This window comes from Rhopalosiphum maidis, chromosome 1 (assembly GCF_003676215.2).
Source record: "Rhopalosiphum maidis isolate BTI-1 chromosome 1, ASM367621v3, whole genome shotgun sequence".
Taxonomy (NCBI): Eukaryota; Metazoa; Arthropoda; class Insecta; order Hemiptera; family Aphididae; genus Rhopalosiphum; species Rhopalosiphum maidis.
This window is the reverse complement of record NC_040877.1, coordinates 46,318,956-46,377,999: the sequence shown is the minus strand read 5'-3', so window position 1 is coordinate 46,377,999 and position 59,044 is coordinate 46,318,956. Positions and strand designations below refer to the sequence as shown.

At 25.0% G+C, this 59,044-nt stretch overlaps 1 protein-coding gene across 1 annotated transcript; it reads left to right on the top strand.

Moving 5' to 3' along the window:
* Positions 1-231: 231 nt before the first annotated feature.
* Positions 232-49,725, top strand: LOC113548872 (diuretic hormone receptor-like). Its single transcript, XM_026949959.1, has 12 exons — positions 232-401; positions 31,755-31,860; positions 32,042-32,204; positions 36,234-36,432; positions 36,519-36,606; positions 37,703-37,796; positions 38,013-38,093; positions 45,809-45,873; positions 45,955-46,089; positions 46,175-46,363; positions 47,966-48,123; positions 49,342-49,725. The coding sequence occupies exons 2-12, from the start codon at positions 31,822-31,824 to the stop codon at positions 49,550-49,552; spliced, it is 1,422 nt and encodes a 473-aa protein (XP_026805760.1). The 5' UTR covers positions 232-401; positions 31,755-31,821; the 3' UTR covers positions 49,553-49,725.
* Positions 49,726-59,044: the final 9,319 nt, after the last annotated feature.

Below are 59,044 nucleotides of genomic sequence, written 5' to 3'. Positions count from 1 at the left end.
ATGAAATAGTCAGCTGTGGTGTTAATGTATAGTGATTTATTATACGGGAAAATGGCAAATCAACAATGTGAATCCAGACGAACTTGAAAACGTGAAACCGGTCGCAGACCGCTGTATGCTATAGCAGCAAATAGCGTTGAATTGCAAATGGTGGCAGGGGGAGAGCCATTCGTCTAAAATTAAAGAATAATTTTGAATTAAATTTGAATTGTCGATCAGTTGTATCGTGTGTACACGAGCTAGGCGGTTTCGCATTGGTTCCGTGTGGGTGTTTTATTTTTAATCAAGTGTATTTTATAGTCTTATCACCAGACGTTTAGATAATTTGAAAAATATTTCAAGCCAGACCTTGTGGTGTTATTGAAGTTTGAGATGCGAAATACAACGATACAACGAGTAGTGTAAGTCCAACGATGAATATTATTATTATTTAATAAAATTTCAGAGCACGTATAGTGGCGTAGGTACTAACATTTGTTTCACGTGAGGGGATAGTAATTATGAAGAATAATTTTATAAGCCACTATAAAATATTAGAAGATAAAATGAATGATCACCGTGAATATAAATACACAATTTATCATTCTAGGCACAAATAAAATAAGCCGCATGTACCAAAAAAATGAAAAATACGTTAAAAATAACAGGTTCTGTAAATAAAATAATATAATGTGATGTATGTCGTAATTTTTAATTTCGTTTGGTATAAATCAATTTCTATGTTGGATATTAATAACTGACCTGATTGAATAATTTGGCTGTGCCTGTTGAATTATTTAACTATGTTTAAATGTATGTATATTATAGTTTTTGTAATCGATCTTGATTGTTTCAGTCATATATATATATATTTATAGTCACGACTATACACAATGACTGTGAAATTAATAGTTCATAATTAAATTAATCATCAATAAATTCTAAAAATTTTATATTGATGCTATCAATTTTTAAATGAAATATTGCATTTCTGAATACCTTACATTTGTGAAATAAATATAAATATTACGTGGCCTTTAAAATATCTATTGGTTGATAAGTAGTATTCCAAGTGTGTCTTTTCATTCGAGGGTTTATTTTGGTTTCAAATGCTGGATATATTTAGGTGTTCATACACTTTAATACAAATAAATATTTGAGTAGTTATAGTGTCAATAATTTCATGGGTTTATACGGATGTTAAGTGAAGTACGGGAAAAACTTAATTTAAAAACTATGTTAGTATTTATTTTTATAAGATATTTCTTAAAATATTATCATGGTATAAATATTGACTATTGCTAATATTTGGCACAACGTAGACCATTCAAATAGTTGTAACGTGTCTACATGAAAATCAGTTAATTAAAAAAAAAAAATAAAACTAATTTTATGTTTATTATTAAGTAATTGTTATACGAAAATCGTTTCTAAATAGAGACAGTATCAGCTTTTATAACTAAGTTTATTTCGTGATAATATAGTTATTGAAGTTTATGAAAGTATGGTAAAATTATAATATAAGTATTTAATTTGTTATGATATTAATTTATATTTACACCATATGACATCAGCTTATTTAACTCAAAATTGAATACCATTTTTCTTACAAATAGTGTTTTTAAATCAAAACAAAATAATTAACATCGTTATTTATCATTTAAACGAGTAATTTCATCCAAATTTGTACTTAAAATGTTTATGAGAAATAATTGCCTTTATAAATTTCTTTAAAGATATAAGAACAATTTATTTGCGATCTTGTATTAAATTTTCAAGAATTTTAACCCAGTGGATAATATGTTACCGACATTTATAAAAAAAAAGAACAAAAAAAATTATTTGAAATTTTCTCCTACCTATACATAGTTTAACAATATTAGAAATATTTATTGTAAATAAATATTATATAATATAATAATAGTAAATAATAATAATAATAAAAATTAAATAATATAATAATAATAATATTATAATTAAATTATAATAATATAATAATATATATAATATATAATATATTATTATATTATATAATATTATTATTTATATTTGAAAATTTAAAGTATCTAGAGTTATTCGTTTTTGAATTATACTAATAAAATACAATTGGATTTCCCGTTTTTCCTAATTGTTTTTATTTTTATTTTTGTTTTTACTTATTATAAAAAAAAAATATTAGACAATTTTTACTTTCAACCCCTCTAAGACCAACTAAATCCAATTATTGCTATTAGACATAAAACCTCATTTCGGAAAGTCCAAACATTTTTATTGTACCAAAAAGTGATGACAATCAGAAAAAAATCATATCATTATAAATTTAATACATTTTATCGCTTCGCTCAAAAAAGGTTTCAGGTTATTTTGAAAAAACATTCAGGCTTCGTCAGATCTTTAAAGGTTTTTATGGGTTACAGTTAACTCAAAAATATTGAATGGAATCCAGACTAAATTTATGGCTACAAAATTATGTTCGAAAAAATAATCGATCTGTTCTTATCGTAGGTATTTATTTTTAGTTTATAATTTAAATACATACTGAAATTCATGGAAATTTCATCTTTTTGATTAATTTTTTGACTAAATATATCACATTAGATATCAATTTTTTTTTTTTTATTTACAATCTGTATATAACAAAAATATAATAAGTAATACATATAATAAACATAAATATGTTTTTTTTTTTTTTTTTTGTTAAAAATTATACAATCTGTAAAAGTTTATTTATGATAAGAAAATGCGTTATAATAAAATAACGAGTTACATGAAAAAAGAATTAACCCAGCAGTTCCGTTTTATACATAACTATGTTAAATACGAAATATAAACCATAGGAATGAGTTGAAAAAGCTTATAAATGGATACAACAATACAATTTGTTATAAATATCATACACGCACTATACATAATATCTTATACAATATTACACGTTAAAATACATAAAGTATACTGTATTAATATATTACAATGTTATATTTATCATTCTTCAGTTAATAAATATTCAAAATGCGAGTTAAACGTTCTCTATATAATATATATTATATATTATAATGTTGTTGACATAAAATTAAAATTAATAATGATCGTAATTAGTTAATAATATTGTGAAATGCAGTAGTGTTTATTTAAAAAAATATATATATTTTAATTACATAAATATAAGAAATGCTAATAATTTGTCATATTTATAATATTTATTGAATATGTCAGATAATTTTGATGCACTATAGCTGTATATAAAGTATATCAGTCATCACTTTCGACACGAAATTAAAAAAAAAAAAACCCGGTATCTATATATTGTGGTTATAAGTTATAAGCAATTTTACGACCGACAAAGTGTTTCAAGGTATTGCGCACAATTTAAAGTTTTATAAATGGTTTAATATATCTAACCTACCTATATATGAATATGATAAATAATGTTTTATATTATACATTACATACTTTGCACCTATTTTTTATTTATTTATTAATAATTATAGTTTGGACTCCGAGTAGATTTTTTGTAATTATACAAAAAAAGTAAAACTATACGACAACATGATCATCTTAATATTAAATAAGAACCGTTTATAATATTAAATCAGTGATTTTAACCTGATTAAGTTATCAAAAAAAAAAAATAAGAATTATTTCTAAAGTTTTAAAAGTTAAAAATTAACATTATATTGATCGGTATGAATAGAAAATAATTTTGACGGTATTTTGGTAGGTACATATAAAAAATGTTTGTGACACACTTATAAACGAGCATTATTAGTTTGAGGAACGTTTAAGGGGTATTGGGCTAAGAAATTCAGGACATATAATAATTAAAGGTTTTATTTTCATTTTTTTTTTTTTTTTTGTTTGTTTTACGTCGAAATCTACTTGTACCTTAATATAGTGGTATCAAAATAATATATGAGTGGAAATGTCACATATTTCCAATTTCTGTTCGTCAAAAACGATTGCATTTATTTGACACGTGTTAAAATTATTTGAATGACGGGACATCTATTAATTGCGATGCATACATAATAATGCAATGAAAACTGGTTATTACATATTATTGTTAATCATAACTAAACTAAATATTCAACATATAGAAAACAGATAATAATATTCACGGATATTGAAATAAGTAAAATAAAAAAAAAAAAAAACAGAATTCCTAATCATGGTGATATTCACTGCTGTAGTGCTGTAATATTTAAAATATGAGCTAACGTTTGAGTGATAGACGATAGTGTTATAAAGGCTGGATTGTACAATTACTCAATTAATCAACGAATCGTACAATAATTATTAATGTAAAAATTCTTAATGTTAAAGCTTCACTGTTGTAGTCCAACTTTGGAAGGAATAAACGTGGTTTTATTCCGTAGGTAACTACTCGTATACTTCAGTTTGTACTTATAGTTATATATTAGTAGGTACTCTGCAGTATGTTTATATCGTACCCTATACTTAAGTTATAAGAAAACAGAATCTAAATCAATTTAATGTGGAATAAGTTGCCATAAAATGAAAAACATATTCTCGTACGACTGTTATTATATTAATAAGCAGTGTTTCATCACTTGCGAATTTGACGGTTTTATACACTGCAACAACTAAAACAAACTAAATAAGTATATAACCACAAACACGTTAAGAGAACAAAGTATTCATATTTCAGATATTTCTCTCGCACACGAGTAACATACCTAACTAAATAAATTATAAGACAATGAGAATATTGCTGTTTTGTTTTAGTTAATATCAGAATAAATTTCACGATACCTATATAGTATATACCTAAATGTATAAATGATAACTGTTAATGGTATTCTATATTGTGCTTATTCGTTTAAATATATTTTATATATATATATATATATATATATATATATATATATATATATAATTATTACAAGTTACGAATATATTTTTCCTTAAAAATGAATAATTTTACTATACATTTTTAACTGGCTTTAAATGTTTGAACAAATGCATACATTGATACGTAATATACCAGTGGAGTGTTTCATGAATTATAAATAAATACAACCATAAATAACTCGATTTAACTCTTATTAGTTATTAATATTCATATACTATTGCTTATAATGAAAATATAAATGAAAACATTACATATTTTGATTCTTAAAGACCCAACTGCATATGTGCATACTGCATAGGTTATAAATTACAATAAATCAGAATATTTAATTGATTGTTTGAAGTCAACGCATGTATAATATATTTATACACACACACTTATATATATATAGATTATATACATAATTATTTATAATAGTTAGAAATAATAATCGTATGTAAATAGATCAGTCCTTGAAACAATAAACTCAATTTTATAAAAATAGGTAGTCAATAAGTTAGCATCTTTAAATTTTAATATATTATGATAAAGTATTATGGGATAAGAGATAAAATTGTAGAACTATTTAAACGAAAAATAATCCGTTGAAAAATTTTGAAAATTGTTGAAAACTTTTAAATATAATTATCAATTTATAATATTTATTGATTTGTTTTTTTTAAATGTTAACACTGCATGTCTTGTAGCTGATGATTGAGAAATATAATAACGAAATGTATAAATGTTTTCATATTCAATTAATTGAGTATACTCGTAAATATATAATATTAGATTATAATAATTATGTTTAGTAGAAATTATATTCTAATTAAATTTTAAGCTTTTATCTTATTTAATTTTAAATATATTTTTTACATAATTTAAAGTCGTTATAAAACAAAATATTTGAAACACAATTATTTTAAATTGATTTACTTTTTTGAATAACAACGATGGTTTTTAATATTATTTTCCAAATCAGAATTAAGAAATATTAAATAAAATATTTTATACATAATTTTTATACATATTTTATGTTTTATAGAAATATTTTGATATATCTTAAAATGAAAAAAAGAAGGTAACCATTCTGTTGTATAGTAGGTATATTCGTACTCTATGGTATCGAGTGTACTCCATTATTAAGTATGTCTACGTAATATATTATGTGTTAAATTTGAATTCAATGATAAATCATCGGTTACAAAAAAATGATTCTGAGCAAAGACGGTCTCTTTTTATTCTAAATAGCTATAATAAAAACGTATGAGTAACCTTGTATTAAATTTTTAAAGTTTTTGATCGATTTTTTTTTTGAAATATTTCGAAAAAAACTAAAATGTCTATAAATAGCTCAAAAAAATATTTCTTTTATAAATGGCGTACACACTGTACATTTATATAAAAATAAACAAAAACCAACATAAATGTAAAATTAATACATTTTTCAATTCACTCAGAATTTAAAATGATATTTTTTTTATGTATAATTATATCAAACATTTTAAATTATTTAACACTTTAAGTAATGATGGATGAAATTGTATGATCGTTTTTAGTAGATAAATATTTTTGCTCGGATTTGCAGGAGATAAAATTACAATTTTTCTTCTGAACAATAACATACATTATCCGTATTTTTTTTTTTTTCATTGGAAATATGTTTCAACATTTAATATGTTATAAAAAACTAAATTATATAATATGACTATTATACTTGGTCAGCTACTGGTTTAGAACATTTTACTGTCATCAATCAATTTAATATACTTATAATTACTTTACAACATTATACATAAGATAACCTGTTGTATTTGATTTAATTGCTAAACATTTTAAATTCATTAGTGTTTTTAAAATGCATTACAGCCCAATTTACTCAAGGCTGTGAATAATACAGGATAATTACCATCGGTTATACATGATTAATAATTATTTAATTCTATAAACATAATTTAACGTAATTTTTTTAAATATTTCAGTTTTAAGCACCGAGGCACGTAGTTTTTATTTTATAGTTACAACGATTTTTAACACTTGACAATATAAATTAAATTTGCACATGCATCAATACACATAAATGTTATATTAATTAGATTACTTACCTATTAGGACTTATTAAGTCCACGATGTAAAGATTTCTAGCATGACTTTACTGGAGCACTAATTATTAATTATATTTTTTAAAGTTTTTCATCTAATTTTAACCATTTTATTACCTTTCTATTTTATTCTAAACATGTATTAAATTATTTATTTTAATACATTTACACTCCCTTTTTATCATTTAAAATATATAATTTACTAATTATAAATTTATTTTAATATATTTAACTACATTTATTCAACTTCTGACTCTTATAATTTGTAAATATAATTTATATCATAATATCCTATGGGCTATTGTGTGATAAACCTTTTTTTCAGATGAAAGATCCATTTTTACTGGAAATTGTAAAGCAGATGTTTTTTTCTATGTATATTAAAATTCGAACAATTAGCTTTTAACTTATATAAACTCAATAAGATTTTTGAACAGTATATAGGTACTTTACCATATTGAGTATATATTGTGATGCTTGATAATAAGCTTAAATATTATTAGAACTATAATTGATCATGTCCAATAAGTTATAAGTACTATATTAAATATTTTAAAAGTTTATTTTTTATATTTTATACAAGGTATTAATCATTACCATCAAAACTAATACACCATTAAGTAATACTAATATGGGATATCTAGTTTAGAAAACATTGATTCGAATTTTAATTTATATATTACGGTCAAAGTGTATAATCGGGCGTTGTAGCACAATGCCCGGACAATGTGGACAATTATACACTTTGCCCGGGCATTGTACAGAATGACCAGAGCACAGTGGGCAATTAAAATTTATTTTTTAATTAAAAATGTATAAAACAATTTTTGTTATCTTAATAACTTACAATAATTTACTTTATGAATATTACCAAATTTTTTTATTTATTTTTGCAACTTAAGCTATCATGCCATTTAGAAAAACATAGTTTACTTGCCGCCCTACACTTACATTTATTTGTCTTGCATTGATGATTACAGTTACACCCATAGGCGCAATTTGAGTTTTAAAGTTTCAAATTACGCTTATGCTTATATCCTTGACCGCTAAGATTTGAAAATTTTCTAGCCGCTTCTCTTAATGATATCCGAGATGTTATTGGTATTACTATACATCATGCAGACGCGGAATCGCGTTAAACTTACATTTCCCACAAACAATTAAGCACTGTACACAATGTCCAGCTATTGTATAACGATGACTAGGCATGTATCCAAATTAAAAGCAGATTCAGCTTTGCCCAAATATGACGAGCATTGTGCACAATGCCCGGGCACTGTATTTACAATGCCCGAATTATACATTTTGACCGTGATATATATATATAACATTCAAAAATAATTATGTACTCAAAAAGATATAGTACAATTGGGCAATTTAAATATAAATAAAAAACCATCTGCCTTACGATTTCCAGTAAAAATTAATAACTTTCATTTCAAAAAAAAAATTGGTTTTTATAATATATCTCTAAAGTTGTATACTCTTTAAATGCTATACAAAACATAAGTAGTTTTTGAAAATCATACTTTTTTGGTATTTGTTTAAAAATATTTCGAATATCAGATTTAGTGGAAATGCTTAATTGATGTGTAAAAATAGGATGAGAGTGCTTGGTAAATCATTCTGTATATATATTACATAATTTAATCGATTTTAAGTAAAGTTATACTGTATATATCTTGTCGTGAAGTCGTTTATGGTTTTTGGATTCTAAATCAAAAATGTCAAAAAATATGACAAATGTGGCTAATAATTGAATTTTACGTTTGACATCTGAATTTATGATATTTAAAAAAAATAACTATTTGCATTTGTGAATCCTTATTTGTACATTGTTATCTCTGTGACTACTATGATGTTTATGATTTGTCCATCATTAATTACGAGTAAGTGTTACGTAGTATTTTTTTAGTTTTTGATAAATTTAATAAGTTAGGATATAGGTACCACACTTGTAAATACGTGCGTTGTTGTTTTTTGTGGCGGATATTAATATTAATTCCATAGAACTTTATCTCAATTACAAGATTACACATTTCAATTAATATTTTTTATAATAATTAGATGAATATCTCGCCTATAATGCATTTACAAAGCTTCACTAAATATCATTTATTCACTTTAGAGTTCTGGAAATGTTGTATAATCAAGCTTGTCATTATTTTTCTCTTAATTTTAGCTCAATACAAATAAAATAGGTATTATTACTTTAATAATATTTTTAAAATATACCTTATATATAAATATAAAATTATAATTTATTCTAAAATATATACTCAAGTATGACCAAAAAATCAAGTTAACATCGATATTAAATAGGATCTCCCTTCCTGATGTATCAAAATATGTTTATAAAACATTAAAATGATTAAGTAGGTTAAAAATATCGTGACTAGTTTATCGCAGATTAAACCCTGAAAGGTAAAAAAGGCAGCCGCAAAATGTATTTATTTTTTTTAAATCATGATATCTCTGTCAGAAATTTCGTGTTCTTCAGACAACTATATTTTTTTTGTGCACATTCTAATACATTGTAAAATACTTAGTTAGCGCAAAAAATAAACGATAGATCAAGAAAAAAATATTCTAATCGACACAAAACTGGTTTTATTTTTTATAAATAGTTCCTACCTATAAGTAAATATATTTAGAAAAAAATATTTCCTGTGGCCTTAAAATTATAAAAAATGCCTATAATTTAAATTCTAAAGATTTTTTAGTATCATCTCTTCCATTATTATAATTATCATGTACTTATGACTATCTTAACATATGATATGCATATTAAATTGTAAATGAACTTTAAAAAAGATTAGAGCGTTAGACTAGCGTGAGTATGATAATTTATACATTCTTGTCTTAATGATTATCGAACTTCAAATTTTATCATACTTACGCAGACACGAGTAACTTATAAACCTTTAATATAATAATATGCAAATGGCAAACATGTTAACTCTTAAATGTTTTTGGTTTTCATTAAATAAAATCTACCAAAACAAACTAATATATTCAAGGATTTAATATTATCCGTACAAGAGGACTAAAAGTAGATGCTTACGAAGACTAGTTTTTTAATTCACAGTGTATCGTGTAAAACCTTACTGTAGATAGAATATATATTACGTCGTTAAGTATAGGTCATGAGCGTACTTAAATTTGTGGGACCTATGCAATATTTAAATAAAAGTACACTGTATTGGGTCTATATCAGTCAAGTGCGATGTACCGAAAATCCGCTACGGCGATTACATTTTAAAATTGTCTACTTTAATTTAAGCGTGTAATATTTTATGTTACAAAATACTTAAAACAACTAATTTTCAGTTACATTTATCTATATATCATAATTATGTGATAAAATGTATAATTGCTTAACACAATTTTGCTCGAAATCTGATGATATTTTTAGATTATTTTACTAAAAAAAAAAAACTTAAGTCCATAAAACACCACAATAATGGCGTTTGGCGTTGTTCAAAAAATAAAATATAGATAGTTATAAAGTACACACATCATCAATAAACAGTGCAATACGAAAATATCCGATGTCTATCAACAGAAAAGTACTACACTACACATCATCTACGACGGAACTCGATGAGATTATTTTTTTTCCTACACGATTTCAGAATTGGTTGCAAATAATAAATATCAAACACCTACAACTCAGACTAAATCAATTTCCACAATTTCCTATTCCTTTCAATGGCAGTAAATTATCATCAAACGCCGTAATGGTTCCGCGCTCTTAATGTATATACACAATCAGCTGCATTATTGCGTATTGAACAATAGGCACTCGTGTTCTCGACTTTTGATTTAACGTATACAGTATAAGTAAGTACATACATGTTACGTATACAGAAATTATGGAAAGCGATGGTTCTAATCGCCGATTTGCGATTATCCGTTGGTACAGAATTCTCAGTACCTACGCCTCCGACGGCTATAAAGTCACAAATGATAATGATAATATTAATAATTTCAGGTTATTGTTACTTTTTTTTATTATTAATAATAATACAGTATAAAGTAAAAAATAAATAAATACAAATAACGTAAGTAATAAGTACTTACATTTTGTATTGCGTAAAAATATACATGTTCAAACATAAAAATATCGATTAAACACATATTAATATTACGATTTAGTGTTGATTCTCATCGGGTAGAATTTAATGTATTTTAAATTTCAAAAAATATCAAACAATAGGGAACCAAATCTAAATTCCTATTTATGTCATCTAAGTTGATATTTTACGTTTTTTAGTGGTTATGAGGTTACAGGGTTACAGCCTGTACGTTCCTTGAAAACTCGAATCTGGATATAAAAACAAATACACGTGATATTGTATTTATGTATAACCGGAACTACACTACAAAAGCAATGCAATGTGAAGACGATTATGTTTGTCTCGTATATATAGATACGTTGCTTATAATACATCCAGAGTGTTAAACCGTGTTGTGTTGATATTTAATTCTGTATGCACACCTGGCTCGAAACTTTAAAACTTACGTATCACTTTTTGAATAAACTTAATGAAAACGAATGATAGTTCAACTTTTAAAATATTTAAGAATAAATAACTGTACATCAAGATAAAAAATATAATACGAAAGGATGTGACGGAGGCTCCGGCAACGTGGTGTGGGAGATGGATACGAATAATAAGTTGAACTGAAACGAAGAACAAATGAGGACTTCTTAAACGCAACAGATGAAAACCAAATATTAATGGAAACTTTAAATAAAAGGAAATGGCCATTGTTCACGTACACATTGAGATATGGTGACGAATTACATAACTTAATAACTGGCGGTGAATGGAACATGATTAAGAGGAACACCCTGAACAAGATAATTTAGGAAAATAATAAAGGACGCGGGAGTTACTTCCTATACAACGAGCTCCAAGGATATTATGCCAAACAGCGGAGAAATATTTTAACGGAGAAATCGTGTGTTATAAATCAATCTTCCGGTTAAAAAAAAAATTTAATTGACTACATCGCTGGTTATATCTTAATTTATTGTTTAGAAACGCGAAACCAACATTTTAGTATTTTTATTTATTTATATATAATAATTTATATTTTTATTGTAGACCTCTCTAAACGTCTATCTGGTAATAACTTTACAAAATCATATTTCAAAAATATTAAATTGAAAAAAAAAAAAAGCTTTTACTGGAGATAAACACGACAAGACAGTCTATAATATGTATCGTGTTATATATTATTATTATACTCTCTCTGATGCACTGGGAACGGTCGTACATATACAAATCAACTCGTGTAACAAATCGTATTGCGCGAGTAGGTATGTGCGGGAACATATTATAATAATATATTATATGGCATTAACGAATTAAATGAAAGGGTCGGAAACACAGTGCTTCTTATGGACTTTTAGGGGTAAGTTATCGTACACGATTTATACAGTATTAGCTGTACCTACATTATATGCGTACACCGATGAACATCCGAACACGAACAATTTTTTTATCGTGAGTTGCGACTATTTAGTGTATGAGTACAAACTGCGTTTTCTGTTTTACATTATTATGTTATATTTTATCATTAGCGGAAAATGAACCACAATAATAAGCATATTTGATAAATGTTAGATATTTAATTTTTATAAATAAAAAAATTATTGTCCAATCTGACATACACATAATATATTGTTTCATTTAAAATTGATAATTAATCTCGTTATATATTTTTTCCTTTTTCGTATACTCAAAATATATAAACAGTATATTTATAGAAATTAACCAATAAACAGTATGATATTATAATTTGAAATAATTTTAATTTTATTATAGGTATAAGAGATTATATTTTTCATAGAAATTATAACGAAAAAAGTAACAGCCTGATCACAAAAGTTAACAAATTGTAGAAATTTCTTAATTCGTCGGTGTACTTCTTATATTATGTAATAATAATCAATATAATAATCATATATTTTCTTCTTGAAAATACTACACTTTTAAAACATAATACATTCAAGTTTATATATTTATTTGAAATAATAACAATACAAACATATATAACTTAAAAAGTAAATTTTAAAATAATCTTTAATAATAATTTAATTAAAAAAAAATAAATTAGAAAAAATAAGAAATTTTATTTCAAATCCAAGTCGACTTTTATCGAAATGTTGATAATATTTTTGGTAAACTGATAAACGCTCACTTAAAATAATTTTTTATTTCTTTAAAATTACCCGTGAATGATTAATCCGTTATAAAGTATTATGCCATATTAATTATTAACGTAATGAATTCATTTGACAAAAAAAATATATCGCCTTTAGGCAATACTATCTGTTATAATTATAAGTGTACACTAATAACATAAACTACTGTGGATATAATATTTAAAACTGGTTTCACGCGCATAACTATGTCTGTATATATTGTAATATTTTATTATTAGGAATTAAAAACTAGTTATCAGAATTATGTGAACTGATTAAACTTAATCTTAATATCTAAATATATATGGACAAAATTAAATTTATTAAAAAATAAAAACCGCCAGATTATATTTAAAGAAGATAATTGATGACATAATAATAACCTTAACCTTGGAAATATAATGATATAATATTATTATAATTTTTAAAGTAAAACCCTACTGCGATAATGGTTTCATAACTGAAACCAAATAATGAAAGTATATAAGAATACGGTTGTATGTATGGAATATACATCAATACATATTATTAACTTATTTACCATACAAATTATTATATAAGTTATATGACAATTAAAAAAAAAAAAATGTTTATAAATAATAATTAATACATTTCTAATTAAATAATATTTTAATCTGAATTTCAATTTAGATACCCATTGTTTATTAAGCTCATTCAATTATTTAGTATTTATGCTTGTTAACTATTTTACTAAAATATACCAAAATGGCAAAATATATTTTTAAGTAATAATTTTTGATTTAATTGAATTGATTTTAATGACCGAGTCCAAATCATGGCCACTGTAGTTTGGTTACTTTTTCATTTGCATGTGTTTTTATAAGATATTATATTATACAATATTTGTACTTATACAAAAAATAAATAAATAAATACATATTTTTAAAATATATTTGTACTTTTCTAAGTTCATAAATGCTTGTATTTTTAGTAGTTTTTAAGAACATTAAGTTACAAACCCTAAATTGACCTCAATGGCTACGCAATCCAATTTTAAATTTAAAATTATTATTAACTATGGGTGACTATAATAATATTAGATATAAGTACAAAGATATTTATCATCATAAATAAAGTTTTTGACAATCGCATTTTACTTAAGTAGTTATTATTATACAAGATCATTATATTAAATCATATAAATTAGTTTTTAAATTCGATTTTCAAAAAATTTATTATTTTAATTTTATGGCATTGAAAATCGTATCTAATTCATAAAGAATAATTTTATCTCATGGCTTGAAATAATGAATGTATCATGTTGTCGGGTATATTAAATCATATGAATTTGATATACCATATACCTACCTATCTTAAAATGTTGGAAATAGAACATATAAATTCAAATTATTTCAAACATGTTACATATACATTGTGCACTATATGAATACATAAATAATTTAGCTGTTTGCATTATAAATTAAAAATAATAATAATTGTTTGTGTTTTGATGATGTAAATACTTATTTCGTTTTAATTATTTTTAAATCGAATTTCAAAATTGGACGATGTGCAGGTAAAAGAGATTAAATAAAATTGAGATTTAATTTTTTTTTTCAGATTACTATTATTAATACTTTAAATTGTATTCAATGTATTGTTATTTTTTAAAAATGTTACCAGTTGTTATTCCAAATTTACACTATTCAATGAAAGCATTTATGAGACTGACAAATGATTCATAATAATATTTACTTATTATAAAAAAAATAAATAAATATAAAGTAGGGTGTTGGTTATTACTACTTAAATGACTAATTTGTAAAATTATAACACTTAATGATTTATTAAATGCTAATTAAGAAAATGGACGCAATTTTTTTTTACATTTATTAGAAAATCTCGAGTCAAAGAAAATATCTATAAATAAAAGTAATTCAACAATAATAACATCCAGTTATATTGAAAAGGAAACATGACAAATTATATTTTTCCCAAAAAGAATAAATCATAAAATTCCAAATAATTTGAATTTTTAAAATTTTAAATAAATCGTTTTTTAAAGAACCAACTAAAACAGTGTAGGTTCGCCCCATAGAAACAAATATGTTTGGGAATCGTAAATCAAAAAAAAGTTGCGCACCGGTGATCTAAATGTGTAAATAAATAATAGTTAACACTATATTTTAAATTTTGTATGTTCTGAATTGTTTTTTAGTTTCACAAAAGTAGTGTTTTTGACTTATTTCTTTTTACCCACGCGCCGTTCAATTTATTGTGCATTTATATATTTTCAATTTAAAACACAATAAAACATTTTTTTAAACAACTTTGATGGAATTTAATACAAAATCCGAAAAAAGATTACTGTTTATTTCATTTCAATTGAGTTATTGAAAAACTCCACATTTCGCCAAATAGAGTAAGTACCAAATTCATTTTCCCATATTATTTTGATGTATAAAAATAATATATTTTGTTATTTGTCATGATATTGTATAAACACTAGGCATTGCGTTAATTCGCTTTATTCATATCTAAGAGTTAAGTAACCATGAAAATAATATACTATTCGTTTAGTCTAGATGCTTCATAATAATACAGTATCGAAATATTTGTATTTTATTCAAACTTAAAGTCTATAGCTAAATATTTATTTAAAATTAGTAATAGTTCTACCATTATAATATTTTAAACGTAAATATTGTTTATTGTTTACAATTAAATTGATGGCCCTATAATGAGTAGTTTGAAAACTTAATTACTATTTACGTCATGCATTTGATTTTACCGAACATTGAAGATCGAACCAGAGAGTGCCTGTGTGACATTTAGTGATCTTAAATTTTGAGTACTGAGGACTAAGTCTAATGGGTTTTTACCGTTTCCGTAATTTTTCTTCGAAGATAATGAGAATTTTCCAATTTGTACATAGACATTTTATACTCCGGCGTAGTTACAGTTTACAATCAATAAGATAATAACATATTATATACATGTGACTATGTGAAACTTTTTCACCGTTTTTATTATCGTGAAAAGTGTTAATTCCAAAACCAAACAAACTATACTTTTGTTTCCTTAACACTTAAACCAAGGTATGAGAAACGAAAAATATATGGTTCAAGACTATCAGAAATGTTACTGCATGTGATAAAATGAAATTTTGAATAATAAATGTCAGATTTTTTAATTTGTATAATTATTTTAGATATTCGAACAAGACGATAATAAAAACCATGGCACTAAGTCGTTATGTATAAAACGTGTTACTTATCATTATTTGTTGTGATATTATGAATCACAGTTGCCATTATCAGAAAAGCTGTGATACTGGTCTTTTTTGGGGAGGGGGAGGGGGCAAGCCTCGGTCATTTATGTAAACTGATGCATTTTTTAATCCCCTATTGGCCTAGTATATTGTGTTTGTCAAGTGTCATTTATGCATATGTATTATGCATACTTATAATATGATATTAAACTATTATAAATGTATATAGTATAATCTATGTACTTTGGAACTCACTGAATCACATACACTTTTAACCTACCTGTAACTTATGTATCAAAATGTAGTGTAAGTTTAAATGTTATTTTAGGATATGGCAATTGTACCTACAGGATTCGAGTACTTATTTATTCACGAAATCTAACATAACCAAATCTCAGTTTAAAGTTTGAACGATAATTGTTTCATACAGGAAAGATAAATCATATATGATATACAATATACCGTTTATGTATCGTATTATATATGCATAGTATTGCGTTCCATTGCAATCTATAATGATAACGCTCACAACAATAATAATAATTTATTTTAATTTATTTATTATTATAAATTATAATATCATATAATTGACACGTAATTTACACACATTTTGTTATATATAGATACGTCATAAATAGACTCGTGATCAAAGGTTTTATATAATCTAGTTTAATTGTAGACATATAATATATATATAATATTATAACTATTTAGGTTGTATGTTACAATAATTGTAGTTGTTGTAGTATAATTACTATTTTTACGTTGAACTTAGTGCACGTTCATGCGTCCAACGTGAATCAAAATAATCGACCAAGTTAAAAGTTTGGCAACATAAACAAATAAACTATTAATTGTCTAGATGAGTAGGCCAATACTAATAATACTATGTATTCATAACAATTAAAATTAATAATTAATAATATGTAGTTTATCATGTAAGAGTGTGTTTAACCACTTTTTTTTTTATATAAGTTAATCATTAAACTATTTAACTTTCCATTCATTTTTTCAACAATTTTGCACTATTTTAAAAAATAAAATATAATTATTTGATGTCATTGAAAAATACAATTTTGAAAACATTTATATAAATGTATTTTTACAACTCGTTAGTGTAATTCTTTTTTAAGTAAATTACTTTTCTGAATAATACAACTGAATAAGTCTTTTTATTTTTAAATTCCTAAGCAGAATATTTTTCGGAATATTTTTTTATATAAAAATTGAATTTCAAACGTGACACGTGTTAATATATTATTATTTACAGTTCAGATAAGTGGAATAGTGTGGCTCTGGGAAACTACGCAAGATGTAGATCAATTACTACGCTCACCTTTATTTAAAATATTTATAACTCTTAAACTAGGTACTTATTTGAAATTTGATTTTTATGTATCCAAATACTCTAAAAAATACATTCAGCTTTGAAAATATGAAACATAAGATTAAAAATGTATTGTATCATTAAAAAAATTAATCTATAATGATTACAAATTGCAAACAATTTGATTTTTTCAAATTATAATTATGTAATAATATAATAATAATAATATTCACATTTATGATTGTGCCTACAATTTTATATGTAGATGCAAATCTATCAGATATATGTTAATTTTTTTTATCTATAAAAACAAATATAAACACGTATTGATTACTTTTTAAGCTAATTTACTGTAACTTATCAGATTTAAACATATTTTTTTATATTTCAAACATTTTTAATTTAAAATTTTGAAAAAGAATTATTTTTAAAACTTTAAGTAAGTACTTAGTATCTAACAGTACATTTTATTATAATTGATAATAAACAATATTATTTATAAAAATAAGAGAAGTGAATCGCATTTGTTTATGCATGAGCTAGCCGGATTATAGCATGCACTTCGCAATTGGTAGGATTTTTAATAGACAATTTCACTAAAAATCGTTATATAAAATAATTTTCTTATTATCGATTTTCACCAGTACTTGTTGTGTTCAAGAGAACTTCCACTACTGTTTAGTTTGGTCAACTTTGAAAAAAAAAGTTCTTATAGCCATAAAGGGCAACACTACCCTTATTTTCTACGTATGCCTCGTGAAAAATCAGATGAGATACAAATTGTTATTTAAAGATTACATAAATAAGTTTTAAGAGTTTAAAGCGATTTAATTAGTTGTACGAGTTAATATTACGATGGAGGTTAACGCGAATTATTAAAAAAAATATCTAAATGAGAGGTATAGCCAAGGCAAGAAAGCTGATAAAAAAAGGATGAATTGTTCGAGTGAAAGGTAATGACGGGGAGAGCAAAGTAATGCAGTAAAAATTCTTGGGATTTCTCTTATCAAAAAATGTGCAGCGTTTTTATACCTTTTATTTAAACATTAAATATAATACAATTAATTTTATTGGTTCAATGATCGAAATTTATTAATCAAAACGTCATAGAAATATTTTATTTCAACTATGAAAACATTAAATTATGAAATTTAAAAAATGAGTCATTCAAAAAAAAAATTAATAATCTTTTTCCTAAAGTGCAAAATATGCAAGATAACAATATTTTATGATTAAACAATATAGTGAATTATTTGTTAAAAGAATAGTTCCTTTTTAAATAAAATAAAATATGCATAATCGATGAAAACATAATCAAACACTTTTTTCAAAGACATGATATAGTTATAAAAACTACTTAAAGTTAAATTATATTTTTGTTAAAAAATACAAAACGAATATGAAGAAACGAATTCCTTACTAGACTTATTTCCATCGTTCCAGTAAATATAATATTATTTAAGTTAACATTGTAAAAACAAGTATCACATGAGTATTTTATAGTTTCATACTTATTTCACGAATTTTCACCTCCCATTAAACATAAGCATTAACTACTATAATAATAATAAGACGATATTATACGAGAGAACCTACTAGTTTTTAATCGTAAACCAAATGCGCACGACTAGACGACAAAGTGACGCGAACTACCCAATAATTATGTCTGGAATATGAAATTCACAGACTCATCCGTTTAATTTCTGTTAAACAACGGTACCAGTTACGATTTAAATATCAAACTCGGTCCTTTGAGTATAACGTCTGATGTGATTATACCTATGTGACGTATCAAGTCGTCGGTGTGTGGGCGACCGTAATACGGTCATAAACACGTAACTAAATATTAATAATTTATGCCATCATCACGACAAATTGTTATTGTTCGATTCCGTCGTCTACGATTATTAATATTCGACGAAACGTATAGGTATCGACGAAATCGCGGTCGCAATTGATCTACATTACCAGCTATGTAGTGTAGTGGTCGTGGCCTGTGACGTTTGCGTATGCCTTTCCTAACGAAACACGCAACACGTCGTTTTCGCACTATTATTATTATAATACTATCAAAGCTCGGCGAGTTCTATGCCTATACGAAACGCCGCTTACTGCAACAGTGTTCGAGAATTATGTATTCCACGTGTAGTCATGCCCGTGATAAAAACAACATTAAAAGCCATGCACGCGCACGAGACCTTTTCGACTAGGATCGATTTCATTGGCCGATCCATTTCCATACAAATGATGAATGGACACCTCTATTACACGGCATTGCATAAACGATGACTATAGGTATTTTGTATGTCGTTCAGCTGAATATTTTAAACCTCCGCGATTTGTGATCGGTCGAATGGAGCATATGTGCATAATGCGCGTTACGAATTTCGGACATAACAGTTTTTTATTCAATTGTCGATATTGGTTACGCGACGACGAGACCGGCAAATTTCGCATCACGCTTTATGTGACTGTATCGAGTGCTCCGTTCCTAAATAGACGTCTCGCAGAATATCAATCCCGTTATCCAAACACTTACAAACATTATAATAATAATTAAGAATACGCACTACTATTTGTTCTCCCGCTAACAAAATCATTTAGTAAGAATTAATATTACGAACTGTCAACGCGTAAACCTATCGGATATCAATAAATGATGTAAATTGTATGAATAAATGTGTAATGTAAAATAACATATACTAAAACGTAAATCGTTTAAATACCTTTGCAAATTAATATATTATTAAACGGATATTAATTTTTGACACGTCATAGAGATGCAGTTAACGTGAGTTATGAATCAGAAATATATCCAACGCTTAAACACATACCTACTGCCACACCGACTTAGTTTGGACGTATAGAGTACCATTTAATATATTAAATATCAATACCACTGATCTCGCAATGGTTTTTTCAAATTCCATTATTTATTAATAGATAGGTAGTAGGTACCTAGAAATTTAATTTTTGCTCCACATTTATGTATACCTGTATTGTTTTTGATAAAATAATTATATTATATAACTGTATTTTATATTTAATATCAAATTGAATTTAGAGTTTCTGCCTATCATAATTAATAAGGTTGGTTAAGCTGAAAAAACTTAAACACGTATTTTATGAAAAAGAATACAAACGTATAGTAGGTAACTAAATAAGGGCCAACGTATAATATTTTTGGAATAATTACTGCAAACTGAAACTGCTAAAACTGTTCTCTATTTAAACACAATGAACCACATTCGATAGTCGGCTTGTGCGCAGTGATGTTTCTTCACTACACTGCAGGCATACAGATAGTAGACTTGATAATAGAGCAATAGTTGGGTGTTGCGGTGATCACATCATCTTTGCCGCCGATCAGAGTTCTCAACACGAACAGAATATATTATTTTTCACACCCAAGGCACCTATAATATGATTCTAGAATTAGTTATTTTATTTTAAGTTCAGCTGTGTTAGATTATCTTAAAACTATTATATTTTATTTCTTCTAAGTATTTAATATATACATTCCAGTATTTATATAATATGTAATACGTAGTCTTTTTAAATGTATTTAATTGTTAAAAAAAACTAATAACACTATAGAACCCGTTTAAAACGGCCTTGGAATTTATTAAAAATTATAATATTAATCAATACGTTAGAAAATCGAGTTGAATGGTGGAAAAGTTCTTAATGTTATAAATGCTTTTATATAATTTTTAGAAGAGTTTTACTGCGTAGTTCATGTTATTAAAAAAAAAAAAAAACACAAACTTTATTTTAAATTTGATTAAAATAACAACTTTCTAAAACCCTTTAGTAGTATTAAAATTTGCAATAAAATCAATGTAATATATATATAATTATGTTATATTATATACGTATATAACAAACATATTATCATAAAATCAATAAAACTGATAAAATAAATAAGTCGGTATTTTGTTCTATTTCAAATATTATTAACCGACTTTCTACAATATAATTTTAAAGAAAATATAGAAAATTATTAAAACTTTAAAATATAAGTCGTGTATAAAGTTTGTCAAAGGTTACTGCTAGTGCATCACAAACAATTTATTTAATGATAATAATTTTTTTTATAATAAAAAAACTCAATCAATACTTAAAAAATATTTATTAAATATTTATTAAATAATTCTATGCTATAGGACTTCATTGATAATATAATATAAATCATTAACACATTACCATTTTTTATATGGGTTTTCCAACATTTATTAAATTTTAACATTTAATTTATTTTTATTACCTATTATGGCTAATATAAATTGTTATGCTTTTAGATTATTATATCATAGTGGTATTGCCAAGATTTAACCAGAGGGGAGGATCTAAGAACACAAAAATTAGAATTGTCATAATATAAAACCAATTTTATAATTTATTGTAGCACAAAATTAATATTATAGAATCCGAAATCAGAAAAAATTATACAAACCATTGCAGTATAGGAATTAAAACACCAAATTAAAAATAGCTTAATTTAAAGTAACCTATCAAGAAAAAATAAAAATTTAATTTATTGAATTATTTTAAATACTGACACGTTTCAAGAGGGTTTAGATTCTGATCTATCTTTGGTGCATCACTATTAAATTATTTAAATTAATAGATAAAAAATATTAATAATTTTATTTAATTAAAAATTATTTTTAACGCAATATTATTGAGGTTTCATATACTGATTTATACTATACTGAGTAAAAAGTGAAAAAAAATTGCATTTCTTACTATCAGTTTTTAACTTACTATTTCACAACTAATAGTAGTTATTAATATTAAATAATACATACAATACACCAGGACAACGGATCTCGAACTTGAATTATTATGATAATGAAGGTCACCTATCTAATACTACCGATTACTGAAACTAGTTACTAAAATAGTAAACACGACGAGATCACAGAGTGATTATGTGACTACAGGAGGAGAAAACTGCTCTTAGTAAAAAGCAAAAGGTAGGGAATAAGAGTTTAACAACCTTTAAATTGTGTATGTTTCGTTTAAAACGTATCTGTAATATTACAGCAAAAAATGATATTTAGTAGTTGTATTTAAAGGACTGTAACCAAAAAAAAAAAAAAAGAAAAATTTAATAATAAACAATAATATACTTAGACTAATTATAAATATCATACATTTTTAAAATAACTTCATGCATAAAATTATTCTATTATTTTAAAATACCTTTCAATAATAATTGTATCATCTATGCTATATTGTATTACAATAAATAAACACATTTTTTAATTTTTTTTTAAATATAGAATATAGATATACTTATAAATATAATATTTGTGTTCAAAAACTTGTAAAAATCATAGTTGGACTTATTATTGTACATAATTATTCAACCTTGTTAATTGATTGGCGATTGGGAAGTTCAGTCACCTGCAATCGGTTGCCTTCAAGTCATGTTGCGATCGTGAAGGAGGAGCTCTATAATTCATAAAACGTTAACATTTTTTTACGTACACGTTATTAATAATAACCAAATATTAAGAAATTTTTTTTCAAGATCACGCGGGAGGTTGACCTTAAAGAAGCACAAATATACGAAAATGTAAAGAAAGTATACAAATAATAGTATAGTATAATAGCATGTAAAATTGATATATAGTGAAATTTGAAATATTTAATTAGAAAAAGTATAGGTACGTTTGTAATTTTATTTTCAAGATAAGATTGAAACAAAAGGGTTGGACATTAAACAGTGATTTTTTTTGCATGTATATAAAAGCAAATTAAAATGCAAAATGGCATTATGAATAATTAAACATGAAAAAAAAATCACAACGATAACAATCTATCAATATTTAGTGTATGTAATTTACAATATCAATGTAAACGTAAACATGAATTATGTATATTACTTTTGTTCGAGAATTTATTATTGTTTGAATACCTCACAAGTCATAACCCTTCAACCTTAAAGTAAAATATTTTATCTTTTATTTTAAGCCGTGCATTTTTCCAATGAAACAAAATGTATCCTAATATGTTTAATAATATACCCATCTGTAAAAGTATACGTTGTGAAGTACGAACATTCGAAGTATTCGAACAATGCTTGGAATGGAACGATATAAGTTAAAACTTATAATATTTGTAACACCGTCAATTTTGTTCATTTTATTTTTAAAAGAGTTTTATGATAATAAATTTATTAAAATGTCGTTGCAATATAATATATATAAAATAATAAGTTAATACAATTTAGTGGATTAACTTATTACATTTTTAAACTTAGTATGAGATCACAAGAAAGGTGTATGAATATTAATCAATTTATATCTACGACATTTTTTGAATTGTGTTAACACATAATACTATTTGATTATTATAAGACTATCTATAGTTGTTTTTTCTAAGTAAAAAAACCATAGAAATTGAATTTAAAATTCACTATAAGCTGTTATATTTTTAGCAGTTAAAAATATCAAAAAAATATCAGTGTAATTTTTATATGATTATTTTTCTTTGAAGTTAAAATCAGAAAAATGTTTATAATTTAAGTAAAGCAATAAGTTAAGAACTTAAGAATTCGTGACATTTTAAATTGTAATTCTTTAAGACTTCAAAATGAAATAAAATATTCCTTATAAGTTGTTTTCACAGTTATTCAAGAATATTAAACATATGTATACGAACAATATTTTTTATAGTAACTTGAACTATTTGAACTTAAAATGTTGACAAAATTGAATATTTAAATAAAAATTAACAATTTTAGTTCTTTCGTCGTAATACAAAAATATTATTCAGATAATATTGAAACTTTCCACCATTACAAATATTGTCATAACTTATAAAAAATTAATTTTCAAAATAATATATTTAGATTCATTACAAGCTATTTACTACAAACCTATTTACATCATTACACAGTACGTAGGTATTGAACTATAACTTATGAGTAATCTAAAAATAATAATATAATAATATACCTACTATCATATCAGACTACGTTATAGTACATTTATACACCACCTCCCTTCCCCTCTTCAAAAAAATAACTTTTAAAGAGTAAAAAAATATATTAGTAAATTATAAAAATATTATATTATATTATAATCATGGAATACTGTTTATTATTTTTTCTTTGTTCGTAGAAAATATTATAAAAATTAATTTACAACAAACTCTAGGAAACAATAATAGCATGTCGTTTACTGGAGTTCCAATTAAAATTAGTTTTTCTTTGAATATTACATTTTGGAGTATTTAATTATTTCAGTTTCAATTATTTCTTATAATTAAACATTAGTATATAATATAATATATATATTCATATACAAACATAGACTGAGATTAAATGTTTTTTAACGGTTTCCAATCTCTCTGTCATACTCTCTGGCGTACCTCAAATGGACTTTCAAGTTCTACCCTCTTTATAGTCCGCTTCTCAACATTTCTCTTAGTAGTTATATTCCTAATTCTATAGTTATTTTATTTTTCGTTGATATTAAAATGAACACGAAAATCTACTCCCCGATTGACTGTATTTTTCTGCAGACAGAATATCTTGAGAAATGTCACGTTATGTCTTTTTGCAGTAGTCGTTTTATCGCCTCTCCTCTATTCCATTTCCCCTTAATGGATATTGGCTATACACTCAAGCGTCAAGGATCTCGTCGTATCTGACTCATCCTTTTGATCATAATATTAACATCACTGTCGGTATAAACCTGAAAGTACTGGACTTAATTTTATGTATTTACCAATACGGTCTTATCCAACTTATATACAACCGCTCCCGTTAGCCTTTGCCTTTGTCTGCTCCGTTTTGGAATATGACGTGGTCATATACCATTCTTACTTAACTCCACATGATCGAGTACAATACCATTTTCTAACTGCTATACATCTTTCCTTAGTAAAATTCTACACAACGCTCTACACTTTTCCACTAAACTCATCAAATATATTAAATGTTTTATATTTGTGCATACATACTTTTATTTTCTTATAAACTCGCTATTTAAATGCCATGCTTAGTATTATAAATATGTGTAGTTAAATTGTTACTCTTTATCAGCCACCGTAAATACGTGATATTAGATATAATCATTATAGCTACAGATTCTAATAACTATTAACCTTGGTAGGTATAGTAGGGCTGTATGAATTTGTATACTAATGAATAACTTATACAAAAATACTGATTTTTATGTAGCGAAGGTTTAGACGTTTAAGAAACATTTAACTATCTAATACTAATATGTTGTATGACTAATGACTATATACTAATTCTTTGTTTAGGATGTATGTATCATATATAGGTACTTGTATATTTTTATACGCAATCAGTGGTTATGTACTTCATGCATTTAATAATTTACCTACCAACTATATATAATATAATGTAATAATATATTAGGTATGTACTCAATTCAGGTTATAAGCATAACAGTTTTGTTATATTAAATAAAAAAAAAAATCATTGGTTTATTATGTTATTTTTATTTTATGTAAATATCAACATAATCGTATGAAACCTATGTAACACTATAAACTATACCAATACATCTAAATCATCTAATACAAAACATCGTGGACATAGATATTTCATATTTACATGTAAATATTTTAATATGTGTATAACATTACAAAATAGGATTCGACTAAATGATTTAATGCTAAAAACTAGTACATATGAGTTCCAAAATTATTTTTTGACTTTTATAGGATTAAGGAAAATAATACAAAAATGATTTGCGTTTCAAAAGTCATGATAAATTCAATTTAAACAAAAAAATATCTACTTATTTTATAGTAGTACGATTATATCGAACAACTTCTATCATTTAAACCTATTAACAGTTTTTAGACAGCAAGCATTAGTTCTAATTAAACAAAGTGAATTTTCTTGGAACCCCAATAGCTCAAAATTAGATTGTTATGGTAATATATTGGCACTTAGTCAAAACATAACATATATAATAAAAATTGCGAGTAAGTGAATACCACTCTGCTGTAAGGTAGGTGTTAAGTGAGTTACTATAATGCATATGTTAAATTTTAATTCTATGATTATTATATCATGGTAACATACGAAAAATGATTCTGAGTAGTTAAGTGATATAGTGTAATAGTGAATATCACTAAGTACATTTCGTGATATATATATATTTTTTTTTTTTGATATTGCTATTATATTAATTTATTTTGTATTAGTATTGCGGTAGGTTAATTTAAATTTTGCTGAAATTATGCATTAATTAGGTATGCTATTAATATTTAATTATTTTAATGATATGTATATTTTATACCATATTATATTATTGAAATTAAATTTTAAGTCAATACCACCTTGCCGTAAACCAATGTATATAGCATATACCTAGGTCCATGGTATAAAGAAGTGATATTTTAAAATTTTATTAAATCTAAACATATTGAAAAATGTTCAATCAAACCTAAGGATCTAATGTAATATTAGTAATTACTACATTTAATGTCATTATTTAAAACAAATTACATAATATACGTAAAAGTTTTACGTATAAGATTATATTTTTTTTTTTTTTTATTATAGTAAAATAATTATTATCGTTATTCATCGTTTAAATAAGTAATTTATCGTTCAACTTTAAGTCATTTCTACAAAAAAAAAAAAATGTTGCATTTATATTTTTAGATTGTTTGGTTTTAGTATAAATTACTTATGATAGTTTTATATTAAAATTTAATATATTAGATATCAAAAGAAAAAATTTTATGGCCTTAAAAAAAAATTTGCAAATTTCCATAATTTTACAAAATTAAACTCATAAAAAAAAAATTCCATGACTATGTATTTTCACTATTTTTTGTAGGTAAATTAATATTATAATGAAACATATTATACTAATATATAAAACTGTCAAGTATTTTAACCAAGCAGAAGATTATTTTGTCGATGATAGTTATCGAAAAAAAAAATTTAAAAAGTCTATAAAAAAAAAACTACTTCCAAAGAATCAAAGTATTTGTATTAATATATATGAAATACAAATATTAACATTTGGTGAAAATTTCATGTATTTACAAGTTTTAATTTTCGAGTTACTCCAAAAACAAAAATCTATTTTATTAAAAACTGGTTTTTAATAAAAAAATTCCTGTTTTTATTTTACTTTTTTTTATTTTTGTTTTTCTTAATAATTTATACAGATATAGTGAATTATTAATTTTGATGTTTTCTTACCCAAAGTATCAACTATATCATATTTTCTTTCAGCAATTACTCCCAAAATGGAAAATTTAATCATCTTTATACTATTTTAAAAGCTGACGACAGACTCATAAAATAAAAATAAAATGTAAGCATAATAATTTAAAAATCAATACGTTCATTCATATCGTCATTCAGAATCTAAAAATGTATTTTAATATTTATGATTTTTTTTTCAAATATAATAACACTCGTACATATTATATAATATAAATATTATATTTTAGTAAAATATTAAAATTAAATAACATAAAAATTTAAAAGTATAATATCACTAATAATAATCGTTATTTAAACATTTTTTGTAGTTTCTGTATGACATGTGTCAACTGTCAATGATATTGAACGTGTTTTGACTTTTGTAAATTGCATATTCCGACTTTATATTATTGACAATAAATCATCAATAAATTATAATTTATTTTTTTTTACAGTAGACGAATTCACTCGAACAATATACGATATTGGCCACACAAATATAATACTATTATATTTTATGTAAAGGTGATAAAGCGCTGAGCAAGCAGATAACAAGGGTTTATATACTGAACACCCAAACACACAAAACCCGAAAGAAAAACTATTCTAGTACAAATACGCTTTGTTAAAATATAGATTTCTTTTATAAAAGGGTCTTTACGGTAATCTTTAGATATAACTATTAACCCATAACATAAAAACAACTTGTTGCATAAACGATTTCTAGCAAACTTAACCAAACACACATTACATTTTGTTTCAACATTTGACAATTTGCGCAAATGGTCTCCAATTATTTGTCATTTCCGGTTCCATTTTATCCCTAAAGTAATTTTTAACATTTCTTCGCTGTTAAATATAAGTACGTAAATATTTTACAAATCGTGCAGCCGAATACATTTGCTCTGTCGACTCACTATATTAGCCACTGAATAACTTAATTTAGAGAATTTTCACTTGCTACATGATGTAAAAAATCTATTTAATGTGCTTATACTTCTGTAAGACAAAATATACTATTGTGCTAAATTCTATGTATTTAACAACTATAAATTAAGGAATATAACCCATTTATTTACATATTTAGTGTAAACTAAATTATCTCATTTTTTAATTAGGTACTTATCGTTTTAATTGATTTGTTGAATAACGTATACACGTATTATATGTGTGTATTATTAACTAGAGTTGAAAAAAACGTGTATTTTAATTAATTTTTAGTTAGTTATAAAAGTAAAAAAAATGATTATTATCATCATCTAAATTTAATTTCCATGTAGATATATTCATTATATTTTATTGAAAGATTTTATCTATATAATTAGTTTTTATTTTACTGTTTGTGTGTAATAGTTTTACAAAATGTTTAATTATCAAATAATTATTATTGTAAAGTTTATACGCAAGTAAATTTGGCACAAAATACTGTCGATAAAAATGTACCTACTTTTTTTATGAAAATCTATAATCAATACAATAAATGTAAAATTATGACATACTCATAAAAGTGCACAGCTAAAATTTATAAGTATTACTTAAATGACATTGAATTGGCTAGTTTCTCATATCAAAGATCATGGTATTTATTTTGGCTCTTCCTTATCGTTCTATGCATTTGTCATTATGTTATAAACAAATCATCTTCAATATTAGGTTTCGTAATTAGAATTTGTTCTGATTTCAGTAATCCTAAAGCTCTAAAGCCTCTGTATTGCTCATTTGTTAGTTCGGTACTCGACTATAACTTTGTCGTTTGGTCTCCTTACATGTCTCATCCGACTCCAATAGCTTCGATTCAGAATCGTTTCAAAAGGTTCCTTGCATTTAAATGCGTGTCCAATGCCAGCGACACACATCTTGTTCACCATTAGGCAATATCATTAACCAATTTAGAAACTTTACAAATAAGACTTTACAATTTATTAGACTCGATCTTTGTTTCGCTTTTAAATTATTAAATAATAACATACGTTGTTTAGAGCTACTAGCTAAACTTAATTTTCTAGTACCCACTTCTCGTACTAGAAAATCTAATACATTTTATGCGCCGTTCCATTGTACTAAAATTCCCCTATTGCTACATTAGTGGGCCACGTGAACAGGTATAACGTAGATTTGCTCTTTTTGTAATAATATTGTCTCTTTTAATGTACATCTTAACAATAATGTAAATATTGTTTGATTATTATTTGTATGTATGTAACTTTAATTCTGTATCCATTACTAGTTCGTATTGTACTACTATAAGAAGTACAACGTATGTAACTATATTGTGTAAATCAACACGGTCTTTGATTTTTTTTTTTTATTATTATTATTTATCGAGCTTATCCCGTTTAAATTTTTTATAAAAACATAAATAAATAAATAATTATTTTGGTACAAATAGGCAATGTCTGGTATGACATCCAAATATTGGGATCTCTCAAACTTTCGTCTTTATATTAACTCAAGTATTACAGTCAATCTACTTTCGAAAATCGTTTCTGCCACTTAGTTCATCAGAAACAATAAATAGTTAACCCATCCATAATCTGCTAATTAGTCGAGTATCCTCTTACATGATCCCTGATAACCCGCAGAAACACCTAAATTAAACCTGACCTAGAGATCTTCTGATTTATATATTAATCAAAATTACTTATTGTACTTTATTTTTAAATAACTTTTTTTATTTGCAAATAGATTTTTATTCTATGTAAAGAGCTTTTTGTGGTAGATAACAACTTCTTTTTTAATGAGAAAATCCCTTTTCCCTATAAATCATTAATCAAAAGAATGTCTTGTGATGTACTCAAACCAAAATTTTCAAGAGTAGTTATTGATTTATTTAAATTTATTTACTAAGGTCAGGTTAGATTGTATTATAGTTCTATAGTTATTCTATATGATTATGCTTGTTGACAAACGATGCGTTTTTATGATCTCTTCTATACCTGTAGAATGTCGATCTTTTGATCATCAGCTTTATATAGTGCAATATCTTTATATTAGCCGTTGATGTATTTCTTTTGAAGTTGTCAATGAACTTTAATATAATTTAATATAAAGCAGATACCTACGATTTATTTCGTTGTATTATTTTCATCTACTCGTATTATACGTACAACTAAAGCCTATACACGCTATTACTATAATAGGTATATATTTCCAATATTGTACGAGTATGCATATTGTTAGTGAATCAATTATTTATGCTCAAGTTTAATTATATCATAATAATATTTTGTAGAACAATAATACAAAATTAAATAAAATACTCGTGAAATTCGAAGTTTTAATTACCAAAGTTTATTCGATGTATTTATGTTTAATATAATATTGTATTTAATGTAATTTATCTTTATATATTTATAAACATTTATGCTTTAATAATATTATATCAATTATTAGGAATAGTTAGTATAGGAGTATAGCTTAGATATGAAATTATATTAATTTTAAAATTATTATAATTTGCATATTAATATAGGCAAAAAGTTCATAACGAAATAATTGGTGTTGTAAATTTAAGGATAATTGGTAAGTAAATTATATTTATGACGTTTATTTATGAGAAGGATTCACTGCCTATTCTGTAAATTTAGTTTTTCAGGTGCACAGCGATAAATTCAGTGTAGATTATCTTTGTTGATTAAATGGTTAGCTTTTTTATATTTAGTATGCTCATTATGGTAAATTTTACGTATTCAATGTACGCATTAGATTTATAGATGATATTATATAATATATTTGAAAAAAAATTATACCTAACCTATTCAAGTTTAGATATTGTAACATCTTTGACAAATTACAATTAGTTTAATTAAATAAATCGCTTTTTTTTTTTCAGAAAATGAATAAGCAAAGATAATATTTGTTTTCTACACTCATAATCAACATCAGCATGAAAAATCAGCATGGATTATTTCAATGACAGTTGGTCACCAAACGAAGAAGTAAAAATTTTAATATTTTTCATTATACAATAATTTATAATATGATTTTGTATTGTTCGTAAATGTGGGCAGGAAATAAAATTTCCACTTTGTCCTAAATAATATAGACGATGATGTAAATGATGTGATAATATTAATTTAACATAAAATATAATAGTTTGTATTGATGAATAATTTCTAGGCTGCTTTGAAATGCAGGTCTTGGTACGAATGGGATGATCTTTGGACAAACGGGTGTAATGCATCATCAGATTCATTAATATGTTGGCCTCCCACGCCGGCTGGTGTAATCGTATATCAGCCATGTTTTCAAGAGCTCAGAGGAATATTATACGACACAACTAGTAAGTATATAGCTAACATGGTTAAATAATATTAACAAGTATTAATTTTATATTTATTAACATAAGTAATCACCAAAATATTTGCGTTAGATCTAATGAACTTAGAATAGCATACAATTACATCACAAATTACTTCATTAATTCTATTAAAAATAAAGTTCCTTAAAAAAGATAATACAATCAAAACGAGGTAATCATAAAAATTAGAACAAATAATGTACAAACTTAGTGTAGGTATATTTATTTTTATTTTGTATTCATTCTGTTCTGAAATAACTTAAAATATATGTTAAATCATCTAAATTGTACTTAACTTTTCATGTAAAATGTTCAATAGTTTTTTATTGATTATAATTTAAATATTTCTACTGTGAAATAATTGAAATATATCAATAAATATTTGAAGCTAAGACGTTAGTAAAGCGTGTTATAAGTTATAAAAATTGTAAAATACATAAAAACACTATAAAAAGTATAATTATAAATTATAATAATATCAATATTAGTTTATAATAATATGTTAAATTACTATTGTTAATTATTATATTGTATTTTAATTTACGGCACATAATATTATATTTACCTCATAAATGGAATAAGTTTTACCGTTGTACAAAATACTTCTTATCAAGCCAGTCTATTAAAAATATGCACATCACATTTGCCATAATATTATTGCCTGTCAATTTGTTCAATAATATTATAAATAAGTATTTATTACTCGTTTTTTAGTAAATACGGTTTTATGTTATAACAAAACAATACTACACAAGTCTGATTAAATTAAACATTTTGTTGTGGCGTATGAGTTGTTTCATTTAATTTTGATTGTCGTGCAAAAAAATATTTTCGAATAAATAAATTATCTTTAAATATATTATAAATCATAAAACCATAAAAAAGCACGGAAAGGTTGAAGATGAAAAATTATTTTCTAATACAAAACGTGTAGGTATGAAATGTATTTTGTATTATTTGTGATTTTTTTGTACAAATGCAAAAATAAAATAAAACATATCATTATAGAGTCAATACATTTATTGCTTCACTCAGTATATATAAAAAAAAAAATTAATAATGATTCACGATCATAATTTTCTATCTGATTATTAAAATCATAACAAAACCTAATATTATGACATTGATATATTATAATATAAGACATTTTTGGTATTAGACAACTGACAACACAACCTAACGAATTGCATTTTAATTTTTTAATTAATATTATATTTTTTATAACTGAACAATATATTTTTACAGAAATTTTCCTTACTATCTTGAAAATACTAAAAGTATACCTATTCTTAAACCAATATAGTATCATTGCTAATCTTTAAGTATAAGAAAATACATTGTAGAAAACAACTACAGAACTTACATAATTCTCATCCATTATTTTTCTATCGATAATATAATCTAATGGAGTATTCATATAATAATATTTATTTTAAATGACCGCTGATAAGTGCCTATACATTATTTATTTATTATACTTTTTATCCGAGGGTGAAACTATCACTAGGTAATACATATCAAAAAATAAACATGAGCAATATAATTTTACACCGACTGCAAAACATTTTTTACACTAAGAGAAGTGTATTTGTACCATGCAATTTTGGTTTTACAATTATTTTTTTAACGCTTCACACTAAAGTAAAATGAATAGAATAAGCTTATATAAACATTAAAATGTATATACCTACTAATATGAATATGATAAATAACCCTAAACCAGACCAATTAGACCAATTATAAAGAAATAATAACAATATTAATATGACATTATGTAAAAATTCAACGTCAAGAATGGGTTTTTTTTTTATTATTCAAAAACTGCTTTTACGATTGTCCAACTATTTTATATGTACAGACTACATAATATTTGTTATTCTTACTTGTGACATTGAGAAAAATGAACCGGATAGAGTAGTTAAAAATGCGGCGCGTTTATACAAATAATTTCTTACATATTCATAAAAAAAAGAACCATCATAAAACAATAGTAATAGTTATATATCTTTGAGTAATTAAAATAATAAATATTCATAGTTTTTAATATCCTTCTGGAAAAACCACCACAGTATTACACCATCAGTATACAGATTCGATTCGAAAAAACCGGATATTATTTAACTCATAAAATGAGAAATTTTGATTTTTTTTTTAACTTATATAATATGTAATATTTATATAATAATGCATATTGTAATTATTTACATAAAATTGTGTTTTCAATAATTAATATTTCATGTTGTAAAATGTAAATGTAAAATGTCTAAAATAATTAAATTACTTGTCTCAGATTTCTGCAAAGTATATGTACTAATATATATTTAAATATAAGAAACAGGCTTGCACTCATACTGTATAAATTATGTATGATTTATAGGTACAATATGAATATTACTTATTTACGATTAATTTATTCTCTCAAAAATATATCATACATTTTATTTTCATATTTTTATTATTTCAATTTTGCCTACGATTAACGGATGTTAATCAGTATATTTTGTGATATTTAAAAGTCTTCATATTTTATTAACGTTTCGAATTCGATTATTCATTATAAATGTATAACAATTATTATAATATTATCAATTATATCTGCTTTCATTTAAATGTATAGTCTCGTATATTTAGTATACCAAATATCAATACGTACTCCTCGTATTCATAGAGTATTTTCAACTGTTTTTATAAATTTAACATAATTATAATTGATGTAGCGTATAATTAAAAAAAAAAGGTAACTAAAGTTAGGTACGTCTATTAATCAGTGACAAAATAGGTTACAATTATACAATATAAAACAGTACCTATTCTCAAAACTCTTTATGAAAGTTTCATATTATGCACCAGTACTTCAGAAACTTGTAAAACTATGCGAAAAAAGAGCATTTAGATTTTATTAGTAACATTAAATAATTTTTTTTTTATGTTTAATAAAAGGGTTTTATTACAACACAATAAAAGAAAAATGTTTTTGTTATAAATCAGAATTACATATTATCTATGCATAAACTTTAAAACAATTACAAAATACAACATCTACATTAATTATTATTTTTCATATAAATAATGTCTAAATATTCATAAATCGAATTTTACTTTCAATTTACAACAAATTTTTAGACCACAAATATTAGACCAGGATACATTTGACTATATTACTGGTTATGAGAGGAAACTAGATTCAAATGCATCCTTGATCTAAATACTGATTTTGATAGATATTTTTGTTGTGAATAAAATTATAAACGAAACAAGTTATTATCACGTAGAATTTGTCTTGCTTCACTCAAATAGTCTCAAACGGTTATGTTTTATTATTTTACGTTAAACCTAAATCATAAATTTCATATTTATAAAACTATATTTTCTACTTTTATCGACATTTTTTTTATTGTTTTATGCTTAGGCCACATATAGTAAATTAAAGATAACATTGAAGAAGTTGAAAAATTTTCTCAACAAAATTCAAAATACTCTATTTTATACTCGATGTTCTGATCTAAAAGCTAAATAATATACTACAATAATATTTTTTTTTTAGACTACATTACGAATGCTTTTACAGATCGAATCCGCTACATATAATCCTGGATATGTTATAAGCTTTATGTCTATGAATAATCATTAACTTTATGTTCATTTTAAGATTAATCTGCTTACTTGCACCTTGTATAGAAATAAAGGCAGATATTGTATTCTTATACCAAGATCATTTACCCTGAAATTTTAATTTATTTTATTTTTGAACTAATTTTAAGTGATATAAAATTGGTATGGTTATGTTGACAATTTTTAGTAATTTTTACTTTTACATAATATGACTTGAAATATATTACTTTACTAGGTACTAAATTACTTTGTACTTTTTATAAATACGAAAGTAATTTATTACTAGTAACGAGTTTTATAATATATAGAGACTAATATTATAGCTATAATTAAATTATATTGTGGACAAATCTCCTAAAACAATATACATTATTATTATTTTTTTAAATTATTATTTAGAAAATGCAAGTAGGATATGCTACGAGAACAATACTTGGGGACTAACCGATTTTAACGAGTGTACAATACTTGGTGAGCCAAAAGCAGTGACATACGATGAAGAAGGCACTGTTGATACAATAATTTATTTGTATATAGCTGGTCATTGTCTATCCCTAATAATGACAACGCTGGCCATTTTTGTATTCTGTCGATTTAAGTGAGAAGTATAATACAAACGAGTTATTATTATAAAATAATATTATTTATAATCCATGAATTTTGTTTATTATTATTATTCCATAGAGAACTGAAATGTTTGCGTAACAAAATCCACTCAAATTTAATGGCATCGTACTTATTAGCAGGCATCATGTGGATACTTAACTACACTGTAAGTCAACAATTAATTAATCTGTTTTTCGAAACATAAGCTATTTAATTTTCTAGCCCAAAGTACTCTTAATGTTTTCGTAAAGTTTTTATAATTTCGTGAAAAAGAAAATGTATCCAAAAATTAAATAATTAATTTTTTATAAAACTATATTTATTGAAGAAAATATATTTTTAAGGTCTATAATAATTATTAATATTTATTGTATGCCAATATTAAATATTTGTAATAATAAACAAATAAAAACCGTTTTATTCAATGTAAAATAATTATGATAATATAGGTATATGCAACGTTTGCAGTTATCAAAGAAACAGACGAAATTTATAATCTTTTTAAAAGAATTACTAAAATCATATAATCATAATGATCATCTGATTATAATATTTAAAAAAGCGATAATTTAGACGCAGTTGGAATAGTGAAAACAGCCGGTCGTAATAATATATTATTATGAAATTTCCGGATTCTAGATACCACTTTGTTTATCGCTGCTAAGTTTATGTTGGTATATAATATATGCATACCTATTTATAGACTTAAACTTGATTATAATATTAAACTAACTTAATTTGCCATATCACGGAGAAAGAATTACATTTTATTCAATGAAAACTATCATGAAATAACTTTATAAATTATGTAGGAACTTTAGGTTTCATTTAAATGGTATTTGTTTTTTTTCTTTAACGACATTAGGAATTCAATAAATAAATTTGGAATTTATTATTTCAATTTAATTTAAAATATCAAACATTTTATTTTTAATTATCACATAAACATGGTTGATTTTTTATTAGTGCCTACTTAGTACTATTTATACATAATTATATAATTATGTATATATATATATATATTACATAATACAATGATTAAATTCGATAAACATTATAAACATTTTCTCGAGTAAAATTCAAAATAAAAAAATATATCCAATATAAACATTTAATTAATATTAATATAATATACATTATATATATTTATTTTATAAAATACAATAATTACGATCCAATTTTGGTTCATATAATATAAAAAAAATTTAAATATTGATATTTGATGTTAATTTGCTTTAATCAGAAAAACGTTTATTTTGCAGAACTTGACCGACACGGGGACATTTAAATGCGCTTTGTTGGTGTTACCACTTTACTATTTCACCATGACAAATTATTTTTGGGCGTTTATCGAAGGTAAATATCGTAATATAAATTAAATTATTATCACTAATCCTAAAATAACACGCGTACACTCAAGAGACGCAACAGTGTGTAGTTATTTGTTTTATTTATTTGTATGTTTTTATTGTATAAATGACTAACACGGTAAAATTTAACATTAAAACTCACAAATTATTTGTGTGTGCAGAATATTCAAATGATTTTAATACTTAATGAATCGGTTTTCAGGAATGTATTTATTTATATTGGTCGTGGACACATTTTTTCCAGACAGAGTGCGATTACGAACATATATGGCTATTGGATGGGGTAAGTTTTGTGTTTTTGTGTAATTAGTTTTGTAAATATTTTATTTTTGATCAAGACATTTTTTAGATACCTATTTTTAAATATTTGATCATTGGCTTGTTAAGTGGTTTACAAATTGCAACCAGTATGATAAAAACCACTTTTTTACTTACTCATATTAAAATATTATATTTATTAATATTTAACCGCGCATATTTACAATAATATTCATAGTCACATAAATCAGTATTAACTGTATCGGTGTAACAACACCATAGTAATGATTGTTTATAGATTATAAATAATGTATCGTATAAGTTTCGATAAAAACTTATTGATTTTAATTAACAGAGAAAACAGGAAATTATTTTTGGTGCAACATTTTTTAAAATTAGGATTTTGAAGTCAACAGTTTCACGTACGCTACCTATATGCCACTCAAATTATATGCTCCAGTATTTCAACTAAATTTATTCAAAATATGGTTTTATTGATTTTATTATTTTATGGACGTTTTTAAAATGATATATTATGAATAAATTTAATCTACATAGGTGTATCAAACAACTACGTATTTAATAAAATATCTGGTAAGCTTTGAACTCCTATTGAAATTAAAAAAATTATAAATTACTTATCTTTATAATATATCAGCTAGCTTTTCCGTTTAACTATTTATTTTTAATTAATCAAGTTTTTTATTTAATCATGAAAATGTTATCAATTTAATTTACAAGTGTGTATTTTTTTTTGTTAATAATAGCTTATTATTATTATAATATATTAATGTACTGATTTAACTATTTAAGTATGTATAATATATACTATAAAAATGATTTAAAATAAAATAAGCTCGACTTATTTTTTAACATGTTAACTGATTTAAAAAACCTAAGATAATATAATTTTGCGATTATAGTGAATTACCTAATATATACATATTACTTATGTATATTACTTAAGTCTTGGGCATAAAATTGTTTGTGCAGCTGTTGTTTACGCCAACCAGTAATTAAGAGCACGCCTATGACACGATCGTTCCCCCTACCTTAATAGTCTACTGTGCTGGCCTGGTCAGTACCGCACCGTCCGTATAACATATGCCAAATCATGTTAGCAACCGTTTAACCCAATATAATATGATATATTTTATCAAAACTATTATGACGTACAAAGTATAATATCAAAGTGTGATGATGTTGAACGACACAGCGAACAGTTTCAGACATTAGCTATACTCCCGAAATGTATTGCGCACACTCCTACAAGTAGCTATAAACTTAATTGAAATATTAAAATCGTTAAAATAGATCATGGACTAGGATATAGGACACTATAGGTATAGGTACTATAGTATTATGTCAGTTTCAATGCAATATGATAAATCAGCGGTGCTCCAAGGGCATCGCGGTTTACGTAAAATTGGTTATCAATGAGTATTTTTTTTTTTGATCTATCTATCGTGTTATTCACAACAGGGCATCATGGCTAAATTGGGTCCAAAAAAAGGCACCGCAGAAAAAAAAGTTTGGAAACCACTGTGATAGATAATCATATATTATGCTTTGCATTTATTAAGGAATAACTAAAATATAGGCATAATAACTTTACATGTTAAAATCTTAATAAAACTGAATAAAAACTGTTAACACGAAAAAAGTTTCCCTTTCAGAGATTTCCTTTATAAAACGTTTGAAGGTTTTCACTATCCAAAAAATAAGAGCACGTAATACAGATTCCGTTTAAAATACTTCCTTTTAAAACCCAAATATATTCCTCACTTCTTTCCATTGTTCGGTATCAACAAATAAACACGTCATCGTCATAAAATATAAAAATGAAAAATTTCTTTTAATATTATATACCATTAAATAATATTTTTAATTTAACATCCATGTTAGACATAGTAACCAAAATTTTTGATTCCAAAATGTTTGTTTTACATGGCCGAATGTTATATCTTTTATGATATCGAATACTCGAATTATTATTGAACCGAATACAAAGTGTTCGTACTTTAATAATATTTCTAAATATAAAATTTAAAGAAGTATTTTTTGTATTTTTTAAGTTCGAATTATCGCAGGTGTTTACAGTGGTATTTGATTTAAGTTTGATGCTGTTTATATTATTGTGGTGAGTGGTGACTCAAGACCATTTTCGTTTTAGGGGTTTGTATAAGTATTAAGAGTTCTAATTATTTCGAGAACAAAACCTTAGTAAGTCAGGTTTAAAAGTTGAACTTAAGTTTAAGTTAAACTATTATTTGGTATACTTACCTACCAATATTATTTTTTATAATAACAGGTTGGTGTAGACAGGGAAATGAGAAAAAAATTATTGTTAATTTTAATATGAGATAAAATTATTATTACCTACTTTATTTACATATAATTTATTTAAGCACACCAAACCAAACCATGTATTTGTTAAAATTTTTATTTCACAAATTGTTACGAAAAAATCCATATTGCTCAATTACGTAATAATAATGGATGAGTTGAATTTGGATACTGGCATAAATAATTGCATTTGAAAACCGATTCTAAGAAAATATGGTCTGTCAGACTATATAATATTTTATTCCTTATTTATATTTTTATTATTATTATTTTAAACCATTTTGTAAATGTTAAAAAAATACAGAATTGTTAAAGCAAAGTATTAACTTTTTAAATTAAACAATGCAAAAAGTTAAAATGGATAACAAAATAAATGAGGATAAAAATTAAATCATTTCAGTTAGAATAATAATAAAATAATATGTACATACCCATTACAGTTAATTACTATAAGTATGGTAAAATTCAAAATTGAACAAGCGATTCTCATTGGCTAATAAAATTATTCACCTAAATGGGCTCATTTTTTCATATAATTACTCGAACAAATGGGAACAATGATATAAAGATTATGATGAACTTGATAAGGAAGAACCTTGAAGTTGAGCAAGGATAATAAATCAATTGAATCAATAATTATATCAAAACACAGACCTTTTAGAAACTTAACAAAAAGCATATGGCTGCATTCGGCTTATTAGATAAGACCTAATTTAGCAGCAACAAAAGAATAATCACATGGAGGATGTTCAATACCTGACAAGGAACCAGCAGATCGAAGGTATCGGCGCTGAACTCTTTCAATTTGTAGTCATTAGTAGTGTTAGGACCCCATACAACCGTACTATATTCTAGTACACATTAAACTAATATAAAAAAATAGTGATTTAAATAACAAGTCTAATTTGAAATCCTCAGCCAGTCTATTGATAAATATCAAAATGTTAAGCTCCATACAACATACCATTACAATTAATCTAGGATCTAGGATTTAGTGAACTGATTTAATTTAAAGCATTTGCAGTTGTTCATTTATGAATTATAAAAAACAACCAAAAAGTCTGCTATATTCATTTCCGTCTTTTACTAACTATTTTTGTTTTTCGTAGTTATTTTTTCACCCCGAATATAACAACTAAATCTAATTTTATACCACAAACAATTCTAAAGTTGAATAACAAAGCGTTTTTCCTATTATAAAATATTTCCAAAAAAAAAAAAAATATATGTATACATTATCCTAAATTCTTTACATTCGTCAGGTAGCTCAGAATCTAAATTTACTTGAGTTTTCTTTTTTTCTAAAAATTCCTAATAATTAAAATATTTACATGTTATATAGTTCTACGCTATGATAAACGCTGTGCTATTCAAAAATTGTGAAAAGAACAATTATACACTTGTGTGTATTAATCATTATAAGAAATATAACTCAACATTACATATAATTTAATTATTAAAAGTGTATTTTTTCAAATATTGTTCGTGGATATTTTATAACTAAATTGTTCAAATAATAAAATAAATTGTAAATTTTCAAAATCTAAGTAAGTTATACAATACATATTATAATATACATTTTACAGTTTAATAATTGACAAAACCAAAATTCTTTTCAATAAAAAAGTTAATTTTATTTGATATTAAAATAATTGTTATTAATAGGGGCCAATTTAATTTAATTAGATAATTAAAATATATAAATATATATTATTCTATTAACTACAATAATTACTAATACAATAGGTATTATAAAAGTTAACATTTAAGCTTAAACGATTTAACTAAGGTATCTAAAGTAAAAAATGATGTTTATTCCTCTCATATGGAGTGTACTTATCTACTACAGAAATTGTTGATAAAATTATTTAATTATCTTCACTTATACAAGATTATTATTTACAACTTTTAAAATTACTGCAATTTATAAAAATAAATCGGCCGAGATGGTTTCTTTAACTTTTATTAGACCTTGTCTTCTTTTTACCTATTCATTATACCTCTGTAATTAATTAATTATTCAATAATGATTGAGTTTATATTTAGATAAATAATAATAAATACTCTATTAATACCTTTAACTGAATACAATTAGTCACAATCACTTCTTATATAATATATAAATACAAGTAATGAATTAATATTGCCTAACATCTTATGAAGAATCACTTACTCTACTTGATCGTCAATAAAATTATAATTTAGTTATTTATAACTACATTAAATTACCAAAATTAAACTTAATTATACATTATTTAATAATTTAATTTTAATATGTTTTCAATGTATTATTTTTACGATTCCATAACACGAAAAGGTTAATCGTTTGTGTGGTTCATATTTTAAAATTAAACATTTGATTCTATTTATACAAGAATTTATTAAAACCACAACATTATTAGTAAGTAAATAGGAAATCATTTTTTTTTTTTTTTTTGAGAAGTCATCAGTAATAAATAATAATACATCTTACAAATTATACTTACACACAACTACAACGATTATTAGCCCTGGGGAGTAGGGATTAAGGAGATACACCAAGAAATAAAGTTTAATTTAACTCAAAATGCTCAAATAATGATGCATTATCCGATATTTTATGCCAAATTTTCTTATGATCCTATAAAGTATAAATGCATTGTCTCATCGTTTATTGTCAGTTATATGAATGTAGACAAATGTCCATCATGATATCATTCACTATCACTAATTTTCTACGGTAAAATCTGAGGATTTGTAGTTTTTCACAATTTAAGAGCTCTACGAACTAAAATGTTTAAGAACTGTTTATAAAAACAATAGTTAATATTTTTTTTATTAATGTAAACTTTTAAAAGTTATCCAAACATGATTTTTCGGTCTTCTTTTTATGTGCGCATTCAGAAATTATTACACATTCATTAACTATTTATTTTATTCGTAAAATATCAATGCGTGTATTCAAATTACATTAACTAGAAATATGATGAAAAATCAATTTTGTTGAGAAAAATAATAATAATTATTTAACATATTATTTATACATTTCATTTTGGATTATTAATATGAAAACAACTGTATTGATTGACAATTTTTTTAACATTAAATATTTTACTTAAACACTTATATTCTAATAATCAATCACATTAATTTTTGATTTTTAAATATTCCAATATTTTTCAAAATACATTTGTTTACATAAATATATATATATATATTGGTATAGGATATTATTATATTCTCTCCAGATTGAAATGTTCTTTACATCTTTTAACTTTTTGATTTACAGAAAAATAAATGGTTTTCAGATTATTTTATTTGGTTTAAAATTGTATTTTGTTTAGTATGATACTATGATTACAGTATAGGCGAGCATCTAATCTCGATATATGATGGTATACAATTTTTGCTATGACCAAAATTTGAAAAAAAAAATATTTATATTATATTAGTTTATTTTATATTTCATATTCATTTAAATCATCTGTTCCAAAAATATTGGAATATCCACTACCCGGACTATGCCGGACACCAAAATTTCTTATAAATTTATTATAAAACCATAATTTAAGCAGTGATCCAATAATTTTGTTAACAACATATTGTATAAGTATAATTAAGTTATTTTTATAAATCTATGGCTATTGTAAGAGTGAGATGTAACGATAAATTAATAATAATAAACAATATTGTTTTTTTCATATTAAAATCATTTATAGTGTATTTAAGTAAATCATCGTTTTATTAGAGCTGGATATTTTTAAGTGTTTAATTAGATAATAATATCTTAAGAACAATTCAGTACAATTGTTTTTTTATAAAATAAAACGAAGTATAATATATCATACAAGTGTATTGCAATGTTAAACGTATCTATGTAATAATTATTATAAATACTATAGTTTATATTAAAATGTTTTTCGTCTTCAGCGACTAGTAGTTACAGTAGTTACGTGGTTATCATACTTATCACTTAATCCATCAAATTTTTACGCTATAGTTACAACACACATTGAATCGCTATTTGCATCGATGTATATGATGGTATATGTACATAATATAATATTGTCTTGATCAGATTTCACAATATATCAATTTCCGATAACTTTGTTAACTTGTATACAATTCTACTTTTTACATATAAAAAATAGAATTTCCGTTGACAAAACATTCCCTGACGACACCAAGAACGGTGTATAAAATACTGATACGAGCATTAAGTATCTCTAGAATCTCGTATAACAGGCGTAATGCTATATTCAGTGAAATAGCAATAGCGTAGGTACTCGATCAATTATTCCGTTTTATAATAATATATAATAACCTGAAGACGTAATATACGAAACAAAAATCTAATCTAACTTAGCTATATACATCAGAGCTCGGGAGTGATCAAACTCTTTTTAATTAAGATTGAAGTACTGAGAAGTTATTTTTCCTTTGAGAATCAACTTACATAAAAAAAAATATAATTGTTGGTACCTTATGGTTTATATAATTATTATGACTCATCAACTAAATTTGTAATAATTAACAATATATTTCGACAAAGGAGTCATAAACTTTTAAACTGTGTACTACCTACCATTTGGCTACCCCTGATAATATATTGTAATATTGTTTGAACACTCGCTAATGAGTCCCGAAAGCGCGTTCTGTTATCGGTGCAACGGTGCATGACATCTGCTTGCGCAGCGTACTCTCTAAAGTCGATTTAATGCCACCCGTAATACAATAGTTTATGATACAGGACGCATTACTGCACGCAGACACCAGTGTGTTAAGCTATTAAAATGTTGGTCATAAACTCATGATCATAGACTTAACTACAAGTTTATGTAATTTTATTTTTTTGTGGGGAGAGGGTGTGAAATAGATATTTATAGTTAGCATATTTCATTGACAATGTGGTTTAAGATTTATACAAAATTAAAATATTATAACAAATGAATACCCACCTACCTTAATTTTAATTTATTTTTATAATTTTTATAGATATATGGGATTATAATGACTATTACAATACAAATAATAACAGAACAAGAACAATCAACAAATATAATATTAATAAATCGAAGGAATTGTTTTTACAATACAATCTAAATTACTATACCGACGTTCTACATTTTAAATATTATATTAATGTCATAAACAAATTAAATGCGATTAAGTTATTTTTTACATTACACACATTACACATGCATAGATCGCGATTAAATTAATAATTATTGAGTTACCCTCCCTCCTTCACAAGTAAAAAAACTACTTAATATTCTACCTATACACTTGTGACTACAGCAGATAAATTTGTCAACACACATTTACCACAGTGTGTTGCCTGAATGTTTTTTTAAATATATTAACGTCTCACCAACAATCTATGTACATAATAATAATGATTTTATTACATTTTAGGAATACCATTGATCATTATTCCCACTTGGTGTGTCACAAAACTTTTGGTACCGACTAAAAACGACGTAAGCGATCACTGGATACGCGTATACATAATATATGATGATTACAATAATAATAATTGACATACCATGTTTTATTTCCAGTTGGATTTGTACAACCAGATCACTTACGAGAGATACTGTCCGTTAATGGCCTCATACGTTGACGATTGGATATACCAGTCGCCGATAGTTATCGTCCTGCTGATCAACTCTGTGTTCCTTGTAAAAATTATGCGGGTAAGTCTTTTCTACAAATACAACAACAAATTAAAGTAGTCAAACATGTTACGACGTTCATTTTTTTGTCACCGGTTTTCATTAGGTGCTAATAACAAAAATACGGTCGACGAAATCCGCAGAAACGCACAACTACAAAAAGGCCACTAAAGCTCTTTTAGTGTTGATACCACTATTGGGCATCACTTTCTGTTTGGACATGATCAATCCCAGTTCCACAGGACTACTGGTTAATATTTACAAATTCAGCAAAGTTGTAATTATCAGTACACAAGTAAGCACTACTGTTATAATCAAACATGAATAGAATCCGTTTGAGTATGATTTACCTTATTGAGTACACTGTACATACTGTGTATTCTGTCAAATACAAAAATTTCCACATGGGAGAGAATAAATGGGGCTATTGCCCCGTGGCCCATGGGAATTTCTTACTTTATCTATGAATTTTATATTATAACGTATATCGTAACCATATTTTTAAAATATATTAATAATTAAAAACCATTTTTTATCTTACGCCGAGTGACATTTTATTATGCGTGAAAGGAGGAGGAGAGAGGATCGCCATAAGTCGAATAACAAAGTAATTTCTGAACGACTGTGGCTATACATGATTGCATCCTATTTAATATTTAGACTACATCATTGTCAAATTTATAATTGTTGTACAATTACAATATTCAAAATGAATGTGTTTTTAATTTTTATCAGTTTTAAAAAAATGTTTTTCAAAACTATTTTAAATAAATTATAATACCATAATTAGACAAACAGATAAAATAACATATTATATTTAGGGTTGGGCCGGTTCTTAGAAAATTATCGGTTCTGGTTCTTGTCCGGTTCCAAAATATTCCCCTTCGGTTATCGATACCGGTTCTTCTTAAAAAAAATCTTAAAATTAAGAATAGTAATTAATTAGTATACTTTATAATACTATAATAATTTATATTAATTAAACCAGAATAATAATTAATATTTAAATGTATAACATTATTTTACTACAGTATTCAGTTCATTAAAAATTTAGAAATAATTAATATATATATCAAATAATAATAATAATAATAAGTTATAACAATTAAAAATAACAAAATAAACATTGTTACATACTTTATTGAAATATCATATAAGAAGCGGTACCGATAAAAATTATATCATAATATAATTTAAATTATAACAATATAATATCACATTAAATATTTTAAATAAAAAAGGTAGACAAATGGGTACTACTCTACTGTACATTAGGTGTCGAGTGAGTCGCTGTTATGGGCGTGTTAAATTCGAATTCAATGATATATCATTCCTTAAAACTTCATTAAAGTTGATATCTCTGTATGTGAAATACACATTGTGGATGTTACTTGTTAGACATTGGAAGTTAAACATTATAAAATTAGCTATTGTACATTTTTCTGAAGCTAACTGGTAATTTGTTTTGTTATTCTATAATATATTTATTTTATTTTGTTAGTTAAGTATTTAAAATTGTAAAATTATTCAAGTTTGGCAACATAAATCGTATTATAAAAAAATTACCGACGATAAGTACCATCACTGTACGCCGTGACACACATTTAGGATTTATCCCTCCCCATAAATTTCAATTACTTCTCTAAATTAAATTTTATATATATATATATCCGTGGACCATGTAAATAGTAATCGGGTTACAAGACACTTTACATTAAATAATGTTTTCCCCTCCAAAAAATTCAACCGAATTCCCGCTCATACCGAACGTGATCATATTCTACCACCCTAAAAATATAAACATCATATTTAAATCTGTTAGGTACTATAAATTATAATGATCATATTAAAATATCATTGTACAATATTTATTAATTTGTATCAATTTTTTTGCTAGGGGTTCACCGTCTCGTTACTGTATTGTTTCTTCAACAATGAAGTTCAAAGCACATTGAAATACCACATTTCTAGATGGCAAGCGAAGCGGAAATTCCTTGCTTCGAGAAAAAAATATGGCCGGTCTTGGTTGTCGGTAAAACCAAACAATATAATATGGTACGGTCACTAATAAAGTAATACCTATCAAACTCAATACTTGTACAGCATTGTCTTATATCTATACACTATACAGTGTAAAGTTCTTATTATTAACTGAAAATAATAAGAATATTTTTGTTTAAAAATATTTTATTTTTTTTTTAAAAAAAACCTTATACTACATTATAATAATATGTAAATACCGTTGCCGTGTTTGTACCCTTTATAAGTTAACTAATTAACTTTAACATAACAAGAGGCAATAAATTATAGTAGGTACCTACGAGTAAAAAGAAGGTGTTATTTTATTTAATCAAAATAGTGATGGTCAAAATAAAAATGTTAGCGTGCCACATAAATAAATACAATGATACTAAGAGTCAAAATTTTTATAAATACATTTTATATAATTTTATATTTTTTCATAAATATAAGTTTATAGATGTAAAATCGTTTTATTAGACGTGAGTTGCATCTGACAAAGACGATAGCCGTAGATATGTGGTTTGCGAGCCACAAGTTGACAACCCCTATAATATAATATAATATAATATAATATTATAGTCATATACCTAAATAATTTGATCATACATTTTATGTTTTAAAAATTGTTAGTGCTCATATCGTTCCTTATTAAAAAAAATTGACAACGTAATATTATTTATCATTAAGCCAGTAAACTAGTGTATGTGTAATATTATATAATAACCAATATTTTGAGTAATTAGCACATAAATACACTAAGTACTATAAGATTTGTTCAAAAAAATTGACTTTTAAAAAAAATCGTAATATACTTATAAAAATGTGTAAACACATATATAATATTGTTTCTTTTTTTTTTTTTTTCTTCTGTTAAGTATAATTAATTTATATGTATAGTGATATGCTAATGACCTAGTAGTCGAAGCAGAAATTGTATAAATTTCAAGACCAATAAAAAAAAAAAAAAAAAAATATATTGTTTCTTGCCTTTTAGAATAATATCTTTATAAAAATACAAACGTAAATAAATATAAAACTTTGAATTATTATTTAATTATTAATAAGCTAATAACTTATTAATAAAGCTATTTAAGGTTTTTGTAAAAGGTATAGAGTGGCACAGAAATAAATATCTAGAAAAATGTAGGTAGATTTACTATTTCACTAATTTGCACTTTAGATATTTATGATTATATTTATTAAGAAATTAGATTTTTAAAATATGCATATGTTATTGAATTTAATACACAGTGATCATCAGTTGGATCCAAAGGAACTTATGCCGTGGATACCAGCGAACAACGTTAGGTCATCGTCTTGCGTCAGTAACGACACGACTACCTCAGCGTTGTCAAACAAGAGACTGCCCCCGGATACGACAATTGAAATACCGCCGCATCCAGAACAACAACCACTATATGAGGACACGAAATATTATGTTGGAGACAACAGTGAACCATAATAATATAGTCGTTGTATTGTATTTAATTAAGTAACTTGATAAAGGCATCGAATATAAACCGAGTAGTATGTAAATGTTTTTGTCCTGAGCTTTTATCATTATTATTGCTGTGGAGTAAATTATATATTATATTAGTAATGTATTTTTTTTATACGTTGTCAAGAAAATTACAATATTATAATATTTTATTTAACACGGTATTTTTTTCGATATTTTTTTGATTTTGACTGCTATTATTAGTTTCAATAAAATGTCAATATCCTGTATATTCTGTGTGACGTAAAATCCTCAATCTTCTTCTTCTTATTATTATTATTATTATTATTATTATTACGCTGCAAATGCTGTGTATTCGTAACATTATTATTACTCATGTATAGTATGTTTATTACGATGACAATTTATGATTCAACCATATACATTTCTACGAGGTAATTTCTTCTGGATACTGGGTAGGTACATATATTATTATATCAAGTGTTAATCAATCAAATAGTCTATAACTACGTAACCATTTTTATGTTAAGGCAAATATCGCATTAATTTATCAACACTGAACGATTGTGATACGATAATCGTATCTACAATCATAACAAATCAATATTTATTGTAAATGACTATTGATAATATTTTTTTTTGTTTTTGAATAACAGAAAATAACAAGTGCTTCAATATTCAAACGTAATGTAAAACTGTTCACTATCGATAATAACAACTGTAATATAGGCAGGTACAATAATATATTCAATCACCTGAACATGATATATTGTTATGTACGCTCTCTCATAATATTTGTTGCTATTCATTTTATATAAAAAAAAAGTTAAGTGTAAATTTCTCTCCTCCCATACTATATATAAATTAAAAAGTCATATTATATTGTTTTATAGTTTTATTATAATTACATTTTTTATTTAAACAAACAAAAATTATTTGAGAGAAAATTATTGACTCAGAAAAAATTTCTGAGAATAAAAGTAACCCTCAGCAACACATCCTATTTGTTGTCAAGTGAAACTACATTCATCTGCATTTCAATGTAAGTATAATATACCTCCTACACCATAAATATTTATGCGTGTGTGTATGTATATATTTATTTTAATTTTAATTTTAGTCCGATGTAGCACTTATACATCTTGTGATTTTTTTTTTATTCATTACAGTATATTGCTGCCGTTTGATCCTTTTCAATATTTTAGAATATAATAGGTTTATATTAAAAAAAAAATAATAATCTTTTTATAATAGTTTTTAAACTTTTTCAACTCAATAATTATACAAACATACTATAATACCGTATATTAATATTAAAAATGTATAATACTATCGAATTCTAAACTTTACTCTACTTATCTACACAAATAATTTCATAAATATATACAATTAAGTAGTAGATATCAATAATGTATTAAACAATATATTATAATTTAAAATCAACTGCATTGCTACGGTATTTTTTCTACTTATTGACACAGACACTGAGTTTTTTTTTTTTTTAATTATTTATTTGCGTTAAATTTAACATTTAATTAAAAACACATTATCTAATGTAAATCTGAATACAAGTAGACATGTCTGCATAAGTGTTTTGTATTTCAAAACCATTTAATACCTTCTGAATAATAAATATTTGCTTATTAAATATCATAACGCGATATCAATAATATCAAACAACTCGAAAACAATGGTGCAGGTAAAAAACAATAATAGGCGGTGTTACGAGCTTAACCAATCAACTGCACGCACAATAGAACGGCGCCATATGTATTTATATACAATAAACAATAATATTATAGTGTGTTTTCGCATTAAAATATAACATCGATGATAAAAGTTCGGGAAAACGTATATTATCATTATTATTATCGATTCGATTCTCTTAGGATTGCGGTGGTGGGAAAAAAATCTGATGCTGGCGCGCGCGTGTGTGCACGTTAAACGTGAAGGGTCGAGGGCGGAATTTAAAAATGTACGGGAAAAAGTGCGGCCGACAAACTTTGAACGACAACATAATTTCGCAATATTATTATTTATAAAAACACAATATAATAAATATCGTATAATATTAACGCGTCGGCGTGTCGTCGTCGTCCGCGACGGATCTCGCGCGTATACAGCGCATTTATATATCATCACGAGTATATGATGTACTGCGTACATCGTTTGTCCGGCGTGCTCGCGTACATAATAATCACCACCGGAGCTTTATTGTTGTGCAGTAGACTATAAAATTCGCGGCGGTGTCCGTTACCGCGACAGGATTAAAATAATATTATTATTATTATTACTATCGCAATATATCGTTATTATTATTATTATGTACACAGTTCGAGCGCCTTGTATTTCGCGCCGCACGCTCCACTACGCGCACGACGGCTGCACCGGTTTGTTGCTGTCGTTTATTATCGTACACAATATACGCACGGCGTCGTTTGCATAATAATAATATGTCTATTATTATTATTATTATTATTATTAATCACAAACTGTGACCGCGTCTACCACAAATCCGTTTATAATATATATATATATATATAGTATTGTTTAAAAAAAAATTAACAGTTTTGCTGTGACCACTCGACTATAATAATAATATTATATTATCAAAATAGCGAGTTGTCCTGGCCAGACGAAAATCGGTATTATACGGCGTTCTCGTGGCGGCGTTGTTCCTTGGACCGATTTAGGTGCACGTGCACTTGAATAGTTATTGATATTGTGACGGCTACAATAGTCGTAGTAAAAGGGACCGTATTTTGAATATCGACTACTGCAGCTCTTGCATTTTCCTCGTTAAAGATGTAATAGGTATTTTTTCGTTTTTCATTTATGCTACGACTTTTTTTGAAAAATTTAAACACGCGAAAACAAATAATTATAAAAACAATGATTATATATCAGGTTTTAATGAGCTTATTAGGCGACATTTAAAATAGACTTCTACGTTATTAAGTAGATATTCTGTAATACTAGAAATATAGAATATACAAGGTTGTATTTTTTTTTTGTGTCTTATAGGAATCATGTGGTTAAATATTATCGTGAGGTACCTATTGTTTTTTTTTTGTCGTTTGATTCGTAAATAAAAGTTTTTTTTTACTTTAAGTTCTTATATCATACTATTATAGTAAAAAAATGATTTAATATTATGTTAATAATTTGACTAGTTTTAATATCATAACTACCTAGATATTGTATATAATTAAAATCTTTAGCTAATGTTAATTTTTCCTCGTAAAAGGTTTAGGATATCGTAGCTTTCTCTTTATCGAAATTAAATTTGGATAAGAAAAAAGTTCCCGATTCATCATTTCTAATAATTATTATTACCAGTCTTAAACGTTAACGTAGTACGCACTAATGAAAGAAAATACCTTAATGCAACAACATTACTATATTTGTGTAACAATAGTTTCGTAATAATTGCATTATAATTTATTCTCCTCTACACCTATCCAACGAAAGAGCAACGTTGTTATAACAATTAATGTGTTATTGAAAAATTACAATAATTATTATGAAAAAGAAAAACATACTAAGAGCGCGCAAATAAACAATGCCAATATTATATCAGTATATTCACCCATGAATTTTATTGGCGTCGTGTTTATGCTCCGTCGTAAATACGAGTACATAATAGTTGTAATAATAATATACGTTTTGGTGTATTTATATAATTCATTTGTTCGATAACCTGCAGACTAGCGGTCATACTGGTCATTCGGCGTAGCGTAGTCAATCTGACCATTATCAAGTCCGTAATGAGTTTTGTAGATAATATTTAAAATTTAAATGCTCAGTTTCGTCTACCGATACCAATTGGATTGATTTTAACCAAAAAAAAAAAAAAAAAATAGCAACTATCTTCCATTAATGATACGATGCAAAACATGTTTGAGATAGCATATATTATTATAGGTATAGACTATATAGAATGTATAGACACGTGTTTTTATACGTCTGTTATAATACTGCCATGTAAAAGTTGTGATATCGTTCGTATACATTTAAGAATATTAATACGTGTATATGCATTTTTCACGACATTGATGAGTATCCAGTGGAGAGATAGTTGGTAAAAAAAATGAATACCATATTTGTCTATAACAATATACTCAGGTCTCCAATTATAAGTACTACCCTCTCAACCAGTGGTGAATTTGAAACTTGACTTTTGGTAGGATAAAAATGTTATAATGCAGCTTTTAATTCTGAGAAATACTCTTCGACGCCTCACAATTTCATAATTTTTATTTTAACAGCAATTTCAATTTATTATTTTAGTTTATGGTAATACGACAATTGTATTACTACAAATATAATATAAAAAAAAAAAACAGCCACAAATCCCGAACAGAGGAGGTGATCCAACTATTCCCCTCAAATACACCACTGCTTTCAGGAAGTCTGGACTTGAATTTCGTCTCGTAGTATTTATATTTTATTTAGTATTTACACTGAAGTGAACCTTACACATTGGTGTTTCCACATAAATGTAAATAATTTTCATGATCGACCTTGATATTTAAACGTCCAAAATTAATTTGTTGACTAACCTATTCTTATAATTTATGATCAAGTTCGAAAAAAAATAGATTCGTATATAATTTGCTTTTATATAGTTTTTAAAAATACTATAGTTTAACATCACATCAACATTTAATCAACAGCATAATGCAATAGTGCAAAATGTATTCTCGGAATGTGCTAAAACTTATTTTATATAGTTTCAAAATTAACGAATATTATTAAATATTACTTACATTTCATGTAAAAATTTATATTATATTTTAGTATAAAGTACTATCAACTTTGTATTTTCAATTAACTTTTGACATCAGAAGTTCAAGTACCAAACTATTGTTATTTTATATTTTAAAACTGTGGTAAATAAAAACATTTATAACTATTTAATACTTAAGAAAATCAAACTTTTTATTTTATATAAATTAAATCCTGAACTTCCAAAGTCTGTTTTTTTTTTAAACATTGGCTATTGAAATATTATGGTATTTTAAAGAGAAAACTTCTAAAAATAATTTCTTTAGAAATTTAATTTACCTGTGCAAGATTTTAATTTAGAAGGGAATATTCATTATCTAGTGGTCACTAATTCGAGGGAATCTCTGCTTCCGCCCATAATTTGTCTAATTTTATAATAACTTATCAATATCGTAATTTCAAAACACGAAAATTATTTTAACATATCACTTAAGATTTAATATTTTACAAAACAAAATTGAATACCTATTACAAATACATGTGACATTATTTTTTAGTTATATAATTAGTATACAATAATATAATATACAGTAATAAATATTTACAACATTGCATCTATAGTAAAAAATCTAATTTTCTTTTTTCGAGACTTAGCACTTAATTCATCGATGACTATATCCGACATTATTTTGAATGATCGGTGACATGCACATTTTTTTTAGTGTTTACTATCAGTATTATTATTATTGTCTGTAAATAATTGACTATTTAGGCTAGAGCCACTAGTTATACTGCTATAACTAATAACTATTGTAATTATTATAGTTCCTCTAAGGAAATTTTAATTTTACGTAATATATATATAGTACAAATATTGAAATATTAATCCCACTTTATATAGTCAGAACTCATGTTGTGTATTAATTATTATTGCAGCAGTTATTAACGTTATTCGTCGTCAAAACAGTTATCCTCGGTAAGTATTATTTAACATATACTTTTTCTGTATTATATAAAAATACTCATCTATGACCATATATTTTCATGGAAATAGATAAAAAAAAATAAAAAAAGGTTATGGGGGACTTATTTTTAGCCGTAAATTTACCACCGTACTCGTGTTTTATTCTTCAGTTGTGAAAGGCTTTATTATTAATTAGCAAAGAGAACAATTATTCAATTTTTTTTATTTACTTTCCTATCATACATATTTCTAGATTAATCATAACAAGTAAGTAAAACAAAAGTATACAATTTTAAAAATATTATGCTACATAATTCGTCGTAGTACTAATTAATAATATCGCGGAATATAAATTACATATTTTTAATATTTAATAAAATATTCTTTACTACTTTTAGATAAAACTGCCCGGGTATAATTTATTATTAGCAAAAGGATCTTATATATAATATATATAAATATTACATTAATTAAAATATTTTTTGTCCCATCATAATTTTTTTAAATTCTTCTCTGGTTACCTTATATAGTTTTAGTCTACAATTAAAAATTAAATTCAATAATTAAAGAAATAATGTGTTTATATAGTGAAGATATATTATTATAAAAAATGTAATCACAAGTTAAATAGTAGTTAATAATTTTTTTTCTCTTTCTTTCTATTTCTTTTAAATATAATTTATTTCAATACCATTTTATGGAAAAAAATTGCATACCTAGTAGGTTAACATATTTATTTGAAAAATACATTAAAATATAAAGGTACTTATTTAAGTTTAACGATATCGTCAATATCGAACAATAAAAATTATTCTTTTTTTGTAAAATAATAGAAATAATAACGATATAATTTATAAAACCAATATTTATAATATTACAAGTTACAGTTTTTTTTTTTTATTTTAAAATTTAAATATTAAATAAAAAAAATTATTAATTAAAATAATTTTGTAAAATATGCATCATAAAATATTCTCACGTATATAATAATGTATAATTTATTCCTCTAACTGATATTTTTAAATAATATTTTATAATTGTAAATATTCCTATATTATGGCATTGTCATACAAAATGTTAGCATATTCACTAATACGGAACGCTAAGTGCGAACAGTTGAGCGAAAAATGTATTCGTCTTATTAGGATAAATATATATATTTGTATGTTTAGCCTTTTGTGACTATTATAATATTATTCTTTAGAAAAGCAAAAATACCTCTATCTTCATCGTTAAGGGTAGTTTCTAGTCACATATATTTAAATTTAGTAGGTATACTTAAAAGAAAATTTTTTTTCACACGCTTCCAAAGGTGAAATTTTACTGTACAGTGAAATCTGATACCTATTTAAGCGATAAATAAAGTTTCTTTATCGATTTTAGTTTTTGTTATAATTCAAAAAACATTATTCGTAGAAACTTAAAACTTTTCACCATTTCTTATAATATTATTATTTAATATTTTTTATACATAGATTACATTTTCAAAATATTCGACCAACTTTAAGTTATTTTATTATCATAATTTCACATCGTGTTTTGGGTTATCGGTATTTACTTAAAAGATAGTTACTGTAAAATATGATATAATATAATAATAATTGTTATTATTATATATTAATATATTATGTGATGTTTTCAACAAAAATAATTCAATATATTGCTAATAGAAAAATAGGTGAATTGTTAAAAATAGTATAAATAAATTCTACAATATTCTTAGCAGTTATAGAAATTGGTATACATACTCGTAAATCGTTTTTGCATGTAATGTTTTATTATTGAATTAAAATTTAAATCATCCATTACAGTGATCTATTCAATGACAAGTTATCGAAATGTACTATAAATCTATAATAAAGCAGAGAACATTTTCAGTTTATACCTATAAGCTATATGATAATTGCATACGTACAGTATATTGTTAAGTAGGTATTTTTACTATACATTTTAACTGAAATACTGTTTTGACATGACAATTAATCATAACAACAATATTTTACATTGAAATTGGCGTTTCTCAAGAATTGCGATGCATGAATACCTATATATATGAAAGAAATAACATAAAATTACTGATCAATCGAATACAGACATTAATCAGAAAGCTGAATAAGGTAGAACGTAATATTTCTTTTCAGAACACGTGTAAAAAGTACACAAGTAGTAATTTTAGTCAAATTACAATTTACAGTTACAATTATTTTAACATAATTTGGTGTAACTATATATTTTCTGCATGTTTGAAAGTACTTTCATCCAAACGTCCGGGTGACAGAATTACAACCAGCAATTATTATTTTGTGACTGTAACAATAGATAATAGTTGTATAAAACCGTCTTTATGTATACCAATGCGATAACATGACATTTTTAACAAAAAGATCAAGTCGGACTTGATAATTTCAAATTATTACATGTACTCGTATCACTTCGTTGACATTCAGGGTGTAGAATAGTGAAGATATAGTGTGTACACATTTGAAAAACTATTACTAGCGAAGATCATGATTATCTATGCAATGATATGTATTATATATGTTTTGTAAATTGACGACTTTTCTAAAACAAAAAAGTCAATTCTTAGGCCCGTTTTACATGGGCGCGTATCATACGCGACGTATCGTTCGCGCGCGTACATTGGTTAAATACATACTCAATACACAATACACATAAATACACGAACTCAATCAATGTAAACTAAAGACGCGTGCGTGTGATACGCGCCCATGTGAAACGGGCCTTAAGTTTTTTAACAGTCAATATGGATTCTTGGATATGGTTAATAACTGAATATTATATGATTATATAATTAGTAAAATAATTACATTTGAATCTTAATACTTATATTTTTACATAACATACCAAAAATACAATTTATATTACTGAATTAATTTCACAGTAGTGATTACCTAAGATTTGAATGTTTGGTTTTGGTGCGTGCAAGCGTATGAAAATTCCTATTTATCATAAAAATGAATACCCACCGACGACTACTGATAAGTTGGCATGCAATCAATCAAAAGAATATTTTATTTTCTTCAAATGATTGATTTTAAATTTATTAATATGACTTTCAGGTGGATTTAATCTGCATAAGTCACATGTTATTGGAGCACTACACAAGATAAAAAATGGGGAAAGTAGTTAACCACTTTGCTATACAAGTGGGTGTCGAATATACTTCGTTATTGAGCAAGGCATAGTAATGAATTTGTTAAACTTAAATTCAATGATAAATCGTTGCATTCAATATTAATTCTAAGCTAAGCCTGTCAATCTATTTTATTAAGTATGTTTTATAATAAATTGCTATGTTATAAGAGTATATGAGACAAAAAAATAACATAATTGAAAAATCAATAAATTCATCGCTAAGCGATGAATCTAAAACACATAGGTCGATTGTAAAGCTGATACTATCTTCAGAGTCTAAAAATATATCCTCGTGAATATGTTATTTACATATTATGCAACCTTGCATCGTTAATTTAAATTCTTCGGTATACAAACTTCATTAGCGGCGTAGCTACACGACATAGATATTATACAAACTAAAAATAGGTAGTTGAGTAATACGAATATGACCAATGAGAATAACGGAGTCTGCGATGTAGATGAAATGTCATCGCCTGCGAGAAGAGACGGGAAAATAATGTTGGATTACATGGAGACGAACGCGTGTGCTGCCGCAGTGGCGTTAAACATTGCTTGTAACTGCGATGGACTGAATAGTACGTGTGCGTTTCGCCCGCGTGCGCAGATCAACCCCCAGAAGTAGGTACTTTAATAATTTATGTACG

Excerpts from the sequence above, each read along its gene's own strand:
- LOC113548872 (XM_026949959.1), top strand. The coding sequence starts at position 31,822 with ATGGATTATTTCAATGACAGTTGGTCACCAAACGAAGAA. Across the intron at positions 31,861-32,041 it reads GTTGGTCACCAAACGAAGAA|GCTGCTTTGAAATGCAGGTC; the intron begins GTAAAAATTTTA and ends AATAATTTCTAG. Across the intron at positions 32,205-36,233 it reads AATATTATACGACACAACTA|AAAATGCAAGTAGGATATGC; the intron begins GTAAGTATATAG and ends ATTATTATTTAG.